The sequence below is a fragment of the Sphaeramia orbicularis genome, chromosome 1 (assembly GCF_902148855.1).
Source record: "Sphaeramia orbicularis chromosome 1, fSphaOr1.1, whole genome shotgun sequence".
In the NCBI taxonomy this organism is placed as follows: domain Eukaryota; kingdom Metazoa; phylum Chordata; class Actinopteri; order Kurtiformes; family Apogonidae; genus Sphaeramia; species Sphaeramia orbicularis.
The window spans coordinates 17,500,626-17,572,714 of NC_043957.1; the positions used below are offsets into that span (position 1 = coordinate 17,500,626).

Genomic DNA, 72,089 nt, shown 5'->3' on the forward strand with positions numbered 1-72,089 from the left:
AATTGTCTTAAGAAAAACAAGTGCAATTTTAACAATATTCTGCTTCGGTTTATCAGTTTATTATTTACAGATGTGCGTTACAATTACACAAAACATGTAGTAACAGGCAGAATATTGGTAAAATTGCATCTACTTTTCTTAAGACATTTCCGTTTGGTCATATTTGTTCAGATTATTCTTTCTTTTTTTTTTTTTTATAAAAGTATAGTTTGGTAATGTAAACATTTTCATGTGTTTACTTTTTTACACCAAAAAAACAAAGAGAAAATTTGGGGTTGTCATTATTTATAGGTTATTATGATAATATTTTACTGGTCTGACCCACTTGAAATCTAATTGGACTGTATGTGTCTGGCAAAAACATAACCTCGGCCGTCCTTGGTGGAGGTAAAAATGTCCTTTGCAGAGTTTACACACTGCTTTGTATTTTCTTATGAACTCTGTTGTTTCAGGTGAAGTCTGGGATTTGGTCTCCTCTAGTCAGGAACAGTTTGTTCTTCAAAAACTAATAATTCTCTAATTCTTCCTTTTCTTAAAATAAAATCAACAGTAAAAACATTGTAAACCCTGACAAACGCCAAGTCTAAAACAAGACAAAACTAATGACGTTGCACTATAGAGTAAAAACTGTTGCATGAAATTGAGACCAAACCAACAAAAACAAGCCTTAAACTGTAATAAAATAGAATCTTCTGGTCCAGTGTGTCACCTTCTCCATCCGTCTGCTCTTTTTGCCTCTGAACTGAACTCATTTGACTTACGGAGTCTCTGATACTAAAACCCAGTGGTGAGAAAGAAGGGAAAGACATCATTACAATAGACTGGGAGGAACAGGGGCTCATGGAGAGGTGGAAATAGAAGAGAGGGTACACAGGGGCCACTGGGCCTATAAATCTGTGTTTATTATTGAATGAACTTCCAGAGAAGGCAGATTCTAAAGAGTGGAGCAGAAGAGCTTTTAGAGGAAACACTTAAACATCCTGTGGTTTGATCATCGGCTACGCTGCTAATTCAGTATAAGTATTAATCGATAGTTTCTTCTATGGCAGCGGTCTCAAACTCATTTTCTTTCAGGGGCCACATTCAGCCTGATTTGATCTCAAGTGAGCCGGACCAGTAAAATAATAACAAAAAACCACCATTAAATCATGAAAATACTTACTTTTATAAACTATCCAAACAAAAAAAGATGTGAATAGCCTGAAAAAACTGAAATTTCTTCAGAAAAATAAGTGCAATTTTAACAATATTATGCCTCAACTTATCATTTTTACATGTGTTTTATGGATCGGATCTGCAAAGACACTAAACACTGAGTAACAGGCAGAAAATGGTTAAAATTGGACTTAATTTTCTTTAGACATTTCAGGTTGTTCATATTTGTTCAGGTTATTCACATTTTATTGTTAAAGGATAGTTTGTAAATGTAAATATTTTTATAATTTTATGTTATTTTTTGCACTGAAACAGACGAAAATTTGAAGTTTATCGGCATAATGTAATATTTTTGTCACATCAAACCGAGAAGAAAATATGGAGTCATTGTTTTTTGTAGGTTATTATGTTATTATTATTTTACTGTAGATCATATTGGTCTGTATGTGGAATTCAAATTCATCCCACGGGCCGGATTGGAACCTTTGGTGGGCCACATTTGGCCCCCGGGCCGCATGTTTGAGACCCCTGCTCTATGGTTTGATCAAAAGACTCATATGCAAAGAAGAGATTTGTTTGTTCATCAGTTAAAGGGGTCATATTTTGCTAAACCCACTTTTATTAGTCTTTGGTTCATTTATTTGTGTATTTGGACCCTAATAGTTCATAAAGTTTGAATTTGAACCCTCCAGATGCTGCAAAACTATATTTATATTCATTTGGGCAAAAAACAAGTGGATTTTTACAACCTGTTTTAATTCCTTCTTAATTTATTACGTCTATAACTAGCTACGTCACAACATTTGCACATATAAAGTCCAGACTTCCGACAAACATTTCCCCAAGTACAGCATAATTTTTTATCAGCAGCAGCGGTTGTAGTCCATACAGAAAATATGTCCAAACTTCGACCCGATTACCTAAAATGTTCAGTTCAGTACAGACATAGATATTGATATTGTGTTTTGATAATTTAATCTAATCAGAAACTGTTGAAAGAAAAAAAATGACGTTTTTGTTTTTTGTTTTTTTCTTGAAAACAATGTATTTATGTCATGCATTTATGTGATTTATTAAATGTCTTCCTCTATGAAATACCCATTTAAAGGGGTCATATTTTGCTGAACCCACTTTTATTAGTCTTTGTTCATTTATTTGTGGATTTGGACCCTAACAGTTCATAAAGTTTGAATTTGAACCCTCCAGGTGCTGCAAAGCTATCTTTATATTCATTCTGGCAAAAATCTAGTGGATTTCTACAACCCGTTTTAATTCCTTCTTAATTTGTTACATTTTATAACTAGTTACATCATGATATTTGTACATATAAGGTCAAGACTTCTGATGAACATTTCTCCAAGTACGCCATAACTGTTTGTCAGCAGCGGTTGTACTCCATACTGAAAATATGTCCAAACTTTGAACTGATTACCTAAAATGTTCAGTTGTTGGTTGAACGGGACAGAGCAGCACAGCCAACAACCTGGAGGGGGCGGGGGATGAAGTGGCTCATGTGCATTTTAAGGGCCGGCGCTCAAAACGTCAAAACAACCTTTCTGGTGTCATTACTCAGAAATAGGGTTGTAGATGGACCTGTGGAGTTGAATTAATGAAGAATTCAAACCCAAACATAGCATTTACAGTTTATGTAGACCACAGGGAAATGTTTTAAAATGCATAATTCCATTTATAAAAGCAAAATATCACTCCTTTAAAACAAATGAGATGTAATAGGACAAAAATTACATAAAACTGGACAAACTGTGCCATTTTCTTTGAAGTTAGAATGGTTTCAGTCCTCACATTATGCTAATATAATGTGAAGTTTGGTTTATGCAGAAAATTAAATAAATAAATAAATAAAAAGTAACATTTTAGCCCTTTAAGTGAGAAAATGTGTTTTAATGCAGTAAAGAAGTCTCTAAATCATCAGCAGAGGAAGTGTGTGATGTCCTGAATCCACTGCACTGTGTGTTTTGTTTACTCTGGAAGACATGAATCCAACATAAAAGAAATAAATGACCATCCCATGGCCAGAGCCAATAAAATGTGCTTCATTCATTCAAGTGAAAGGGGTGCGACTTCAGAGAAAAAAGCTGCACAGTGACCCGTCCAAAGACCACAATGACTTCCCTCTTTATTACCCATAAACCATCCTTTTCAGTCGTCTGAATGTGAAGCACAAAAGATCCCTCCTACACTACGGCAGTGTGTAGCTTTCACTGTTTGTGTGTTAGAGTTTAGAGAAAACCCAAGCCCTCAATTTTCATGTCTGTTTTACTGATCATCAGCCTCCAGATTTCTGTTTTTCTGCTAAAATGTTTAAAAAGTAAGAAAAGGGAAAAAGCAAAGAAAACCTTTTCCTGCTGGTTTTATAAGAAATGAGTTGAAGGTAGTGTTTTAATCAGAACATTTAAACTGAGATCGAGTCAAGACCCAGATGATGATATGATTATTATGGTTTGTTACAAGTAAAACAGTTGATTATTTTAACATATTAGTGAAGTTACAAACTTTGAGATTATCACATTTCCATGGAAAAGGGATACATGTATTTGTCTTTAATTTTGGAAGAGACACAAAAAAAAGGCAGATAGATGACACTCAAAACACACAATAGCACTAGAATGGTTTGGTTGGATGGATGGATGGATGGATGGATGGATGGATGGATGGATGGATGGATGGATGGATGGATGGATGGATGGATGGATGGATGGATAGATAGATAGATAGATAGATAGATAGATAGATAGATAGATAGATAGATAGATAGATAGATAGATAGATAGATAGATAGATAGATAGATAGATAGATAGAATAGCTAAAATACAATGATCAATAAACTATAAAAACCTGTAAAATAGAGAATCAATGAAAAAGGTGGAAAATAAATAAATAAATATATACACATAAAAATGTACATCATTTCATCAGCTAACAATTTGTTTAGAATTTGTATGCTGTTTTTGCTCAAAAAAGTGTAATCATTTTTTCATTTGCGCTTTCAGGAATAGACATGCTCTTTACTGCAACAGAAAAGGTGATCTGTGTATTGAAGTCCACCCAAACTCAGTCAAATGTGAATGCACAACATGAATTTGTTAGAAAATTCCATAAACAAGGGCCAACAGGAAAGCAGATTTGGACATGACATAAGAAGTTTCTAGAGGAAGGCTGTTTGTGTCGGAAACAAGGATCTGGGTTAGGGTTAGGGTTACAAGTGGTGCACACATTGAACATTTGTAAAAACTTTGGAACATTATAACATTACCATCCCCCAGAATTTTTTTGTTTGAAATTTGTAGAATAAAGCATTTTATGTCCAAAATTGATCCTATTAAGTATCATTTCTCCTGACCATGTTGTCACTCCGATATGGACATGTCAAATGATGTCAAATTTTTGGGGACACCCTGTATATATGTATAGATATTCTGAAGAATTAGATTTTTAATATTTTAACTGAAGACACATAATGAATGTAATGTATCTGTGTAATGAAAGAATGATTTGTGCAACAGGCAGCTGCAAAATCAAACATTTTTTATTTCTTTGATACCCTGTGACATTTAATATCCATAGCCTACACTCACTGTGGGATTTCTTAACATTTCTTGCTTTGATTTGAAGCCAGTGCTTTTCGGAAAAAGGTTGTCAAACTGAATCAAGAACAAAGAGAAATGAATCAGGCAATGAAGACGTCTGAAAACGTAACTGAAAACTCCTGTCTTGCATTAATCTGTCAAACTCTTTTCCTCAAAGAAAAAGAACCAGCTGCTCTCCTGCCTCCCAAGAAGCTCGACAGTTAATAAGAGGGAGACAGAACCATCTGAAGTGATTCACCGATCCTTCTTCAGCCGCCTCATCAGGGTTCTGCTCCTGACCTTTGACTCCCGACCTCTTGACCTTGGCTTTGTCCGGCCGTCAGGTGCCAGTCTGATTTCCACAGAGATCGGGATTTCTTCAAGACGCTCTCACATGAGGGGGTTTGGTATTGTCTACACACACAAAAAAGAAAAAGAAAAATCAATCTCCCATCATACTCCAGTCAACTAAAACATCCCAGTTCTCAGAGATGGAAAAGTTATTGTTTAATCCAGTCGAAGTACAGATACATGTGTAAAAAAGAAGTATAAATACTCATTCAGTTTATTTACTGCCATAAGAGGCAAATGTCCTAATAGTATAAAAAGAAAAAGTGAGTCTTTTCTACCAGAAATATTAGTGTAAAGTTATCCGAACATTTCACATTCACAATCTAACTAATTGGTCCAAGTTTATTTGCATCTTATCTCATTTACAGACACACAAACTAACACTCAGTATATTACATGTCAAAAAACAGACGTCATAAGGTCATTGAAGGATAGATAAATAAGAAAACTAACAGTCATGGCCAAAAAAGTTTTGGGAATGACATAAATAAATAAATAAATAAATAAATAAATAAATAAATAAATAAATAAATAAATGTGATTTATTTGTCAGTAAATGTATTTGAAACCTATAATGTTTTTAATTGTTCTTCAATACCTGAAACATGAAAAAGTTAAAAAAAAAAAAAAGATTCAGCAAATTTTAGAAAAACAAAACTTGTGTCATTCCCAAAAGTTTCAGCTATGACTGTACCTGTTTTACTATATAAAAAAAAGTTGTATTCAGAGGTACAGTCACGTACCACTTAAAATGACTCATGTTTGAGTTAAATATGACACCAGAAGGAAAGAAGGAGTTAGTTTTCATCAGGGTTTGTTTGTTTGTTTGTTTGTTTGTTTGTTTGTTTGTTTGCTTGTCTGTTAGCAAGATAACTCAAAAAGTTATGGAAGGATTTTGATGAAATTTTCAGGAAATGTTGATACTGGCACAAGGAACAAATGGTTAAATTTTGGTGGTGATTTGTGGGGGGGGACTGATCTGCCATGGCGGAGGTCTGCACTCTCCGAGTGCTTTTCTGGTTTATATGATTCTGACTTTTTTGTTATATTTTTAGGCAACCATTCAGAGCGAAATTTTACAAAGGTCTTTAAAGATGACTGTTACCAATGTTGCTGTATTCACCAAGCGTGTCATACGAGGGCAATTCTGATGCATTGTTTAGTGGGATTAAACTTTATTATCCTCTAATCTGAGAATTATCTTTCCCTCCACACAAGGAAGCAGGATACACATAAAGAAATATAAACACAATTAATGCAAAAGTCAAAACCAACAATAAAAAGGACGCAAAAAAAAAACAAAAAACTGGAGACAAATCAATCCAGTTCAACACAAATGCTGAATCTATATCTTCATAGACTTTAGAGGATTATTTTACAGCATCACTAAATCAACTTGTGTATATGAGTACTGAATATAATCAGGAAATGAGATTTCAACTCAATTTTTTTTATGTTTTTATGGTTACTGAAAATTAAACTCAATTATTGTGGGAGGGGTGGGAGGGGGGATCTGCCTTGGTGGAGGTCTGCATTCTCTGAGTGCTTTTCTAGTTCTCCCATGTATTTGAGTTCAAAAATCACGCTGGTAAAGATAAAACACTCCATTAATCCTATCCCAAATGAGCTTGTTTTGAATGAGTGTAAAGTACAAATAAAAGTAAAAGGTTGTGAGAAAAACGAATATTTCAGTAAAGTACAGATGTGTGTGAACTCTCCTTCCTTGCAGTAACACAGTTCTTGCACTTCTTTGATACTTCCCAGTCGTCATCCTGTCTTCTGCACTCTCATATTTCTCCCCTGGCATGATAAGGCTATTGCCAGGGAATTTCAGACATGCCTCAGACAAAGACATCAAAACACTGAGAGCAGAATATGAAATCCTTCCACCTTGGTTTTTTTCCCGTCCTCTTTGATTTGCTACAGTACATCTGGTGGGCATCACGTCAGCCACTCCTCTCTGAGATCAAAGTTCTACCTCTCCTCAGAGATACAACGAATATTTTGCAGGGTCCACCACAAATCACATTTGCCCACTGGCTTTGATAAAAGCTGTCCTCCTCAACAGGAATTCATCTCATACATCCCTCCTCCTCATCTCCTTCTGTTTCTTATCCATGTCTCATCATGATACATAATAACCGCATCCAAACTTCAATCCGGGGATTGAGTGGAATCACTCCTGACTTCAAAAACACAACATATCCGTCTTGGAGCTGATGATTTTATGTCTTGTTTTCATATCTGTAAAGTTAGAGTGTGATTTCTCTCCCCTTCGCTTTGTTCTCTGTCCTTTCTACCCCTTGTCTCTGTTCTTCTCAACCCAATCCTTTTCTTTCCTGCTGACAAGAGAAGCACAATATGTGGGATCAAACAGCAGGGAAGAGAAGAGTAAAGTGTGTTGATGTTTCCTAAAGCCAGGAAGGATTATTACCAGGAGAGTTCAGAGAGGCAGTTATAAAGTGTGTTCATTTCTTCAGGGCAGGGACAGGAAGAGCAGATGGACAGATGGACGAATGGACAGAGGAGAGGAAACAATTTAGGACACAATCAAATCAAAACAGGCGCTTTTTAAATGAGCATAGTGTGATTTCTGAGCAGTGAAAATCAATACAAAAACATCAAATCTAATAGTTATCCCTTTTCAGACTGCCATTATAACAGGCCGCCTAGGTGTCTTCATGTTTTCTTTGTGATTAAAGTGTCAGAAAATGGTTTTTTTGGCAGTTCTTTTGCACCTTTCTTTTAAAAAAGAACTTCATTTTCAGTATCTGGCCCTTAATTCTCATTATTCTAAATAATAAATGCTTAAAACAGTGTGTTTTAGTACAAAAGATAAAAACAGACTTGACATTTTTAGCATATTTCAGTGGTTCTCAACCTTTTTTGGCTCATGACCCCATTTTAACGTCACACATTTCTGGTGATCCCAGACATTCAAAACAGAGACTTTTATTTTTGCAAGAATAAATTTATTTTTGATCATGTAATAGTTTGCTATACTATGTTGCAAATAAACAATAATTTTAGATGACATTTAGTCTATATAATGTATATTATTATGGACGGAGGCAGAAAAGCCAGGTGTAGATTACTGCACAAAGTGAGAATTTGATTTTCCTTGGTCAGGATATGTACAGTCAGTCCAGCTTGGATTTACAAGGCTGACAATTAATACTGAACCAACAAGAACTCAAACTATGAATTATGAAAGAGCTGCAGCATCTGAAACTGACCACAATGAACATTTGAAAGATAAACAGAACCACAGTGCTTCAGTTTCAGCTTCACAGTTTGTCATGTCTGTTATGTATTGGGATTGTCTCTCTCAACTCACCATATATTTTTTATTAGTACATTTTTTTTTAAATTTTGATCAATCGCAAGAAATTTCAGGCCACCCCATTTAAATTCCAGGCGACCCTACATGGGGTTCCGACCCCAAGGTTGAAAAACACTGGCATATTTATTATCAGAAACAACTGTAAATGTCCATAACGAAACATTTTGAGTTTGCAGAATAAACTTTCAACTATTTTACGTCTGCTCAAATATGCTTTTCGGTCTTGAACATTCAGTATCCATATCATGGTTTCATATTTTTGGTTATTTCCAGGAGTTTTTTGGCTTGTGTGGAAGTCTCAGAAACAGTTCCTTTCTACTTGTAATAGAGTTTCACATTGCTGCCATAAAGTGTTATATAGTGTCGGAAAGCTCGGGATCTCGGCTTTTTAATGTTATTTGAATTTTGTGGATAGCGCAAAACGGTTCAGCAGTTACAGTAATTTGAATGCTGTAAAGTGCAAAATGCAGCGCTGGAGAAATTGCTGTTGTTAAAGGGTTAAAGTTGCAAGACTGACAATCAGGAGATAAAATGCATACATTTTCTGCAGCTCTCAGTCCAAATCAAAAGATGAAATATTAACCTAAATGACCTTATACTTTTCAGCCATTACAGAAAAATCAAGCCACTAGTTCCATCCACTGTCATTTATTAAACTCCATGGGTTTTACTGGTGAATCAATGTTGTAGCAGATGACGGTGTTTCCACGTTCACTACGGAGCCTCTGAACGTCCAAATGGGTCATATCTGATGACCATGAAAAGATGACAAACTGTATTTTACGCCAATTATTTACATGTACTGATAGAATTAATGGATCAACAGGTATTAAACATTTTGGTCACCAGTGGATGTTTGGATCTTTATGGATTAATAATAAAATAAATAATAATAAAAGGCCATCACTTGTCATGTTTCCGGCATCATTGTGACATTTGCGCATGCCCAAAAAGTTACAGTCTGATTAAAATGCTGTGAGCATATAAACGCAGATCTAAAGTGATCAATGTCCATATAAGTAAATATGTTGGACTTTCTAATCAGGTTGATTTCAGTCATATTATTAGAATAATAATAATCATTTGACTGTTGTTTGTTTTCATATCCAACTAATTCTGTAAAGCCCTGTGAGGCAAAGTTGTTGTGATATAAGGCTTTACAAATAAAACTGAATTGAACTGAAGTATATAATCCATTGAACTGCAGCCTGTATGAGTACCAGCAACACCTGCTTTTTCACACTGGTATCACCTGCTCTACGTCCCAGTACTTTTATTTCAAATATGCCAGAACTTGTTTTTACCTTTCAGTACTCTTATTATTAGTAGTATTATTATTATTACTTTTTTCCCCCCTGATCAATACTCTATTTCACAAATGTGTATTTGTGTTTGTCTGTGCAATAACTGTTATATGTTTTAGCTACGTTTATGTTTTGTTTCTGTTTTTTATTCATATCTTTATCTTTTTCTAACTCTGTGACTCAGGGAAACACACAAGATTTCCAATGTACCTATACTGCTATGTATCTGTGCAAATGGCAAATAAATTCTATTCTATTCTATTCTATTCTATTCTGTTTTTATTCTATTCGATTTCTATTGTAATGTATTTGATTCGATTTCGATTTGATTTCTATTCTATTCTACTCTATTCTATTCTGTTTTTATTCTATTCGATTTCTATTGTAATGTATTCGATTTGATTTCTATTCTATTCTATTTCTATTCTATTTCTATTCTATTTCTATTCTATTCTATTCTATTCTATTTCTATTCTATTCCTATTCTATTCCTATTCTATTCTATTCTATTTCTATTCGATTCGATTTCCATTTCTATTCTATTCTATTCTATTCTATTCTATTTTTGTTCTATTTCTATTCTATTCTATTCTATTCAATTTCTATTTGATTCGATTTCTAGTCGATTCGATTTCTATTCTATTCTATTCTATTCTATTCTATTCCTATTCAATTTCTATTCTATTCAATTTCTATTCTATTTCTATTCTATTCTATTCTGTTATATTCTATTTCTGTTCTATTTCTATTCTATTCTATTCTATTTCTATTCAATTCGATTTCTTTTCTATTCTATTCTATTCTATTCTATTCTATTCTATTCTATTCTATCAAACAAGGTCCAAGTGTGAGGTTCAATGACTGGAAAGAACTCATCTCTTATCTTTAGAAAAATTTGTTCCAGCGGTCTGTAAGAATGAATGTAGTTTGTTTAATATTGTGGAAACGGTGGATTAAAAACCAGTATGTGCATGACCATGAAACTTCATATTTCTTTTTGATGCTAACAGCAACAAGAAGTCCTTGTGTATCATGAAGAAAAAAGATAGTGCAGATAAGTGGACATGAAGGGGCTTAGAAAAAAGTCAGAGGATGCTCAGTGGAGATGACAGGTCATTTTATGGAAGGCTTTGCTGGGATTTCCAGCAGTCGGTCTGTGCTTGTGAAGGATGTTGATGCAGGGATATGACTTGTCATGCATCCACAGGCTGCTGTGCCTGGTACAGTAAGCCCCGCACAGATGTGAAGCCGGGATCTGAGCCACAGGAAAGACCCCTCTCTGGACTCTGATGCTCATTTTTCATCTTGTGCTCACATCGTGGTGACATGTCGGCCTGCAGGTGCAATGCAACAACTGGAGGTCATGGAGAGGAAATTTTATTCCAGCTGTGAACAGGAGGGTGTCTGTTGATCTATCATTAATGTCAGAGTCCCACTGAGCAGGAAGCAGCTCAGAGAGAAGATCCTGGGAGCAGAACATGTGGAGATCTCATACAGGTTCACAGTAGATAAAGCAGCATTTAACTTTTGCAAACACAGACCAACAACCTTTTCAGTTCTTTACTTTTACCTTCTATAAAGATTTGTTCCTTAACCCTTTATAGTGCACACATACAAGTACTCTCAAATTCTACATTTCAATCTTAGTGTGTTATTGGAGGACATGACAAGACTTTATTACTTTGGTGAAATTTACTCAAAAGTTGTTATTATGTGGAAAATCAAGGTCAACGAAATTACCATGTTTGGTTCCTTACCCATAAGTAGCCAAAAAAACAAAAAAAAAACCAAACAAGAAAAATGTAAGGTGAAAGGAACATGTATTTTTAAACATTAGAACATCACTTTCAGAGCATTACAACAATCTAGACCCCTGTCCACATCCACATAATCCCTTTGAACATCATTCCTTACATTAGTACCATTACTTCATGGTACCAAAGCAGGTACACTCACTGTTCATGCAGAGGTGGACCTAATGCCACGTTTCCACTACGTGGTACTGGCTCGACTTGACCCGACTCGACTCAACTTGCATTTCCATTACGAAAAAGGACCTGGAATCTGGTTCCCAGTACTAGTTTTTTGGTATCACCTCCGCCGACGTTCCAAGACTGGGGACCAGATAATAAAAGGTGACGTGTAAACACTGCAGACCACTGATTGGTCAGAGTGGCCTCTGTGACCCGCCATTTTACAAGAAAACAGATGCAGAAGTTTACAGTAAATATAGCAGTAGGTTAATCCACATGATGACAGTCCGCAAAACTACACCATGGTCGGTCGAGGGGATTCAGATGTAAAAATTCAGTATGAGCTTGATGAGACAAGACGCAGCGAGCGAGTTTATCAGCAACTCTCTGCCGACACGGAAGTAACGCGCCGCATCGCTATGACGTCCAGGTAAAGTCAGTAGTATCCTGTAATGGAAACAAATAGTACCTGGCACCCGAGACAAGCCGAGCCGAGTCAAGCCCGTACCACATAGTGGAATCACAGACCCTGTAGACCCCATTGGACCTGAAATTGTTGACTCACTGTCCTCACTCTAACTGTTGCTGTCAAGGCTTGTAATGCATGCAGAAATTACCAAAAAAAAAAGAGTTAAAGATTAAAAATTTCCATTAGATGAATCATGAGCCCCTTTTCCACTGCAGGAACTTTTCCAGGAACTTTAACTTTATCCAAAATTTTGAAAAACCTTGGCGTGTTTAAACTGAAAAAAACTTTCCCTCAACCCCAAACTTTCCATGAAAAAAGTTCCAACTACGAGGATGGGACTCTTCAGATTAATTAATTCTTGGGTTAAACAATTAATTAATTGTGCTGAAGAACACTGATTGGTGGAACACACTTCCAGTGTTCCACACTTAAATTCACCCCCATGTTTAATCCAGTGGTGTCTGCAAACTTGTTTATTCCATTTCCACAAGATTTACTTTGTTTATATGTGACCGGTGGTATTTTCTTTGCGTTGTGTTTCTTCGTGGTGCAATGCATGATGGACCAGCAGGACACAACGCTGCAATTGGAGGAGTAGTTGACACTCACACTCCGTTTATTTCCTGACAACATGTAAATTAAAATATAGTCAGTCTGACTACGGTCCAGCCCCAAACTATAATGAGAAGACACCGGTTAGCATGCTCTCAACACACACACTCCATTCACCCGTCAGACATATGCACAGTCAATCAGTACTGACACACAATCCACTCGAACACCACACAGACAACAATATAGATAAAGTTAAATGCCAAAAAGGAACATAAAATCATTTAATAATGCACGATGACAGTGGATAAAAACAGATGACCTACCTCTTCCCGTAATGAGACATTACAGAGGGGAAGAGGAAGGGGAGGACCCCGACTTTATATTGGGGTACCCCTGGAACTACATGAAGAAGACCCGACATAAATCAACGAAGAAGAGGGCGGAGGACCAAACACAACACAGGACTACGACTAAAACAATACCAGGTAACACACTTAAATTAAAAGAATAATCAGAATAATTACAAAAATAACATTATTATTCAAATCGATGAGCTTATGCTTTACAAAAGATCCTGCACCACAAGGGGGCGCTACTTCCCAATTTATCAGGATTTAAAAGTGCTTTAATAACTATTGTTGCATATATTTGATCATTTGGGCAATGGAGCAAAAGAAGAGAAGCTACAAGAAGTGGACGGTCGATGAAGTTCATTTGTTGAATACTCTGTTTAGCCGTTTTTTCTTTTGACTGTATTCATCCCGCTCTTACAAGTGCATTGAAATTATCTGTTTGTTCATCTGAAAACTTTAAAGAGTGTATTCAGCAAATACTCTAAACAGCCTGGACCTCGTCGAACATACGCCGATTACACTCAAAAGAAATTCAGTGGGACTTTGAGCTGTCAGCGACTTGAAATGATCAAGCTATTCAGGAACTTTGGAGTGCTGTGGAAAAGCAAAGCACACAGATTACCATGAATCCTTTTACCCGGGTAAATAAGTTTCTGGCAGTAAAAGTTCATGGAAAAAGGGCTATTAAGAGTTTGACAGGACTAGATGTTTTCTGTACTGAGGAAAACTCTTTTGATTTTTAAATCCAATATCGGTTTAACACACTACTGGTACTTTTACTCGAGAGGTCATTTGGGCTGAAGGACCTTCTCTTTGACATCCTGATTTGTTTTTTGTTCTTTTTTTCAAGTAACAGAGATAAGTCTGTCTTATTCTGATCACAATAACAATAGAAAATAATGGGGAAAGTTTTGTCACATCAACACTGGCTTGACGATGTCTTTGTTTTTTCTTGACATGGAGCGGAAGAAGACTTCAATAAGAACAATGTGAATGTGCATCTTCACCTGTTGACAAAACAGCTTAAAGACAGTAACATCCTTCTAAAGTGATGCTTCACCCATGTCCATCCTCCTTCTTTTCCACACATCTTTTATCCCTCTCCAACTCCCTCACTAATTTAGCCTCTCCTGATTCAGTGTGGGACTTAAGTAATTCTGTCATGAAGTATCTGCAGGTAAAGGAGTCGTGGTGGTGGAAAGGGACTGAAGGTAAAAACAGAAGAAAAACAGAAGAAACAACAGTTGCGCACTTAAACTCAGCATCCTTTTGTAGTTTATCTCTTTGTTTTTAACCTTGCGGACACATTTTTGTGCTGTTTGTTGTCATTAGGTGTGACAAATCTGACATGACCTGAGTGAGGTCTTCCTCTGTCAACAAAGAAGTGTTCACTGACCTATGGCCAGAGGCTGCTCTCAGGTGGGCCGCCGCCCTCTGTGGTTCAAGAGTCACCTGAGGCAGGGTCAGAATGACAGGCTGGACCGGGTTTAGGCAATAAAACACTCCAGATTTTAAGACTATTGTCAGCCTTTTGACATAAACAACCAGCAGGTCTCTGTGTTAAAGAGACGATGAGAATAATAGAGTTTTCCTGGTAAACAGAGGTTAGAAGCACAGGAGCTACTTCAGACAAGCATTCACAGATTTAGGGGCCGTTTACACGGGGTAGGATTCAGTCGACTCCGGGAAGATTTCATCGCGGATTAGCCTTCTGTTAACATGGAAATGGTGCCTAGAGTGCCTGAATCCGGAAACTTTTGATACCAGGGTCCAGGGTGGAATGTTATCGATACGCTCCGCATTTCAGCTCCGTGTTAACGCGAATCGGAGCGTTCCAGGGTAAAATATGACGTCACCGCATGCGCGCGCAGCCAAGAACCGCCAGTTAACCCACTCCAGGCCAGTTGGTGGTGGTAATGCACCTCCAAGCTGGTTTGCCAGCCTCTATGACACAATAAAGCTGCAGAAAAAGAAGGAACAACCACAACAACAATGGCCGGTTTCAGAACAACATACGTGCTGCTAACTGTTCAGTTTGCTGTCGCTTCTCCACCAAAAGTTAGACTTACTGCGTCTACACTCTTACCACCGCCTCTTCTTCTTCTTCTTCTTCTTCTTCTCATTTAAAGGCTGTCTAAACCGGAAATCGTTTGTGCGCAGGCGCGTGTTTTACCGCCGCTGTTTCACTACAGCTCTATATCGCCAGCTACTGGTCTGGCATGGCCACTACAGCGTATTCAGCCGTCCTCGCGGACTCATGTTAACGCAGATCATTATCATAGCGGCTTCGTCTTAACGCGGAATGATTTTATAACGCAAAGGAGAAATCTTTGCGGAATTAGATCCTAGTGTTGCCGTGTAAACGTACCCTTAGACAAGTTTACCTCCAGACAACTGGAGCTGCAGGGACTCAGATGAACTGGGCCAAAGCAACACACACAAGTAAGTCATTTCACATTTAACATTATCATCACACACAATCACACAGAAAACTATTCATTCATACTGCATCCATGTGAAACCACTAAACACACCATGAGGTGAAATGTTACAGTATTAACTCTGCAGCCTGTGGGTTTTCCACAGAGACAGAAACACACAGAGCAGTTAAGTCCTTTTCAGAGAATGAGCAGCTCATTTAAAAGACATCAGCAATGAAGTTGGAATGAAACATGCTCTTTTGGGTAAAGTGTATTAAATATAGCTCTTACTGACAGTTTGCTTGTAGAAATCACTCTGAACTACAGTAAAAGAAGAGCGACTAGACCGAGCCCCAGCACTTAACCCTTTAATCCCCAGGCACCCGACATGGAAGCCCACTGCTCCTTCTGCATGTTCACCTAGTGATGGGTTAAAGTGATGGGTGTGGGTTCAGTGTGGGCTGAATGCCCAGAAAAATAAATAAATAAATAAATAAATAAACTACCACTACCAATCAAAAGTTTGGACTCACCTGGTTTGTCTTTATTTTCATGACTATTTACATTGTAGATTCTCACTGAAGGCATCAAAATTATGAATGAACACAAATGGAATTATGTAGTTAAAAAAAAGTGTGACAAAACTCAAAGCATGTTTTATATTTTAGATTCTTCAAAATAGCTACATTTTGCTTTTATTACTGCTTTGCACATTCTTGGCATTCTCTCAATGAGCTTCATGAGGTAGTCACCTGAAATATTTTCCAACAGTCTTGAGGGAGTTCCCAGTGATGCTGAGTGGTTGTTGGCCATCTGTGGTCCATCTGATGCCATTTAAATGTGAAGCTGAGTCCAAACTTTGGACTGGTAGTGTATATACATATATATATATATATATGTGTGTGTGTGTGTATATATATATATATATATATATATATATATATATATATATATATATATATATACATATATATATATATATATATATATATATATATATATATATATATATATATATGGTGTGACTATAACTGGCCTCGACCCAAAACAAACCAAGGAACCCTGCGCCTTTTTGTGCTTCATGAGCCACCGTAGCCGCTGGAACTAGCCGAGCCACACAGGTAGTCAGAGCTAATAGCAGCAGCCATGAGCGGTGGACACACGTGGAGCAGTACTGAATGTCTCATTGACATTTGGTCAGATGACCATATTACAAAGCTGGCTCCAAATGAGCTGCTCTTGACAGTTAACATTATCTTTGTAAATGTGTGTCTATAAAAGTAGAATACATATTCTGAAAACGGTAACTGCACGTAGGACCTCCATGTTTGTTTTCGTCAACACCCGCCATCTCTGATTCCCCCCACCCCCGACTTTTCTGTCCAATGCCAGTGCAGTTCACATGCACGCTTCTGTGTAAAAATTTTTCTCCACTAACAAAAAGTGCAATGAGAATGCAATCCGACCCAAACAAAAAAAAAAAAAAGTCTGCATTCGATCTGAATCACATGAGCGGACCAAAGGACTTTCCAGGTGTGAATACACCCTTAATTTCAACAATGAATCACTTACACCAGGACAAAGACAACAGACCAGTTAAACAGCCTAGTGAAACTACAGTTGTAACTTGTCTCAGTTGTGCATGGAAATGTCCTGGCTGAGAGTGATGATGGTAAATCCAAAAATGACATCTGTTTTTCTCAATCAGGTCAGGTTTTTTTGCTAATTTGATTTTGAAAAATTTGATCTTCTCACAAAATTGATTACATTTTTGTGACTTTATCAGTTGAGTTTTTATATAGTTCTCACCCAAAATAGGTTTTAAGAGAAAAAAAATCATTTTCTAACAGGATTCCTGTTAGGTACAATGGTGTATTCACTGCAGATGTAGCAGAATACGTCAGGCTTAGTTTTGCAAGATCTTCTAGTCGAAGCCATTTCATTCACCTGTAATATTAAAACCACCATTAATCATAAATTGGCAAAAGTAAAATCTTCAGAACTCGTTTATTGCAAGAAATATGAAAGAATTTTGTATCGTATGATGTGAAAATGCCCATAAATGTAAGCAAAAATGTTAAAAAGCCAATATGTAGCATAGTTCAGAAAGTTGACCCGATTGAGCAAAATGAATGTGATTTTTGGATTCAGCACACCAAAATTATCCTAAATCAGCTCAAAAAACGTAAACAATAAATTCGTTGTTGACCAGTGTTTTTAGTGCAATAGAGACATAACCAGGTAAAATCTAACTCTATGAAATCACTGTAATCATATTCAACTGTCAGCTGACTGATGATGCTGAGTGACACTCACCTATAGAGGCCACCAAAGAAAACAAAACATAAATCTATAGCACTGGTACTTTAAATATACAAGTTCGCAACAGAAACCAATAATGCTTCTGCACCAGGTGGAAAAGATGATTACTTCTGCTGTAAATTTGTTCATTTTTACATATCTACTGGGATTAATGTTACTTTCAAAGTGAGCCTTAAGTGGCCATCCAAGAAACTGCAGGTTTGGCGTTTGTGTGTTGGCTCCATTTTACCGCCCCAGAGGTTGGCAGCATTGTGTAAACTATGAATATGAAACAGACTGGTGCTGAACACACACATGGTGCCAGCTAATTTTTGTGAATACTTGTATATGGCTTTTTAAGAGTATTTTGATGAGAGCCGTCACTAACTGGAGTTGGGAGTCCTTAAGAAAATACTTTGAGAGAACACATTAATGTTCATTAGTGCAGGTACAGCATGTTCCCAGAATATGGATGAAACAGTCCAAATTGGAGAAGTTCTGCCAGCGATGGAGTCCTGGGAACGACACATTCAGCCATGTCTAAGTGGGTGGCCTCCCACAGATATGCACATACAAGAACATACACTTACAGCCAACGGACATGTACACAAAATGTACAGGACATACAGTGTTTTCCGCTTATCAAGAGCTTTTATCGGTTAATATGAAAACATTTTCCCTGTGGAAACCACTAATTGGCAAACCACAAAAATTCTCCTCAAGCTGAGAGCCCAACTGGCAGATGCTTTGAACAATCAACCGCAAGACGTCAAATGGCCATTTAAAGGGCTGTTACAGCTAAGGTTGAGAGGGGGTTGAGGGCTGGTAGAGTGATGGAGGAAAGTGAGTTTGAAGTAAAACCATCAGGGTTTCATTCATTGTACTGTTCTATAAAAGAAGGACAAACATTTCATCCACTCAGAGAAAAAAATATTAGTGTTTTTAATTGTTCACACACAACAGGTATTTTTTTATACCCCTAACACCTGACAAACATACAGACTTCAGCATAAACATTTCTGAATCTGCTGCAAAAGCTGCCTCAGGGTCCTGGTGGCAGTAATTTGCTTTGGGCCAAAATCCCAAAGTCCTACCATTGGAGACACGCTTTCATTTGAAGGAGGAGATATCAATCACTTACACACACAAACAACTCAGTGAGTGTTTTTGGGCTTGGGAAGAAGAGAATTAGAGAAAACCACAAAGACATTTACGAGCAGCCCCGTGGCAGCCATCACCCAAACAGGCAACCACAGGGGCACCCAAACCCTCCATCTGTTGACTCTGCAGATTAGTGACTTAATACAACCACACAAAGACGGCCTTTCTCCCCGCTGCACACAGGGAATATGCTGAAAAAAGAGGTGGGGAAGTAACCGCAGTAGTTATATAATCTATTTTCTTTCACTTCCAATATTAAAGGAATAGGTCGAGTGAATGGTCTGACAATGAGCAGAAGAGAACAGCGCAGCAAACTAAAGGAGTTAAGACCTCTGTGATTATGCCATCTGCTGGTTTTTACACAGAGAATGGGATTCTTTTATTATATACACACTGCAAATCACATTCTAGATTGCATATATGTATGTGTATAGTATGTTCTTCTACTGATGCTGCTGCAATTCAGCCAACTGCCCAGTCTGCACTATACAAATCATTTTACTTATTACATTTATCTGATTTAGTTTTTATTACTATTTTTTATTATTAACAATAGTTAACAAGACATTGTGGACAGAAAAACAACACATAAACAAAGGGAAAATCAAACAAATAAACAAACCAAAAACAACAACAGCAACAGAGTACTGACGAACAACAACAATGACAACATCATATTATAATGAAAAAGATAATAAACAACTAAACAATACTAACTAAACAATATAGCTTGGTTAGGGGCGATAGGGAAAAGGGGAAGAGGAAAGTGTGAATGAAAGTGAGAAAGAGAGAGGGGGGAGGAGAGGGGGAAAATAATAATTGTTGTAATAATACAAAAATATATAATAATAATACCAGTAGCCTAGTTTGCTAGTATTATTGTGGTGGCAGTAGTGGCGTAGGCAGTCACAATACGAGTTAAATAATTTAATATTTGTAATAATGTATTTGTATCAATTACCATCCGTTTGACTTTATATGAATTTATTTAAATGAACCCTTTCATGCATGAATTATGAGAACCTTAATCAAGATTTTTTTCCTGAGTGTTTTTATTCCTCTTTAGGCATGAAAAAAAAACCAATGTGATTGAATTTTTTTTTTCTTAAATCAACCTGTTTTTCATGGAGTTACAAAAATGTCCACTCAGCTACACCATGAATTTTATTCTTGAAGCAAAGAAACATGTATTTAAAGCACAATATCATAAAGTGATATGAAAACAGTGAAATGAAACCATGTTTAATGCAGCTAATCTGATGTTTTCTCACATTTTAACATATTCTAATTCTAGTTATTACTCACTTCATGGAGATAATACGCAAAAAATAAATATTAACAATTGATTTCCACTCAAGAACCAATCAAGAACAGCAAAGTTACAGTAATGGTATGAATTGCAGTTTATGAGGTGATGCATGAGTGTCCACTGTGATGGTTGATATGGAACTAAAACAACAAAACCCATGAATATACAAGAGTAAAGCTGTAGAGTAACTGTCCACTGTAGTGATGAAAGGGTTAATATGGCTATGTGTGGGGAGGGGGTATTTATTTATTTATTTATTTTTTTTGGCATAGGCTACTGGCCCTTATATTTTACTATTTTCAGTATTAAATCGGGTTCTGCTTTGAAGGGACATTTTTGTATACTTTTAGTGCCTTAGTATCTAAAACTTTGTACGTTTTTAGTTTAGTGTTTTATGCATGGTTTTAAAAGTGACTTTTATTGTGTTTTATGTATATTTTTAATGTGGATGTTTGGCTGTGATTTCTATTTTGTGTAACTTCTGCTGCTGCTGCTGCTGCTGTCTTTACCAAGACACTCTGAAAAAGAGATTTTTAATCCTCAAGGAACTTTTTTCCTGCTTAAATAAAGGTAAAATTCTAGTTCTAGCTCTAGTAACCACAAACAAACACCTCCAGACTTCGTTTAGAACTGTAGTAAGACTAGGGATGGGAATCAAGAACCGGTTCTTTTTGAGAACCAGTTCCCAGTAGCTCAAATCCTTGGAATCATTTGCCTGCCTGCTTAATGATTCTGCCTTCGTTGTGCATGCGTGATGGTGTCACATGTATGCTGCATTGTTTTGGTTTAGAACATAGCCAACATGGTGTCAAAGCAGAATCACTCCAAAGTATGGCTATATTTCACGCTAAAAGATGACACCAGGGCCACTTGTAACACTTGCAAACCTTCCATTTGTACCTCCAATATGCTCAGACTTTTGTCCAGCATGCATTTCATTTGCAGGAATGTCACGTGTTTGATACGCTACTTAGCAACGCTTGTGAATCTAGCAGCAGAGCAAACACCAGGGTGTCCGGTTCTAAGGGGGGGGCAACAAATGTCCTGCCCCCTTAAATAAAAGCTTCTGAAGGTAAATGAGGTGCACAACAGCGGGTGACACAGAGGAATTAGTAAAGCATCGTATGATGTGGACCCCCCCTTCTTCAAACTGGGCCCGACATCATCTGTTATTATTATTTGTGCATAATGTATATTTTCTGAGCAGAGTTGGAAATATAAAAAAAAGTTAATAATAAACCTTTTATTCCCTCACCCAACAAGAATTGTTAAGAGAATTTATAAGGAATCAAATCAATAAGCAAAATTGATAATGGAATCGGAATCATTAAATTCTTATCAATTCCCATCCCTAACCAAGACCACCTCTTCTATAATGTAATATCATGTCATATACTCTAATCTCCTCTGATCTAGTCCTGATGCAGTTGTTTTGGTCCAAATTTGAGTGTTATTAGACCCTAAAGACCCTGAATATAGATATTTTTGGCAAAGTGGAGGTTGTCATTTAGATGACATGCATGATTGTAGTGAATCATTTCTAGTGAGAAACAGCAGAGGAGTGTTACGCTGAATAATGGACAGAACATGATGATCTCACAACAAAACTGACCTTTGAGTTTTGGCTCTGAAATGCCAACCATCACTGCTTAACACACATTTTTGACACATTTTGTCATACTTAGCTTCATATCAGACAGGCCTCCTCTCTGTCTGTTTTTAAACCCCTTCTTAAAACCCATCTTTTCTCTTTGGCTTTTGAAACCATGTGAGATGTTTGAAGGTACTATCTTTATTCTATTGTTTTCATTTGGTAGTGGTTTATTGTTCTTATTTATCTATTTATTTATTTATTTTGTTGTTTTTAATTGTGTGGCTTTTTATGTTTTTCAATCTATTCTTGTATTTTATTCTTTTATTTGGGTTTTATTTATTCTTCTGTAGAGCGCTGTTTTCTTTTTTGTACAGTTTCTATGTCTTTAAATCTATTCTGTATTTTATTTATTCTTCTATTTTGGTTTTAATTATTCTTCTGTACAGCACTTTGGTCCACTGTGGTTGTTTTAAAGTGCTTTACAAATAAAGTTGGATTGTATTGGATATGAAATCTTGAGTTGACCAAAAACATGTTCTGTTAATTGACGATGATATGATGATATGTAAATTACACTTTTACTCAATCCCTCTCATTGTTATTACCTACGCCAGGAGGTATTTTGATCACTTTGCTTTGTGTGTTTGTTTGTTTGTTAGCAACTTTACGGGAAAACTATCCCAACCATCTTTACCAAATTTTACCCACAGATAGGACTAGGGTCTGGGGCAAACCCATTAAATTTTGGGCCAAGTAGGCCAACGTTCAAGGTCACAGCAAGGTCACAAAATCTCAAATTTTCCTATCTCTCATCATTAAGCAATTTTCGAAAATTCCTAAAAAAGTTAAAACAACTCCGATTAGTCTCCAATTTGATACACCCGTAGCTTATAACAATGTCTTGTATCTGGCACAAAACTGTCCACATCCACAGTGGAATCTGGACTCTCTGGACATTTCAATTTAACATTAAAATCCCATTTACCACACATTTTTCATTATAACTCAACAAATATTGATTGGAATTTAATATAATTTGACATACACATGACTGGTACCAAGCTTCAAGTTTTTTCTGCTGTATTGAATAACCTTGAAACTGTTTAATTTAAAAAGAAATAGGCGATCCACACATGCACACCATTCGGGGTGCTTGACGGAGGTTTGCGTTCTCTGAACACTTGTTGAGATATGGAATTCATTAGATTTTGACAGATGCCACAGTGACCATGATCCTCGAACGCCACATTAGTCCATAGTTGATCATTGAATCCTCCTCATGTCTGTGCCAAATTCAAAGAAATTCAACTAAGGCATTCCTCAGATATCATGTTCAAAAGAGTGGAATTGACTGATGACCTGAAGTCACGATGCCTGTGCAGGAGCATGAAAATGAACCTGCTGTTACCTTTCTGATCTGAAGCTTGACAAAGATATGAAAAGCTGTGAACCCAGCCCAAAACAATAAGGCTCTGCACACTCATTTGGTGAAATAGAGGCCATTAAAGTTGTATAACCCTTCGTCCAGGCCACATCTGATGACATCAACTTCTGCTGGTGAACATAAAACAACTGGAACAACATAGCAACCACGATGACGGAGGACCAAACCAATCCTAAAGCTGTCAATATAAAGTCAGATCTGTCATTTTGCTTTCATTTGCTTTAGTTTCTCATCCTGTAGTTTGATGCTGTGATTCAACACATGAGGTCACCTCTGACTGATTGGCATTTTATGTCTGGGTTCGGCGGCCAGATGAAAATGATGTGATTACGAGAAGGACGGAGGAGTGTAACTGAAATACTCCCAGAGCGAACAGAACTCATTTGAGTGAAAATGTTATTTAATAAAGGAACAGACCACCTACATTCAGTTGGGAGGACACAATGTCTCATCCGTGTCCACAGGAAATTATAAAGACAGAGAGGCAGAGATGATTCAATTGACAGTTATTTAAAATGATGATAAGAAAAGGGAGATAATTAACAGGAAATGTGACCCAGAGTCTGTCTGTTGACCATCCATCTACTGTAACCAAACATCCCCCATAAATGAAATATTAGTAGTAAAACACCCTTTCATTGCACAGTTAAATATTAAATCAGTTTACTAAACAAATACCCCACTGGTAATTCTAAAAATAGTAAATAATGGAAAGTCGACAGCATTACATTTGTTTAAAATGTTTATACAAACAGCAAAATTAAAAAAAAAAAAAAAAAAAAAATCATACATTTTCCAAGTTATTTTCCATTGCTTGTAATGGTTTTAATGGCATTTTTTGCCAAATAATAAATGCGCATAATGGCAATGGAAACACCTTTTTAGTTTCATCTTTCCAGAAATCACGATAAAGTGATGATAGAAAAATTCTGTGATGCACGCTGAGACAAAAGACGGAGTCACTGGATTCTGGAATCAGAAGACTTTACTTGCAAGGAGTCAAGTACATACAGCAAGATGCAGCAGTTGACTGACTAACACCAGGAAATCTAAGATCTTATAAAAGAACATGAATATTACAACCATTGGTCCAAGTGTCCAAACATAATGATGATATTTACAGAATATAGTCTAATAGTCTAATATTATAATTTTCAAACAAGTGTGAAATTAGGGTATAATAGATTCTAAAAGATTTAGATTCAGCCTTAAACCAGGTATGATTGTACGATAAAAATCATCAGAATATCCCTGTGTGGGCTTGGGAACAGTTTGCCGTATCATCCACAACTGCAGCTAAAAGTAAATGCATTTTTGTATGTTCTGTTGTGGATGAAAGATTTGTAAATAGTACGAGATTTGTGAAACACTGAAATGTGGTTTTATTGACTTTTCTTCCCACAAATTTTCTTCTTTATTCTTTCATGTATGTTCTTAACTGCTTAGTCCTCTAGAGCAGGGGTGTCAAACTCATTTTCTTCCTGGGGCCACATTCAGCCCAATTTAATCTGCAGTGGGCCGGACCAGCGAAATAATAGCATGACAGCCAATAAATAATGACAACTTCAAACTGTTTTAGTGCAAAAAAATTGCATTCGGTTATGCCAATATTTACATTTACAAACTATCCAAACAAAAAGGAGGTGAATAACCTGAAAAAAATGAAATTTGTTTAGAGATATAAGTACAATTTTATCAATATTATGCCTCGACTTATCATTTATACATGTGCATTACAGATCAGATCTACAAAGGCACAAAACATTTAGTAACAGGCAGAATATTGTTAAAATTGCACTTAATTTTCTTTAGACATCTCAGGTTGTTCATATATGTTCAGGTTATTCACATTTTATTGTTAAAGGACAGTTTATTGATGTAAACGTTTTCATAATTTTATGTTTTTTTTTGCACTAAATCAAAGAGAACATATTAGTGTTGTCATTATTTATAGATTATTCTGATATTATTTTTGAGTTTGATGCCCTAATTTGCACTTTGCAAATTCATCCCGGATTGGAACGTTTTGCTGGGCCAGTTTTTGCCGCCGTGCCGCATGTTTGACACCTGTGCTCTAGAGGGTCATGGGGTTCTTGTCTCGTCTAACGTTGGGTGGAGGTGGATGTGTCACTGGTTCATCATAGAGCTGACATGTAAAGAATCACTCTCACATTCACATTCATTTAATCCCGGTTTCTCCCATTACCGGCGGCAGCCACAGTTCTGCCGGTGTTGCCATGGTAATGTTACATGATGCTTGTAGCAATATACACATGCTATATATCCACCTAAGCAGAAGAATGTCAGATAAAAGCTCAGCAAAACCAATAGATACATAGATGAAGAAATGAGTTGAAGGTAGTGTTTTAATCAGAACATATAAACTGAGATCGAATCAAGACTCAGATGATGATATAATTATTATGGTTTGATACAAGTAAAACAGTTGATTATCTAACATATTAGTGAAGTTGTAACCTTTGAGATTATTACATTTCCATGGAAAAGGGATGCATGTATTTGTCTTTAACTTTGGAAGAGACACAAACAGATGGATGGATGGATGGATGGATGGATGGATGGATGGATGGATGGATGGATGGATGGATAGATAGATAGATAGATAGATAGATAGATAGATAGATAGATAGATAGATAGATAGATAGATAGATAGATAGATAGATAATCCTGAGGGAAATTCAAGTATAGAGGGAATGCACATACGTCACTTCCCCCCTGGGCCACGCCCCTCTAAATCAGACTGAGTGGCAAAAACAAACAGGCTCAACATGGTGGAACATAGCAGTAACTACAGCGAGACCGGGAAAAATGTGGAATATAACATGAAATTAAAGACAATTGGACTGGACATGGATCCGTACAACTATCAAATAACAAGTGGTCTACGAACATTGATATGTGGACAGAAATCACGTATCCTGACATTTATATGAACCTGATTTCAACGCTGGGAAAATACCCAATGCAAAGGCTGAAAGCATACAAAAGCCAAGGAGTTGTTGACATCCTCGTCATCGTTAACTAAAGGATTACAGCTGGTGAGTGTTTACAATTCAACATACTTTTGTTTTTGAGGTTTAATGCCAGTGCAGACGTATTTTCATGGCGGTGATTGCCAAGGCAAAGGCCCAGCAGTAGTGCTCACAGTTCACTACTGATTTACTGGAGTTGAACCCTTAGTACTGACCCAAGTGAGTGAATGATCTACTGGTACTGTGGATATTTAAGCATAGTTAACATCAAATACTTGATACAACACAGCTACAACTGCTTTGTGCTAGAGTACCCCCTTATTTGGAAAACTAGGTTAGCCTCAGTTTAAGCTAGTTTACAAATCATCAAAAATGTTTCAGTTATCAAATAACTGAAACTAAATGACAGATGCTAACATTAAGAGCTTTACTAAGGAGTAATGTTAGCCAAAACGATATGTAATTTAAGGTATGATTTTACGCAAAAACAGCATAAATTAACGTTACCTGACATGAAATGCTAACCACAAATCCAGGTTTCGTTGCCTGGATTCCAGTTATTTCTATGAATTGCAGCGATCCGTCTGCTTCTTCTGTCTTTGACTTTAGGTCGCCGCTAAAACGATAGCTCCGAGTGCTTTTTAAACCTATTTGTGCAATCAATGACACAACAGCTCTTCCCCATTTTTTAGATTGTTCTAAAGTTTTCGCAGTATTCAAACCAAAGCCGCTACTCATCTCCCTCTTTCTGCCACTCAGTGGACGGAACCACGGTGACTTCCGCTAGCGGTGACGTCACATGCATACCCTCTATTCAGCAGGTTTGCATACAGCACAAGAAGACAAAAAACAAACAGACCAAAACACAACAGTGGGTTAGTAGCCAGGTTGACATTAAGGTTAGTATATATTTATATTATTTACACATTTCAGGGCAGTGATATAAAGTGAATCAGTGATTTAAGTGTAACAGTTATTTAAGTGATCTACGGTGGTTCGAAAAGTAGGTGTAGTCCAACTACAATTGTCAAACAACAGAACACAATCCAACTAGAAGCACTCGGAGAGGGCAGACCTCCGCCAAGGCTGATCAGTGGCGCCCCCCGTGGGCCCCCCCACCCCCGATCACCACCAAAATTTAATCATTTCTTCCTTATCCCATTTCCAACAAACCCTGAAAATTTCATCCAAATCTGTCCATAACTTTTTGAGTTATGTTGCACACTAATGGACAGACAGACAAACAAACAAACAAACAAACAAACAGACAAACAAACCCTGGCAAAAACATAACCTCCTTGGCGGAGGTAAACAACAAGCACTTAATCAGTCTAGCAGTCTGAGGCCAACGTATTGTCATGAATAATTTAATAAAACAACAGACCAATCAGACAAACTTGGCAGTGCTAAGCTAACGCTAAACAGATCCAACAGCACAAGTATTAAAACTCTAATGATAAAATTCACAGAACAAGGCAAAGTAGAATAAAAATAAATGTCACATTATGAAAAGATGATGAATGCTGTTTTACCTTTGCCATTTTCCAATCATAACTTATTTTTTTTATGAATGAAAATCCATTGTTTTGTGTTACATTGAAATGATAGCATCTGGAAACAAATGACCCTCGGCTTCACAGGTTTTAACCTATGAAGTGTTTTAACCTACAGATGGTGGGAGGAAGTTGGACAGAACCCACACAGACATGGGGCCCAGATTACCCAGCACTACCATCTAACCCAGGACCTTGTAGCTTTGAGGCGACAGCGCTAACCACTGCCTCACCATGTCGCCTGAACATGCTTATTCCTGCTTTTAGCCTGATGTTACTGCAGGATTTACAACTTCTGTCTTTTTTTTCACCTCCAGAGGTTGCACCTTTGTCATTACTGTTTAGCCTGTTGCAACTTTCCATCCATCAATTTTCTGAGCCTCTTTACCAGTTAACCTGTGAAGTGTATGTCTTTGGAAGGTGTGTGTGTGTGTGTGTGTGGGGGGGGGGGGGGGGGGGGGTTGGAGAGAACCCACACAGACAGAGAGAGAACATGCAAACTCCAGAAAAGCTCAAATCAAACCCATGACTCTCTTACTGTGAGGCGATAGCGCTTACCAATACGCCACCATAGTAGTAGTAGTAGTAGTAGTAGTAGTAGTTTATTCGGTCGTTAATTACTTTAAACAACAAACAAAAAACAACATATCCATTGTTCCATATACAATGCAACCGAAAGGGTTCAGGCCAGTGTTTTTCAACCTTGGGGTCGGGACCCCACATTGGGTCGCCTGGAATTCAAATGGGGTCGCCTGAAATTTCTAGTAATTGATAAAAAAAACAAAAAAAAAAAAAACAAAAAACAAATTACAAATAAAATAAAAAATATATTCTGAGTTGAGAGAGACAATCCCAATACATAAAAGACATGACGAACTGTGAAGCTGAAACTGAAGCACTGTGGTACTGTTATCTGTCAAATGTTCATTGTGGTCAGTTTCAGATGCTGCAGCTCTTTCATAATTCATAGTTTGAGTTCTTGTTTGTTCAGTATTAATTGTCAGCCTTGTAAATCCAAGCTGGACTGACTGTACATATCCTGAGCAAGGAAAATCAAATTCTCACTTTGTGCAGTAATCTACACCTGGCTTTTCTCCCTCTGTCCATAATAATATACATTATATAGACTAAATGTCATCTAAAATTAATGTTTATTAGCAACATAGTATAACAAACTATTACATGATCAAAAACAAATTAATTTTAGCAAAAAAAAAAAAAAATTCTCTGTTTTAAATGTCTGGTGATTTAATGGAAAAAACGACATTACCCACTTCTGTTTTTTTGACATTTAGTAAATACTGGTAAAGATTTGCGCAGATGTCCAATGGAAAAGCGACTAGTTATGCAAAGTAAGTAAACAAAAGCAACAATGTAATAATAAATATAAGATCGATATTAAGATCTAAATATAATATATTTCGATCAATTCGCCCAGCCCTACTGCTCACTGGCTGTAGTTGACATGATCCCAAACGGAAGCAGATTGTGAGAGTATTGAGTACAGAGAAGCACAGTGTGTAACCATAACAGCCACATCATCTCCATAGCACAGAGGAATGTGGAGCGTCACACTGGACATGGTTGGACTTCTGCTCTCTCTCTCTCTCTCTTTCTCTTGCTGTGGATTTGTGTTCTGCCCTTGAGTGATGTCAGCAGCTGTGTGTTTGCGACAGATGAAACGCTCAGTATCCTCGGTTGTGAGATCATTTCATCAACAAAATCTGGAGATGCACGCCCAAAAAGTAGCAGAGAGCAGATCAGTTACAGGCAAAAGGAAATCCACTGATCCCTTTTCAATGTTCTCTGTCCGGTTTCCTCTGGTGAATTTGTCACAGCAGTGTGGACTGAATCTCTAATGTAGAATCTCTTTAGTCAAAACAAATAGAACGAGAAATGAAGCATGGAGGCTTTAAGTGACATCATGATGGAAATAACAAAAGTTGGGTCAACAAACTGTTATACACATAAGGGACAGTGTACGATAAATGATACAGTCTACTCTCATTATACCGCCAACTTCCGTTCACGGCCAAATTGGCGGTATAGCGAAAATGGCGTTACAACGGGTTGTGTCCATAATGTGCATGTCTTTACTATATGATGTCTATGCTGCCTCCGTTAACCCGTTCTAATTGCGTTTCTAAATAAATCTTGATTCTGTTATGTTGTAAGGGATCATTTAAAGTGGGGAAACATTTTAAGCATTATTATACCGTGTCGGGAAATGACACCCCATCATCTTGAGGCTTTGGCTTAATCCCACGTCCTCTTCCTGACATCCTGACCTACTGAGTGTTCTGCGATAAATGAACGGTGGCCGTTCCGTAGACCTACTCGTAGCTTGTCGCGATCAGCGTCTGGCGCGTTTGTTTCAGTGCATTGTTAAAATTTATGTGTACTCGATGGCAATCACGCTGGCGGTATAACGGTCGGGAAATCAATGGTATAAGTGTTGTTTGTGCATGGAACTGGGCTGGCGGATGGTGATAGGCGGAAATGGCGGTATAACGGCGGGCAGTTTAACGAGAGTAGACTGTACCAGGAAATGAGGTCATAGGCTGACCTTTTAATGATAGTACCTAAAACTAACATTCTCAAAATGTAATTACATATTTTGAACATGACCTTCGTAATTTAGAATTTGTTGTAAATTTGATCATTTTATTTGGAACATTTCATATACACAAACATAAATATACCAAAACACACCCAAATTTTAAATTCTTCCTAATGGAATTTGAAAAATATATTAAATCTTTAGAATTTATCTTAAAAAAAAAAAAAAAAAAAAAAGCCCTAACACTCTGGCAATTTATAAACAATTTTTTAAAATAGTCTGAAATCTCTGATGCATTTATTTATTTATTTTTGTTAGATATGTTATTTTTATTTATTTTTTTATACTATTATTTATCTTTTCTGCTTTGTATCTTTAAATCTATGCATTATTTTCTTAAATTTATTTGTTCAAATGCTTATTCTTTTTGACATCTTGATGTTTGATTGTTCAAAATATATGTCTTGTATCCCCAAATATTTTCAGTAAAATAATAATGATGACGATAATAATAATAATAATAATGATAATAATAATAATAATAATAATATAATTTTCACTGTATTGTTCACTGTTGTTGTAGCAGTATTATTTCTGTATTTCCCAAAACCCACAGATGAGCTGTCGGCGAATGAGAATTTTTTTTTTTTTTTAATTTCATTGTATTTCATCAGATTATTACATATACAGTGGTGTGCAAAAGTCTTATTCCACCTTTATCTGTCTTGTTTTTCACATATGTATTTCTCATTTTCTTTTCTCCAGATACAAGAAAATACAGGAAACATATGTGCAGCCTTAAAGGAGAGATATTTTGCTTTTTTAAATGGAATTATGCATTTTAAAACATTTCCCTGTGGTCTACATAAACTGTAAATGCTCTGTTTGGGTCTGAATTCTTCATTAATTCAACTCCACAGGTCCATCTTCAACCCTATTTCTGAGTAATGACACCAGAAAGGTTGTTTTGAGCGCTGGCCCTTTAAATGCATGACCCCACCCCCTCCAGGTTGTTGGCTGTGCTGCTCTGTCCCATTCAGCCACTTGTGTTTATTAATCCAACCAACAACTGAACATTTTAGATAATCAACTCGAAATTTGGACGTATTTTCAGTTTTTACTACATCCGTTGCTGCTGATAAACAATTATAGCATACTTGGAGAAATGTTCATCAGAAGTCTTGACCTTTTATGTGCAAATGTCGTGATGTAACTAGTTATAAAACAAAACAAATTAAGCAGTAATTAAAACGGGTTGTAGAAATCCACTCGATTTTTGCCGGAATGAATATAAAAATAGTTTTGCAGCACCTGGAGGGTTCAAATTCAAACTTTATGAACTATTAGGGTCCAAACACACAACCAAACACACAAATAAATGTAAGATGAGATGAGATGAGATAACATAACATAACATAGGATAAGATCAGATAAGATAACATAACGTAACATAGGATAAGATAAGATAACATAAGATAGGATAGGATAAGATAAAATAACATAACATAAAATAAGATAAGATAACATAAGATAGGATAGGATAAGATAAGATAACATCACACAACATAAGATAGGATAGGATAAGATCAGATAAGATAACATAAGATAGGATAGAATAGGATAAGATAAGATAACATAACATAGGATAATGTAAGATAACATCCATCCATCCATTCTCTTCCGCTTATCCGGGGCCGGGTCGCGGGGTTAACAGTCTAAGCAGGGATGCCCAGACTTCCCTCTCCCCAGACACCTCCTCCAGCTCTTCCGGGGGGATCCCGAGGCGTTCCCAGGCCAGCCGAGAGACATAGTCTCTCCAACGTGTCCTGGGTCTTCCCCGAGGTCTCCTCCCGGTGGGACATGCCCGGAACACCTCCCCAGGGAGGCGTCCAGGAGGCATCCGAAACAGATGCCCGAGCCACCTCAGCTGGCCCCTCTCGACGCGGAGGAGCAGCGGCTCTACTCTATGTTATGTAAGATAACATAACATAGGATAAGATAAGATAACATAACATAAGATGGGATAAGATCAGATAAGATAACATAACGTAACATAGGATAAGATAAGATAAGATAACATAAGATAGGATAGGATAAGATAACATAACATCACACAACAAAAGACAGGATAGGATAAGATCAGATAAGATAACATAAGATAGGATAGAATAGGACAAGATAAGATAACATAACATAGGATAAGATAAGATTACATAACATAGGATAAGATAAGATAACATAACATAAGATGGGATAAGATCAGATAAGATAACATAACGTAACATAGGATAAGATAAGATAACAACATAAGATAAGATAAGATAACATCACAGAACAAAAGACAGGATAGGATAAGATCAGATAACATAACATAAGATTGGGTAGGATAGAATAGGATAAGATAAGATAACATAACATAGGATAAGATAAGATAACATAACATAAGATGGGATAAGATCAGATAAAATAACATAACGTAACATAGGATAAGATAAGATAACAACATAAGATAAGATAAGATAACATAAGATAGGATAGGATAAGATAAGATAACATCACACAACAAAAGACAGGATAGGATAAGATCAGATAAGATAACATAAGATTGGGTAGGATAGAATAGGATAAGATAAGATAACATAACATAGGATAAGATAAGATAACATAGGATAAGATAAGATAAGACTAGAAGCACTCGGAGAGCGCAGACCTCCGCCAAGGCTGATCAGTGCCCCCCCCACCCCCCACCCCCCGTGGGCCCCCCCACCCCCGATCACCACCAAAATTTAATCATTTCTTCCTTATCCCATTTCCAACAAACCCTGAAAATTTCATCAAAATCTGTCCATAACTTTTTGAGTTATGTTGCACACTAACGGACAGACAAACAGACAAACAAACAAACAAACCCTGGCAAAAACATAACCTTCTTGGCGGAGGTAATAAGATAAGATAAGATAAGATAAGATAAGACATTTCAGTACTCTACAGTGCACCACAATAGAAATTTACCCCCAAAGTTCCTGTTTTTTGTCTGTGAATGTTTGCGTCCTGTGTCAGTCCAGCTGTCTTCTTCTATGTGTGTCTGTTTTGGTCTGAGGTATGAACAGCCTGTCCTGGTGTCACACACAGAGGCTGATAAATGGAGCTGAATTATCATCATTCATAACCCAATGCCCTAATTACATCCGCAGACCTGTACTGAGCAGTTCTGAGCCCGACAACATGATGGGTGTGTTTGTGAACAGAGGTGGGGTGGGGGTGGGGCTGGGTGGATCGGACTTTATAAGACTGACAGCGCTGACCCACCTCCTACTGATCCGATGATGTGACCTCAGACCCAGCATCTCCATAGCTCAAGAGATTAAACGGCAAAGAATGACCTCAAACAATCCGGTCACATGAGGCGAGTCTAAGGAGACGTAACAAGAGGTGTCGACAGTCCACAAGTTCAGACGGTAAAAGGTAAAAGTACGGGTTCAACTCCTAAAAGTGGAAAAGTACAGGCTCTGAAATGGGTTTGATGCAACAGATAATACAAAAATATATTTAAAAATATACCTGGATACACTGCAGTTGCCTATTTACTAAATGTAATCTAAAATTCGCGTTTATTTGCAACGTAGTATAGCAAACTATTACATGATCAAAAACATTAATTTTAGCAAAAAAATGAGTCTTGATGAGTTTTAAATGTCTGGGGTCGCCAGAAATTAGTGTTGTTAAAATGGGGTCATGAGCCAAAAAAGGTTGGAAACCACTAGTATATTAAAAAAAAAATACCTGTTGATCCACTAATCCTATGTAAATACATAGAAAAAAAAAAAAAAGCGTAAAATACAGTTTGTCATCTTTTCATGGTCATCAGATATGACCCATTTGGACGTTCAGAGGCTCTCTAGTTACCTTGGTGACACCGTCATCTTCTACAACATTAATTTGCCAATAAAACCCATGGAGTTTGGTCACTGACAGTGGATGGACACACTGGGTTTATGTTCAGTTAACCCTTTCATGCACGAATTATGAGAACCTTAATCAAATTTTTTTCCTGAGTGTTTTTATTCCTCTTTAGGCATGAAAAAAAAAAACAATGCGACTGAAAATTTTCTTCTGAAAAATAAATAAAAAAATAAAATAAGTAAAATAAAAATAATAATTTAAAAAAATAATAATAATAATGAAAAAAAATTCTTATGAGCGTATTTTTCATGAAGTTGCAAAAATGTCCACCCAGCTGGACACCACACGTTTAATTTTTGATGCACAGAAACATGTATTTACTGATAAATTGTGTGAAAACTATGGGGAGGGCTTGTGATTCGGGGGGTTTATGCTCAGGAGAAATCTACATAATGTCACCAGTTCATGTCAGAAAAGATATGTACTGTCTTAAAACTTAAATAAAGATATGTGTAAAAAAAAAAAAAAAAAAAAAAAAAAAAAGAAAGAAAAGAAAAGAACTACAAAATCCATGAATATAGAAGAGAACACCTGTAGAATAGCTGTCCACTGGAGTGACCACTATGCATGAAAGGGTAAATGATATATTTGCTGGAAAACTCCATTTTTCTTCAGTTTTTTCTGTTTCTGATACAATAACCCACAACTTTGATATGAACTTTTTTATAAACATCTATTAGTGAATTAAATATAGGGAAATACATGATTGTCTCTGAAAAATGGCAAAATACACAGGATCATATTATTGTTATTATTATTATTATTATTATTATTATTTTTTATGTTCAGTTAATGACATATATAACTGAAAAGTCACATTTTCTTCAGTTTTCTCTGTTCTAATATACACTGAACAAAAATATAAACGCACCACTTTTGTTTTTGCTCCCATTTGTCATGAGCTGAACTCAAAGATCTAAAACTTTTTCTGTGTACACACAAGGTTTATTTCTCTCAAATATTGTTCACAAATCTGTCTAAATTTGTGTTAGTGAACACTTCTTCTTTGCTGAGATAATCCATCCACCTTACAGGTGTGGCATATCAAGATGCTGATTAGACAGCATGATTTTTGCACAGGTGTGCCTTAGGCTGGCCACAATAAAAGGCCACTCCAAAATGTGCAGTTTTATCACACAGCACAATACCACAGATGTCACAAGTTTTGACTGTGCGAGGAAAATGGTGGTCACACCAAATACTGACTGGTTTTCTGAAACCCCCTGGACCACCCAATACAGTAAAACTGCACATTTTAGAGTGGCCTTTAATTGTGGCCAGCCTAAATCACACCTGTGGAATAATCCTGCTGTCTAATCAGCATCTTGATATGCCACACCTGTGAGGTGGATGGATTATCTCAGCAAAGGACAAAGGAGAAGTGCTCACTAACACAGATTTAGACAAATTTATGAACAATATTTGAGAGAAATAGGCCTTTTGTGTACATAGAAAAAGTTTTAGATCTTTGAGTTCAGCTCATGAAAAATGGGAGCAAAAACAAAAGTGGTGCGTTTATATTTTTGTTCAGTGTAATAACCTTTGAATTTACTCTGACTACTCTATAGGAAAACACCAGATTTTCACTGAAAATTTTAAAATGCAGAGGATAAAATAATAATAAATGGTGATAAATCACTCAAGGAAGGTTAAACCACAGATATAGTTTTAGGCCTTTAAGTGTTGAAACTAAATGAATGAGCCTGAAAATGGAAGGAGTAGAAGTACAAATATACAGTCTGTTTTTAAATGTATGGAACAAAAGGGTAAAAAAAAAAATCAATTACGGGCACCTGAGAATGGTACTTAAGTGCAGTAACAAAGTATTTGTACTTTGTTACTTCCCACCTGTGCCCAGTATTTAACAGATAACACACAACCGTCATAATCTGTGTGAATACAAACCCATCAGTAGATCATTCAGATAAAGTTGGTTGCTCACAGTGATATTTACATTACCCAGTAGCAAATGTCAGCCTCTGCGGGTAATTCATTCCATGCAGACACACACAGCTGGGATGCTGTTTTGCAGGTCGCTGTGGAGACGGCGGGGAATGAGAAAGGGATGGTGGGGAAGTAGGAGGGGGACGTGAACGGGAATTTAGGCTTTGCTTTCATCAGACCCACACTGACATCTATTCAATGTGTCTGTATTGTTAAAACATCGAAATAACTCGGGATGAAAAAGTCTTGCTTCATTCTGGATTTTCTTGTGTCAGAAGAGATGAAAAGGATGTAAAAGATACAAAATGAAAATGATGTAAAAGACTTAAAAAAAAATGTAGGAAGATGTAACAGGACAAAAAAATGATGTAAAAGGCGTTAACGATACATGAAAGGGAGATTGAAGAACAGAAGAAAGGCATCGGAATGTCTCAGGTTCTGCTGCTGACACTGAAAACTGATCAGATTAAAGTTAGCATTCCTTATTTTCAGCTAGTGGTTTTATTTATTTAATTTCAAATTACAAAAGTTTAATAGTGTTTACATTGTGAGGTTCAATTAACTTCGTATGTGAACAGCTTGCAGAAATATCCTTCAAATATTTACTTTTTAATCATATATTTCAGTACTTTTTTAACTTCTACTGCTGTAAAAAATGTGAACTTCTTCTTTTCTACATTAATAACTGCAAAAAAAAAAAGATGTAAAAGGCGTTAACGACACATGAAAGGGAGATTGAAGAACAGAAGAAAGGCATCGGAATGTCTCAGGTTCTGCTGCTGACACTGAAAACTGATTAAAGTTAACATTCTTTATTTTCAGCTAGTGGTTTTATTTATTTAATTTCAAATTACAAAAGTTTAATAGTGTTTACATTGTGAGGTTCAATTAACTTCGTATGTGAACAGCTTGCAGAAATATCCTTCAAATATTTACTTTTTAATCATATATTTCAGTACTTTTTTAACTTCTACTGCTGTAAAAAATGTGAACTTCTTCTTTTCTACATTAATGACTGCAAAAAAAAAAAAGATGTAAAAGGCGTTAACGATATATGAAAAGGAGATTGAAAAGCAAAGAAAAGGCATCGGAATGTTTCAGGTTCTGCTGCTGACACTGAAAACTGATTAAAGTTAACATTCCTTCTTTCCAGCTAGTGGTTTTATTTATTTTATTTCAAATTACAAAGGTTTAATAGTGTTTACATTGTGAGGTTCAGTTAACTTTGTACGTGAACAGCTTGCAGAAATGTCCTTCAAATATTTACTTTTGAATCATATATTTCATGGATATTTCAGTACTTTTTTAACTTCTACTGCTGTAAAAAATGTGAACTTCTTCTTTTCTACATTAATAACTGCAAAAAAAAAAAAAGATGTAAAAGGCGTTGACGATATATGAAAAGGAGATTGAAAAGCAAAGAAAAGGCATCGGAATGTTTCAGATTCCGCTGCTGACACTGAAAACTGATTAGATTAAAGTTAATATTCCTTATTTTCAGCTAGTGGTTTTATTTATTTTATTTCAAATTACAAAGGTTTAATAGTGTTTACATTGTGAGGTTCAATTAACTTTGTATGTGAACAGCTTGCAGAAATATCCTTCAAATATTTACTTTTTAATCATATATTTCAGTACTTTTTTAACTTCTACTGCTGTAAAAAATGTGAACTTCTTCTTTTCTACATTAATAACTGCAAAAAAAAAAAGATGTAAAAGGCGTTAACGACACATGAAAGGGAGATTGAAGAACAGAAGAAAGGCATCGGAATGTCTCAGGTTCTGCTGCTGACACTGAAAACTGATTAGATTAAAGTTAACATTCTTTATTTTCAGCTAGTGGTTTTAATTTATTTAATTTCAAATTACAAAGGTTTAATAGTGTTTACATTGTGAGGTTCAATTAACTTCGTATGTGAACAGCTTGCAGAAATATCCTTCAAATATTTACTTTTTAATCATATATTTCAGTACTTTTTTAACTTCTACTGCTGTAAAAAATGTGAACTTCTTCTTTTCTACATTAATAACTGCAAAAAAAAAAAAAGATGTAAAAGGCGTTAACGACACATGAAAGGGAGATTGAAGAACAGAAGAAAGGCATCGGAATGTCTCAGGTTCTGCTGCTGACACTGAAAACTGATTAAAGTTAACATTCTTTATTTTCAGCTAGTGGTTTTATTTATTTAATTTCAAATTACAAAGGTTTAATAGTGTTTACATTGTGAGGTTCAATTAACTTTGTATGTGAACAGCTTGCAGAAATGTCCTTCAAATATCTACTTTTTAATCATATACTTCATGGATATTTCAGGACTTTTTTAACTTCTACTGCTGTAAAAAATGTGAACTTCTTTTTTTTTTACATTAATGACTGCAAAAAAGATGTAAAAGGCGTTAACGATATATGAAAAGGAGATTGAAAAGCAAAGAAAAGGCATCGGAATGTTTCAGGTTCTGCTGCTGACACTGAAAACTGATTAAAGTTAACATTCCTTCTTTTCAGCTAGTGGTTTTATTTATTTTATTTCAAATTACAAAGGTTTAATAGTGTTTACATTGTGAGGTTCAATTAACTTTGTACGTGAACAGCTTGCAGAAATGTCCTTCAAATATTTACTTTTGAATCATATATTTCATGGATATTTCAGTACTTTTTTAACTTCTACTGCTGTAAAAAATGTGAACTTCTTCTTTTCTACATTAATAACTGCAAAAAAAAAAAATGATGTAAAAGGCGTTTACGATATATGAAAAGGAGATTGAAAAGCAAAGAAAAGGCATCGGAATGTTTCAGATTCCGCTGCTGACACTGAAAACTGATTAGATTAAAGTTAACATTCCTTATTTTCAGCTAGTGGTTTTATTTATTTTATTTCAAATTACAAAGATTTAATAGTGTTTACATTGTGAGGTTCAGTTAATTTTGTACATGAATAGCTTGCAGAAATGTCCTTCAAATATCTACTTTTTTATCATATGCTTCATGGATATTTCAGTACTTTTTTAACTTCTACTGCTGTAAAAAAAAAAAAAAAGAACTTCTGCTTCTTTTCTACATTACTAACTGCATTTCTACTGGATTGAATGCATGGACTTTTTGCACCTCTGATAACACTGGGACTGAACTCACTTTTCCTGCTGCAGAATTCAACTGTGAATTGAGAAGATCTTTATCATCAAAGATTTGTACATACTCTTGCATATTTGCGCAACAACGGTAATAATATTTGCAGTCAATGTCTTACCACTGTGACAGTATTTTGCATCTTGCACAATCTTGTTTTTTTTTTTTTTTTGCACTTGGTACACTTACTTTTTGCACAGAGTACTTGCTTTATTTTATTTTACCTATTTCTTTTTCCTTATACAGTTTACTTCCTTTATTACCTTTTAGTTTAGTTGAAATTGTTTTAATTGTACCGTTTGTTGCCTTTAAATGTATTTTAGTTTAATTGTTTACGTTTGTTGTGTGACAGGAACTCGGAAAGAATTTTATTGCTCAGTGTATATGCCAATAAACTTTTTGAATCTTGAATTTTGGTGGAGGAAAACAAAACCGCACTCTATCATGTAATTTCCAAGTGTCTAGCAGCACATAACATGTCTGACCTTGCTCTGACATCTGGTTGTCGCAGAGAAACAATGTATTTGCACCACTACCCTTTAAGTGACCTTTGACCCCAGGGCCAGGACGTAAAGGTCAATGTCTTTTCACATCACAGTCATGATAGATTAAAGTGTGACTGCTGGTATGGATTGAAACATGAGGTTTGGAACAATCGGAATATTTACACACAGATCCCATTTGTTTCTAACTAGAGTATATTTTATTTTTCACAGCTCAGTGTCTCCATCTACTGTTGAAATGCTGGATAAATCAAGGCACACTTTTTTTTGCTGTTATTATTGGAGGTTTTTCTATAAAATTTCATGTAATCTTCCACTTATATTCCATGCATTGATTAATAAAACTAGTTGAAGTTAAGAGAACTATGCAGATTTTTTTTTTGTTCAAAGTGTTTTTATTACACATTGAGTCATCCACAAAAGCATAACACAGTCTATGCATGATGCAGATTTGACATACTTGTAATTTTTTTTTTTTACCAACGCTAAGAAATTGACATACAGTTGCAGAAAAAAATATTAGACCAACCCTTGTTTTCTTCAATTACTTGTTCATTTTAATGCCTGGTACAACTAAAGGTGCATTTGTTTGGACAAATATGATAATAACATCAAAAATATCTCAAAAGGGATTAATTTAAGAGCTGATTTCTACTATTTTCCATGTTTTCTTGATAATAAGCAAAATCTCTTCAGTTCTTACATTAATAGCTATGACATTGTACTGACAAAAACAGTGCTTTTAGGCATTCCATGTTTTCTTTTCTGTCTGTTTTAGTCACATGATACACACAGGAGTTAGGACTTGATTGCATAAGCGTTGTTTTTGATGACTTTTGATGGTCTAATTATTTTTTTTTAGACAGTATAACTCCTGTCAAGCTGAAAATTAGATATAAAAGTAATAAGTAATAGTGAAAAAAGTAAAGTAGTATTTTACACTACAAGGCCTATATATATATATATATATATAAGCACTAACTTGTTATGATGAATACTTACTAGATGTCCAGGTTTACACTTATTTGTTTACTTATTTATCCCCTTCACTCCCCGTACTTTTTAGTTTATGGTATTTTGATGCAGTGTTCCATAGACTTAATATATACTCAGTCTTCAGATACATTTAGACTGTGTATAGACAATATTTCCATATAAACAGCTATAGTACATAAAGTAATGAAACATAACTAAGCATAAAATATTAAGTTGGTTTGTAGTATTGTAGTTTTGTTTTGTTTTTTACTCCCGGTTTCTTTAATGTGCAATTACACTGGGTTACAAAAAAATGTTTTTTGCAAGTTGTCTAGGTTTTTTCAACTGAATTAGGACCATTTTGCACCGCTAAATCCAAAAATGACATCTGTTTTTCTCAATCAGGTCAGGTTTTTTTTTTGCTAATTTGATTTTGAAAAATTTGATCTTCTCACAAAATTGATTACATTTTTGTGACTTTATCAGTTGATTTTTTATATAGTTCTCACCCAAAATAGGTTTTAAGAGAAAAACAATCATTTGATCACTTGATTCCTGTTAGGTACAATGGTGTATTCACCGCAGATGTAGCAGAATACGTCAGGCTTATTTTTGCAAGATCTTCTAGTCGAAGCCATTTCATTCACCTGTAATATTAAAAAAAAACATTAATCATAAATTGGCAAAAGTAAAATCTTCAGAACTTGTTTATTGCAAGAAATATGACAGAATTTTGTATCATATGATGTGAAAATGCCCATAAATGTAAGCAAAAATGTTAAAAAGCCAATATGTAGCATAGTTCAGAAAGTTGACCTGATTGAGCAAAATGAATGTGATTTTTGGATTCAGCACACCAAAATTATCATAAATCAGCTCAAAAAACTTAAACAATAAATTTGTTGTTGACCAGTGTTATTATTTTCTATAGTTCAGCCATTTTTAATGTCTGCTCCTGTTTATTCTTCTGTTACTTTTAACTTTGACAATATCCTCCTGAGACCCAGCAATGCATTTTTGTCCTCTGTAGTGGACAAGAGTTTCACAGCTTTACTTTAAAATAAATAATTGAAAATATCCACTGAAAAGGACATTAGATGCAAAATAAATAAATAAATAAATAAAATAAAATAAAATAAAATAAAATAAAATAAAATAAAATAAAATAAAATAAAATAAAATAAAATAAAATAAAATAAAATGTATCTGTAAAAACTGTTGCATCATGCTATTTCCAATTAAGTCAATTATTTAATGTAAAATGGCCAAAATGTTTACTTACTGGGTCTCAGGAGGATACAAGTAAAAAATAAGCTTTTATTTTGGTAAATTTCTTGCACATGCGCAGTGCTCCGTTGACCCCTGACCCCGGTAGTGACGCCAAAATGGCGTCCTCAGCTCCCCGGCTATTTACACGCTGGTTAACAGCCACAGTCTGCTTTGGATCCCGTAGCGGTCGTTTTGTGACTGGTTCTGCCGGACATGCGGGAGTTTGTTGGACAACAGTATCAGAGGGACACCAGGGAGGGACAGCAGTGCGACTGCGCAGTTTTACGGACGGAAATGTCGTGACATTGAGAGGACTGACAGGTGAGACAGCTGACTGCTAGCAAAACCTCCTCCAATTCAAATTTTTATGAGGTTAAAGTTTCCTATTAAACTTCTTGGGTTGTCGACTGGGTAAATGTCAAAACCAAAGCCTGTTCCCAAAATTATGTACGAATATTAACGGTACATATTTGTAAAGCTGTAAGCTAGCTAAAAAGAATTGGTCCTCAGAGGGTCAGTGGATGTGATGTAACTGATGCAACTTTGCAGTGACATCTGTAAGACACAAACATGCCAAGTGTCAGCATCATGTCCACAATAATATGTCAACAGAATGGTATAGACTTAACCTTTAAAGACCCAAAAGCATCTACTGATATAAAATGCTTAAGAACTTTTGAACCACTATCAATACAGTGAAATAATTCAGATAAAATGCAGTTTCCCAGCTTTTCAGATGTGCCTGTAGTGAACATGGAAACACCATTGTCTTCTGCAACATGAGTTCACTAATAAAACCAATTTGTTTGACAAGTGACAGTGGTTGTAGATACTTGTTTTATGTACAATTAATGATATGTTTTGATGAAAAAGTTTCCATCATTTGTCTTTGTTTTGATATAATAAGCTTTGGATTTACTCTGAGCTTCAATTAATATCTTCATAGACAATAAGTTAAATCTAGGAAAATATCTGATTTTCACTGAAAAATGTATCAGATATTATAATAAATGGTGATAAATCATCACTTGGTAATGGTTAAATGTAGAGAGAAATTCATTTGAGCATCATCACAGAAATAGTTCTGGGTCTTTATGGGTTAATTGTGGAAAAACTATGGCTATGATCTAAGACATCTGTTCAGACAAAGTGCCTGCTCATGCATAATACAGATGTCAGATGTCTCTGACTTCAGTCCTGGTAAAAGTGGTTTAATATGTTCTTTCCTATGCAGAGGTCAGATGTCCCCGTGCCATTACCTGCCGCTCTTTCCACACCTGCAGCAGATTGGAAAACAAGCAGGACTTCTATGAGGTTCTGGGTGTTTCCCGCACTGCGACACAGAAGGACATCAAGAAGGCCTACTACCAGGTCAGAGCCGCTGTCGAGGACAAGAAGCTGCAAACACATGCTCAGTTTATATTGCATAATACTACAAATGGAAGAAAACAACTCAGCATTCTACCCTGTTGGAACCTTAATTTGAATATGTTTCTCACTTTCATTTGTTTATTTTGTCTTTTACATCATGTACTTTATTCGCTACGTTTCCTGTTCCTGTATTTTTTGTTTTTACTCTTCAGCTGGCAAAGAAGTATCACCCCGACACTAACCCAGATGACCCAGAAGCCAAAGAGAAGTTTGCAAAGCTGGCTGAGGCTTATGAGGTACCTATTTCATAAATTACAGTGTTCAATGTGATATTTTAAAGTAGAGTTACAGTGAACTGATTGAATGTACCATCTTGGAGTGAACAGTTGAAACAGTTACATTACTCGGAGTTTGGAATGCTTTGGCAAAAAAAGAGAAACAAGAGGAGCCAAATTGTTGCAACTCTTCAAATAAAGAATAAAAATGTCTTGTGTCTTTGGATTTCAGAGTTGGAATACATATTGAGATGATTATTAATTTTGTCTCAGGCTGATTTTATAAATATGAAACTGTTCTCAATGTCTCACCTGCTAAAATAAAGGTTAAAATACAATAAAATAAAAGAGATAATACATTTTAAAGGACACTGAGCCTGATTTTTTTAGAGACTGTTCTTCCTGAGGTCCATTCCCAACATACAAGTATTACATTTCATACATTCACAAAACACATAGACAGAAAAAAACAGAAGTCATACATAGTTACATTAATTTAGCATTGTTTCATTATTGATTACAGATTTCTTAAGATTTGTTTTAAAAACAACATGATTACTTATCAACATCATTTCTGGAGGTAGCATATTCCAATATGAGATGGCTAGATATATAGTTGTGTTTTTGAGTGCATTATTTCTTGGCAGGGGCAAAGTAAAAGTAGCATTAGAGGCTCGGCTCATCTACCTCAGAACACTCAGACTTTTTTATGTTAGAAAACTGGACTAAGCAGCACAACATCAACTCATGATGCTCCCATTTGTCCGACAAACTCTGATTTAGTGTTGGTTCTGTTCAGGTGCTCAGTGATGAGATCAAGAGGAAACAGTACGACACATATGGAGCAGCAGGTTTTGACCCAAACCGAGCTGGGGCGGGTCAGTATTACAGAGCCGGGGGGGCCAGTATCGACCCCGAGGAGCTCTTCAGGAAGATCTTTGGGGAGTTTACGGGGGGCATGGGCTTTGGAAACATCCACAACATGTTTGAACAAAGACCTCAGGTAAGTGGTACTGGATTGCATACATCGGGTTCTGTTATTTTTACTGATGGCTACGGAACTTCAGTACTTCTGTGGGTAGACTAATTGAGTTTGACATTATAAAATATCAAAAATACTTAATGTTTGGTTCTGAATTGGTGCAAGATTTAATGATACTAGTAACTGGCTAAACTAGGACTGTTGCAGTGAAGGAATTAGAAAGATGGATGTTACTATATTACAATTCTCCCACAGTTTCATGATAAACCATGAAGTAAAAGTGTAACATGTCACATCTGTGTTTTCACAGTTTGTGATGGAGCTTACGTTTTCAGAGGCAGCAAAAGGCGCTAATAAGGAGCTGAGTATCAACATTGAGGACGACTGTCCGAGATGTCAGGGCAGCGGCAGTGAACCGGGAACCAGGGTGTCCCACTGTCACTACTGCAACGGCACAGGAACCGTGGGTTTCACACAGACGCTCACACCAGTCTATCATGAACACCTTTAGCCAGTCTGCGCTTTTCTGTCCACTGCTTTACTCTATTGCTCTCTGCAGGAATCCATCAACACTGGGCCGTTCATGATGCGCTCCACATGCCGCCGCTGTGGAGGGAAGGGCTCCATCATCATCACACCGTGTGTCCTGTGCAGAGGTTCAGGACAGGCACAGAGGAGGCAGACGGTCACGGTACCAGTACCTGCAGGTATATTTACAGCCAGCAGACACAAACACATTACATAATAAATCAACAACTGCACTCACCCACTCACTGTGCTGGTCAGTCATAGGAACATGTTCAGTGAGAGAATGATTCCACTCAGGAAATCATTCCTGCCTGAGGCCGTTGGACTGTTTAACTCCACCTTATAACTTCATAATTATAATTACACACAACAATATTTTTGTACACTTATTATGTATATTCATTTAATTATCATATTGATAATATATTGTCTAGTATATATTGTACAAACTGCTGTTCTAATTGTATCTTAATTGTGTCTAATAGTATTTATATATAGAGAGAGAGAGAGAGATAGATAGATAGATAGATAGATAGATAGATAGATAGATAGATAGATAGGGGCGGCCATGGCTCAGATGGTAGATAGAGCGGGTCATCCAATAACCAAAGGATTGGTGGTTTGAATGTTGTGTCCTTGGGCAAGACACTTCACCCTCCTTGCCTCCAGCGCTGCTACTCACACTGGTGTATGAATGTTCGGTGGTGGTCAGAGGGGCCGTATGCGCAGATTGGTAGCCACACCTCTGTCAATCTGCCCCAGGGCAGCTGTGACCACAAATGTAGTTTACTACCGCCGGAGTGTAAATGTGAGAGCAAATGAATAATGGATCCTCTGCATGCGTTCATAGAAAAGCGCTATATAATCTAATCCATTATTATATATAATTTGTTTTTGTTGTTGTTGTATTGGTGGGATGGTGGTGCAGTGGATAGCATTGTCACCTCACAGCAAAAATCCTGAGGTCAATTCCACCACCAGGAACCTTTCTGTGTGGAGTTTGCATGTTCTCCCTGTGTTTGTGTAGGTTCTCTCTGGCTTCCCTCCACCATCGAAAGACATGCACTGATAGGTTCATTGGTTAATCTAAATTGCCCATAGGTGTGAATGTGAGAGTGATTGGTTGTTCTCTATATGTGTCCAGGTCGTTATTGAAAATGAGAATCAATTCTCAACTAACTTACCTGGTTAAATAAAGGGTAATAATAATAATAATAATAATAATAATAATAATAATAATAATAATAATAATTATTATTATTATTATTATTATTATTATTATTAATATTATTATTATTATTATTATTATTATACTTGAATAGAGCAACTCTAACACCCCATAATTTCCCCCTGCGACTAATAAAAATGAAGTTAAATTAAAAAAAGGGAAAAAAAGGAAAACTGCTGCTATCCAAATGTGGTTCATGTTATATGAAGACAAAATGACAAAGCTCAAAGCAGAATGCGATGTGTGTTTTTTCAGGAGTGGAGGATGGTCAGACCGTGCGAACGACTGTAGGAAGAAAAGAGATCCTCGTTACATTCAGGGTGAGTTTTTGCTGTTGTACATTAAATTCTTTGTTGATAAATGACCGGGGGCGTGTTAGGTTTGATGAGTTGAATGTGTTATGCGTCTAAATTTGTGCACAGGTCCAGAAGAGTCCAGTGTTCAGGCGAAGTGGAGCAGATATCCACTCAGATGTGCTGATCTCCGTTGCTCAGGCCATTTTAGGAGGAACAGCCACAGCCCAGGGCCTCTATCAGACCATCAGTATAGTTGTAAGTCTGCTCTTCTCTTTCATCGCATTATACTGTCTGTGCTTTGTCATGAACATTTAAAGATGTGAATACCAAAGAAAAGATAAAGGTTTTTGTTGTGTTTTCAGATTCCTCCCAGTTGCCAGACTGACCAGGTGATCCGGCTGCAGGGGAAAGGCATTCGCAGGATGAACAGCTACAGCTACGGAGACCACTACATCCACATCAAGATTAGAGTTCCCAAGTACGACGAACACACACAATAAATGAAAGCACAAGACGATACTAGTACGAAAGTGCCAGCATCAGGTTAAATCCACATTTGCTGTGATTATAGAAGAAAAAATTCCAGACTTTTTTGTATTTGTATCAAATTTTACTCAGGAGATTTTTTGAGAGAATTTTCATTAATAATTACAAAGACATGGTTGTAAACAAGCAGGCTTTGTTTACATCTGTTTCACATCTGACATCTTTCCTCTTCAGTTATTTTTATCTTTTCTGAGGCCAGAAACTGAAGGAAAGTTAAGAACAGCCTTGTTGAAATGTTGCTTACATTTACTTCCATGTCCCGTGTGTACAGTTGTGGTGGTTTACATCAGAACTTGGCTGTTAAGAAGGCTGTTAAGAACAAACATAATAAAAAGTAGCAGGGAAAAAAAACACTCTGTTAAGACACAGAACAGTTATTTGTACCATATGCACTAGACAATATATTACCAATATGATAATAAAGAAATATACATAAATAAGTGCAAAAATATTTTCTGGGGTTATAATGAGGGAAAGCGATGGCAACAGGAGTTGACACATGCACACTGTAAAACAGATGCATGTAGGTTAATTCACCTGCTGATGACAGTGCTTTTGTAGATCTAGAGTTGGTCCCTGAACGCCTTTTTAATAGCAGCTCATTGTTCCTAATGTGTACCTTGTGTTAATTCTAATACTAATACTAGGTGCTGTGTGTATTATGGGTAAAATGTAGAGACTAAATTTCCAGCTACAGGGATAATAAAGCGAGTTAAGCAGATCGAAGTGAAGAGTTAATCCCACATGATTCAGTTATGCATGATTTGTTTTTCTTCTTCCTGCAGGAAACTGACTCGTAGGCAGCGCTCTCTGCTCATCAGTTACGCCGAGGAGGAGACGGATGTACCTGGGACGGTCAATGGTGTAACTCCATCAGGTCAGAATTATACAGTTAATTTCTCAATAAAAACACCAAGGTTCAAAGGGTCACTTCTGCGAATACAAATGCACTGCCAGGCCAAAAAATGTATGGCTTTTTGCTGATGGAGAATCAGACCGCTGCATCGAGTCTTCATTTCATCACATGTAAAGTCACGAAAAACATTATTAGATCATCAAGTCATCAAAAACAATTGTAGTGTTGCTGTGATTGTTATTCTTATTTGTTTGTTATTTATTTTTCGATATTGGGTGGAGAGAGAGTCAGGTCACACTGTGTTTCATTGCCATGGTACTTGTACCCTGAACACACACGACAAATAAACTTGAAAACAATGGTTATGCAATAAAGTACTAACTCCTGTGTGTATCATGTCACTAAAACAGACAGAAAAGAAAACATGGAATGCCTAAAAGCACTGTTTTTGTCAGTATAATGCCATAGCTATTGATGTAAGAACTGAAGGGATTTTGGTTATTATCAAGAACACCATGGGAAATTGCTAGAAATCAGCCCTGAAATTAAACTCTCATGTGCTATTTTTGTTGTTATCATTATATTTGTCCAAACAAATGTACCTTTACTTGTACCAGGCATTAAAATGAACAAGAAATTGAAGAAAACAAGGGTGGGCTAGTAATTTTTTCCTCAACTGTAGGCTAATCCATGTGTGTAAATGATGTCTCATTCTCCCTCAACCATTCTGTGACAAACCTGATGATTCTGATCAATCCTGGCACTGTCCAATCTGTATGACACTGAAGACATGAGAGGACACTTACTGCATCAGTTAGAGTTTAATAACCTGTTCGAGCTGAAACATTGTTGACCACCACAGTACTTTGGAAGGATCTGAACTATTTTCTTAGTTGAATCCAGGCAGTTACTTTTTTTTTTTTGTTTTGGTCCAGGCTCTTTATTTAACTCTAACTGTGGCAAGTAGCCTCTCATGTCTTTAACGTCAAAAAGATTTGAAACTAGATCATCAAAAACACACCGGGTTTCAGGATGGCCTTTGTCATGACAGTCGAGCTTATGCAGTGTGTGTTTTTGTCCAGGAGGGGGCAGCAGCGCTTCAGGCTCCAGTTCAGGGGAGTCTCAAGACAAGCAGCCGCAGAAAGAGGAGGAGGAGGGATTCTTCTCTAAATTGAAGAAAATGTTTAGCTGACACTCAGGCAGCAGGTGGGAGTTGCATTCTCAACATGTGAACACTGTGAAAACTGAGAATAATGAAGAAAAACATGAACTATGTAACAATACACCTCCTAACAACCGCTCTACATCCCCTTTCACCAGGTCAGGGTTTGTACGGGTGCTTGAAATGCATGAATTTCAATGGTGTGTTTTCAAGATCTGAAAAGTGCTTGAATTTTAGTTTAAGTACTGGAAATTCTAACTCTGTGATGTGATTGATTTACTCATTTTTGATATCAACTCTGCCAGGTTAGATGACAAACCAAAGCTACTTACAGATAGGTGATACATTTTGAAAAATCAAACTTTATGTCAAAAAAGAAAATTAGCAGGTCGACTCTAGGTACATTTTTATCGTAATCTTTGGCTTGGTGTGAGTCCACCTGAAGAGCACCAAGTGGCTTCCCCTTTTTTGGATAAAACTTTGTGTTGTCTTATAATTTTTGTTTTTTTTTGTTTTTTTTTAGGATTTTTGTTCTTGTTGATTGAAATATTTGTTGAATCTGATATTTTTTACGGATTGTCTGGTGTGAAAGAAAAGATACAGTACATGTTCAACTAAAGATAATATTTTTCAATACAAAAGACAAACATCAAACTCCTAAAAAACAACAAAAAAAGAAAAGAAAAACCAAGGATCATTTATTTACTACCTTTGGAGCACCAAATGATACAATGAGTAATGAACTGGATGCTGGATTATAGAGTTTTGCCAAAGTCAGAGGGTTTTTGAGTAGTGGAAGTAAGTCATAAAGAGGCCCCATATCTTGTCAAATTTCATATCAGAGATGTAAAGTGAATAGTGGATTTTTTTCCAGGCCAAGACAAGACATGAGGTCCTCCAACCATTGAGCATTAGTGGGTGGGACAGCACTTTTCCATCTGGATAAAACTGCTTTAATTTCTAAACTTTTTGCTATTGTGAAACATAATTTTAGATGTTTATACCATAATACAATGTGATAAAAAGTTCATTCCTTCATTTTCTGAACCCACTTTATTCTCACTAGAGTCACAGGGGTCGCTTGGAGCCTATCCCAGCTACACAGGGGCGAAATGTGATAAAAAGTGAAAAACATAATCTTGAGTATATGTATTCCTGTAGATATGTATTTTACCTCAGTGATAAAGCGCTGTGCTGGAAAAATTAAAAAATGACCCTTAAAAGTGCTTGAATTTGACCTTGAAAAATGTGTATGAACCCTGCAGGTGAAAAACACAACATGGCAGACAGAGAAGAACAATGGAGCGACGGGGCCCCACGCTGACCCTCTGCTGTGGAAACCGGGCCGAGGCAGAGGAGTGGTGTTTGTGTTGACACAGTCACACATTGTTGAGGGAGCGTTGGCTTGTAGACGTCAGGTTCAACCCACAAATCTACTGAACTGTCGCACGTAAACAGGTGAAGAGAGGAGGAAGGTGAGCTGAAGAAATAAGACAGAAACTACAGAGGGTAACTCGTCATTAAAGAATAGGATTTAGTATAAAGATCATTATATATATATATTTTTTACAACTCCTCTACATCTGCTACTTGAAACTATAAACAGTTCAGTGCGGTTCTTTTTATGTTTCATCCAGCAGCTTTGGGGAAAAAACATCCAAATGTGCGATATATTCATTAGTTATTTGATGTCATGCAATTTTGTGGTCTAAGTAAAATGTCTGTTCAGCTGAGCTTCATGGGGAAAAGATTAAGGCGACAATTCTGCCTTTTGTGTCTCAAAATCCAGAAATGTCAATCACTACATTCACATGAATAAGTCCAACTTCAGCTGAGTTTATACCTTATGTGTTTATTTGTCACTCCGGGGTTGTGTTGTAACGTGGACAGACAAAAACTGAGCCTATGAGAAATGACGCCGTCCCCGAGTCATCACATCCCTGTCACTTGATCATTTTAAGGAAAGAATGCGATGTCAGTCTTGAATACAAGCTATAAATTTAACATTAACACTCAATAACTGGTGTTTCTGTACTTGATGTTACTTGAGTTTGCGTTTTCATCAAACTATCACTGACCAGGAGAGCTGTTCAAGTAAGTTATGACAATTCCCACTCAGTTTGTCTCATCATATGTGTTTCAGGCGCTCATGTAGATGAAGATCAAGTTAGTTTCAAAAAGAAAACATCTTGGTTTGGAGGATAAGAGTGGTGGGAATCACACTGAAGCCAATTCCTTTGCAATTTAGTCCATGATCCTGTTTGACAGACAGGGGGCGCTGTGGTTAAAGAACGATTGTGAAGCAAAAATATCCAGTTTTTATTTATTAATACTGAAATGAATTAATAAAAATGAACAAAGTTGCTTTTTCCTTCTGTCTGATTTTCTGACCATTAACCCCAAAAGACCCAAACAACCACTGGTAACAAAAACCATCTGCTGATCCAAACTGTTTAATACCTGCTAATCCATTAATCCTATCAATCCATGTCACTAATTGGTGTAAAATACAGTTTGTCGTCTTTTCATGGTCATCAGATATGACCCATTTGGACGTTCAAAGGCTCCGTGGTTACCGTGGAAACATAGTCATCTCCTACAACACTGATTCACCGGTAAAACTCATGGAGTTTAATCATAACAGTGGATGGAAACACTCATTTTTACTTTCAGTTAATGATATATATTGCTGAAAAACTGACTTTTTCTTCAGTTTTCTCAGTTTCTGATATAATAACCCTCAGCTTCAATCTGAGCTTTTATAAACATCACGATCAGTAAAGTAAATATAGGAAAGTACACAATTTTACCTGAAAAAACAAAAGACAGAGGATAATATCACAGTAAATAGTGATAAATCCCTTAAACGTTAAATGGAGTGGAACAAAAATAGCAGGTTAAAATTCCCTGAACAAGAAAGATGTTTTAAAGAATGGATGAGGACTCTTTCATTCTTGTGCTTAATGTTTTCTACAGATGTGACGATAAAACTGTGCATATACAGGGTGGGGAAGCAAAATTTACAATGAACATTTAGTTGTTTTTTCTCAGCAGGCACTACATCAATTGTTTTGAAACCAAACATATATTGATGTCATAATCATACCTAACACTATTATCCGTACCTTTTCAGAAACTTTTGCCCATATGAGTAATCAGGAAAGCAAACGTCAAAGAGTGTGTGATTTGCTGAATGCACTCGTCACACCAAAGGAGATTTCAAAAATAGTTGGAGTGTCCATAAAGACTGTTTACAATGCAAAGAAGAGAATGATTATGAGCAAAACTATTACGAGAAAGTCTGGAAGATACTATTAAAGAAGAATGGGAGAAGTTGTCACCCGAATATTTGAGGAACACTTGCGCAAGCGTGTGAAGGCAGTTATTGAGAAAGAAGGAGGACACATAGAATAAAAACATTTTCTATTATGTCAATTTTCTTGTGGCAAATAAATTCTCATGACTTTCAATAAACTAATTGGTCATACACTGTCTTTCAATCCCTGCCTCAAAATATTGTAAATTTTGTTTCCCCACCCTGTATTTAAATTTCAACTATAAAGTGCTGACTGTTTGTGGTTTTCAGTGTAATTCTCAAAGGGAACAGTAGATGGCGGTGTTCAGTCAGTATTTCTGTCTCACTTGTTGCTTCTGTGAGGTTCGTTCGTCTACAGTCGTATGTTTGATGTTTAACCTCCCACTTCATCGCTGAGAACAGAGGGGATGATGGGAACTTTGGCCTCAGAATGGGAATGTTTGACTACAAGACCAATCACTGTTGGAAAATGGATCTTTTTCAGGGGACGGTATGTTTTGACATGAAGTTACAGCACATGGCATATTTTGATCTGAAGGGAAATGGTTCTTCGAGTTCGCAATCTGCGGAAAAACTCCTTCATGGAGCAAGAGTTTGTCAATCACAGGTGTCTTCACAAAGGGGTGGGTGGGTTAAATATGTCACCCATACCTTTAAGTATCAATCAGTGTATGTGAATATAATGTTCTACTTCCTGGCTCAAACAAAGACCCTTAGAAGAATGATTTCCATTTCCTGTTTCAATGATCCTTTAGGACACAGGTGTCAAACATGCGGAAAAAACTGGACCCTTTTGCAGTACACTTTTGGCCCGCAAGCCTTATGTTTGACACCTGTGATGTTTAGTAAGCACTTCTCAACCATAATCTACTAAATATTTAATGCAAGACACGCTAACAGTGTCCAAAGTGTGAACCTATAAATAAATCTCAAACATTCTAATTTTTGGGATTTGGTTCGACATCACATCAGCAGTAAAACTAAACGTTCACATGCTCCGCTCTAGTGCGTGGGACTGTTATAAATCACATCTGCTCCCAGTCATTATTATCTATCATGACGCATCATCATATAAGTGTAAATCACTGTTACTCACTCATTACGGTCATGAACAGCGGGTTCCAATATTCAATCTCAGTCCTCTGAAGCTAAAACCACTTCATCTTCTGGTTGGAGGAAAAGGAGGATGTGAACAAAGATTAATTATATAACATGTTCATAATGATTATAGCTCTGAACTCCATCGAAAACCTCTGGAATGAGATTCAGAGGAAGACTAGTGGTCACGAGCCAATAAACAAGTTAAATGAGCGGCTGAGTTTACTGTAGGATGGAGAAGCGGGGTTAGTCCAACAAATACTGATACATGAAGTGCAAACATTAGAATGTGGGTAAAAATGAATCTGAATGTGTTTTCTTTGTATTAGTTCAGGTCTGAAATAATCTATTAGTTAGAAAAGAAAAATATGTAATTACACATTCTGATCAGGTATTGTTTTACTTTTGATGAGATTTCTATTTGAGTCTTTAAGTCTGGTTAGGTTTAAGACAAAAATGTACATGTTTATAGTTTTACTTCAGGTATTATGAGGAGTTTTGTACGCTGAAAAAGGTAATATGAAAGAGATCCACTGCAAAAAAGGCCTGTACAAAAATTAGAAAATTAAACTCATTATTAAAAGGGCTTATTTCAAGTAAACTTATCTGCCAGTACAGTTAGAAAATTGCATTTATCAAGTTTTTGTAAAATAAGAAAATATTATCTAAGGATTATCAAAATTCATATTTTAAGCACTATATTTATATATGGTCACATGAAGATGTAATGACTCAATAGACATGTACAGACAAAACTGCTTAAAACAAGTACAAATGTTCCAGTTCCTGTGTCCACCAAACTCATCCCCCAACAATGGAGCTGGTTTTGTTATAAATATTGCTTAAAATGAGTTGTATTATCTAAGTGGGGAAGCTCAAGATGAAAATTCTTGGAAGAAATAAATAAAAAGATTAAGTCTCAATAAGTAAATAAATCTAAAAAATGATCTTTCAAGACAAACATTCCAAATTCTGGTCAGTTTATGTTAGTCGGATAGTCATTTTTTGCAGTGTACACATCTCAAGTCATTAATGGATCTGTACTTGTCTGTTACCAGCTTTATTGTAGTTTGTTTTCATTAATTTTCTGTTCATTTCATTCATTTTATGATTCATTATCACTTTATATTTTTTTTATTTTAGTGTTTTGTGAAAAAACTCATCTTCTACAATACTGATTCATCAGTAAATCTCATTGAGTTTGACAAATGACAGTGGATGGAGACACTTGTTTTATGTTGAGATTTATTTATTTATTTTCCCTGAAAAAGCCCCTTTTTCTTCAGTTTTCTGATTTTGATATAATAACCCTTATTTTTAATCTGAGCTTTAATGAACATCTACATGAGCAGTGAATTAAATATAGGAAAGTATATAATTTTAACTAAAAAAATGCAAAATAAGGAAGATAATTTACAATTAATTTTGTTAAACCACTTAAGAAAGGTTAAATAGAGAGAAAAATTTATTCGGGAACCGATTTAAAAAAAAAAAAAAAAAAAAAAAAAGTTTTCTTCAGTTTCTGATCTGATAAATTCATTTGAATTTACTCTTAGCTTTTATGGACAACTCCTCGATCAGTAAATTAGATATAGGAAAATACATAATTTTTACTGAAAAATGCAAAGAAAAAAAGTGGTGACAAATAACTGAGAAAAGGTTAGTTGTCGAGAATCCTCATATGGATGTTGCCACAAAAATAGTAATAGAATAGAGTAATTTATTGTCATTGCATTGTACGGTACAATGAAATTAAAAAGCTCTTCATTAGTCATTCATTCTCACACACACACACATACACACCGACACAGGCAGATATCAAATAAATAATACAGTGGTAAAGTTCATGAGAATTAAAGTGCAATGCAGTGATTAAGAAAAACAAAAAAACAAGTCCCTGTGTAGTTCATTTGGTGGAGGTGAGGGGCAGTGGGATGGGGGCGGGGATAAGTGTTCAGTTCATGAACAGCTGAGGGGTAAAAGCTGTTCCTCAGCCTTGCCGAACGGCACTTCAGGACCCTGTAGCACCTTCCAGAGGGCAGGAAATAGACGATATGGTGGAAGGGGTGAGTAACGTCTTTGATAATCCTGCAGGCCTTGCTTTGGCAGCGTGACCTTCAGATGGAGGTCTTTAAGGAGAATTTGTCATTTGACCAAATCAGTCATATAGTGTTTAGCAGTAACTCACCTCTGACCCCATGGACTCCAGTATTTTTGCTAGTTTTAGCCAAATATAGTCAAAGAGTCAACATACTCCTACACAAACTGGCTTCAAAACACCTAATGGATCCTCTGTCCACTCATTATATACAGCAGTGGTTTCCAACCTTTTTGGCTCGTGACCCCATTTTAACGTCACAAATTTCTGGCGGCCCCAGACATTCAAAACAGAGACTTTTTTTTTCTGTTAAAATTAATTTGTTTTTGATCATGTAATAGTTTGCTATACTATGTTGCAAATAAACATTAATTTTAGACGACATTTTGTCTATATAATGTATATTATTATGGAATTATTACAGAAAAGCCAGGTGTAGATTACTGCACAAAGGGAGAATTTGATTTTCCTTGGTCAGGATATGTACAGTCAGTCCAGCTTGGATTTACAAGGCTGACAATTAATACTGAACAAACAATAACTCAAACTTTGAATTACGAAAGAGCTGCAGCATCTGAAACCGACCACAATGAACATTTGAAGGATAAACAATACCACAGTGCTTCAGTTTCAGCTTTACAGTTTGTCATGTTTTTTTATGTATTGTGATTGGCTGTCAACTCACCATATATATATATTTTTAGTAATTTAAAAAAAAAAAAATTATCAACTAGAAGCACTCGGAGAGCGCAGACCTCCGCCAAGGCTGATCAGTGGCCCCCCCCCCCGTGGGCCCCCCCACCCCCGATCACCACCAAAATTTAATCATTTCTTCCTTATCCCATTTCCAACAAACCCTGAAAATTTCATCCAAATCTGTCCATAACTTTTTGAGTTATGTTGCACACTAACGGACAGACAAACAAACAAACAAAAAACAAACAGACAAACAAACAAACCTTGGCAAAAACATAACCTCCTTGGCGGAGGTAATCACTTGAAATTTCAGGTGGCCGCATCTGAATTCCAGGTGAACCCACATGGGCTGAAAAACACTACTGTATCTACTTATTAACTGCATTTGCCAATACTAAAATTGAGTTAAATCTAAAAAAAAAAAAAAAAAAAATTAAATACATGAAAAACCAGTCCCATCTTCCTTCTGCAGCTCTTAAGTCCAAATCAAAAGACTCCACCTAAATATATATGACCTGACATAATTTCATGATATTTGTGGGAAAAAAAATGCAACTACTTTTATGTAAACTAGTTGATGTTTAGACACACAGTAGAGCGGTAGAATTGGATTAAGGTTAGGGGTAATTCAATCAGGTTAACAATTGGTGATTACAGCTGTCAATCACATATATGGTCCAAAAACTCAGACAAGGAGCACATGTAGAAGTCTTGTTTCCACTCAGACTAATTAAATTCCAATATACTGAAATGAAATTTGAGCTGCAGCATCTGAAACCGACCACAATGAACATATGACAGATAAACAGTACCACAGTGCTTCAGTTTCAGCTTCACACTTTGTCACGTCTTTTATGTATTGGGATTGTCTTTCTCAACTCACCAGATATTATTTATTAGTACATTTTTATTTTAGTTTTTATCAATTACTAGAAATTTCAGGCAACCCCACATGGGGTCCCGACCCCAAGGCTGAAAAACACTGATATACAGTCTATGGATACAACATTGAAATATATGAGCTAAAACCAGGATCAGCATCTCATTTTAACACATGAAATCATGAGCAAGCACGAGAAAAATACTGAGATGGTTTCAGGATTTTATTTCCCTTTCACCAGTTTGACACCGGACGCCAATGCAGAACATCCATCCATCCATCCAGATTCCACATCCTGAAAGGATAATTTATTGAAACACTTTATTTTTATGACTAGAAAATTGTCTAAGAATCAATGGATTTTTGACAAAACTTGCCAAACTCTGCTTGATTTCCATCCATTTTCTGAACCTGCTTTACCTTCACTAGGCTCATGGGGGTCACTGGACCCTATCCCAGCTACTTATGGGTGAAGATGGGGTTCACCCTGGACATATCACCAGTTCATCGCAGGGCTGACATATCGAGACAAACAATCACTCTCACTTTCACACCTATGGGAAATTTTACATTAACTGATTAACCTATCAGTGCATGTGTTTGGATGGTGGGAGGAAGCCAGAGTACCCAGAGAGAACCCACGCAGACACAAGGAGAACATGCAAACTCCACATAGAAAGGTTCCACCCCCAAAGCAGAACATTCTGGTAAAATGCTGCTCCTATTTTCTTAATCCTGGAGATTAGTTTTAGATTTAAAATGACAACTATTACCTTAAAATATATAAGTGTTGGTGGTGTAATCCCAGATTTGTATGGCTTTCATGTCTTTAAATGTGTCTATACATCCCCTTCACCGTTAGCCTTTTGTTCTGTTTCCTTTTCACACGTAAACTGAATATTGTCAAAGACTGGCAACAAGATAAAAACAAATTCCTTAAAACCACACAGATTGGAAATAGAAGGCTTTCACCCATGGCGCGATATGCAAATGGATCTCTATAGATTTAGTTAAATGTTGGGAATGATGTGTGGGAACAGACACACACTGAGGTCCTTTACAATGTAAGTAAATGAAACAGTTTGTCCCAGTCAAGCAGACTTCACCAAAGTCAATAAAAGGTAATTAAAAATTGGACAGGACTCCCAACTTCCAGCCATTATTTGACGTGGTCTGGTCATAAAGACACACAGACCCCACAGGCTTCACTCTGCCAGTCATGTTTGATTGGCAGCTGGTTGCTCTGAGTTACTGGGAAAAGTAAGAAGGCATCATGGGACAGATAATGGAAGTTCGTTTTTTTTTTCGTAGTATGAAAGCATAAGGAGCCTCACAGGATGCTTCTAGGAATCATTGAGAGGATAAAAGCAGAGGTGGAAAAAGTCCACACACATTCTGTAGTGTTTCATGAAGATGTACGAATACAGATACTTGTGTAGAAAAACACAAGAGTAGAAGTACTGCCACAACTATTCATTCACAGCAAAGGAGAGAAAGTACGGTCTCTGAAAAGACACAGTGTAAAAGTAGAAATAGACTTTTAAAGGTCAGATTAGTGGCTGTATTTACATAGAATAGAATAGAATAGAATAGAATAGAATAGAATAGAACTTTCACTGTTACAGGAAAAATGAAAATTAGTTTAGCAGCAGAAAGACAGAGACAGAAAGAAAGAAAGAAAGAAAGAAAGAGAAATAAGGAAAGAAAGACAAAGAAAGAGACAGAAAGAAGGAAAGAAAGACAGAAAGAAAGAAAGAGACAGAAAAAAGAAAGACAGACAGAACGAAAGAAAGAAAGAAATATACCAAAGGCCAACTCTGTACAAGAGATACAAGAAATCTCAAACGTACAGTATAAAGGATGTATACCAGTAATATAGGTTACATACAAGGTGTTCGCTAGACTTAAGTCAAGCTGCACTTGAATATCTTCTAAACCCATAACTTTTCTGGCAGTCCCCAAATTAATTTTTCCTCTATATTTAACCTTTAGCACCATTTATTGTAATATTATCTTCTGTGTTTTGTGTTTTTTTAGTGCAAATCCGGTATTTTCCTACATTTAATTTACTAATCATGTAGATGTTCATTACAGGTTAGATTAAAGTTGAGGGTTATTATATCAAAAACAGAGAACACTGAAGAAAAAGTCACCTTTTCAGCAAAAAATATCAGTAACTGAACATAAACCTAGTGTCTACATCCACTGTCATTGATCCAATTCCATGGGTTTTACTGGTGAATCAATGTTGTAGAAGATGACGGATAAATGTACCAAAGACTAATAAGATGGTTTAGCAAAATATAGCTCGATTCCTTGGAATCGTTTGCCTGCCTGCTTAACGATTCTGCTTATTGATTCCGCCTTCGTTGCACGTGCATGACTACGTCACACGTATGCTGCATTGTTTTGGTCAGAACGTAGCTAACATGGTGTTGAGGCAGAAACGGTCTAAATCGAGGACACCAGGTCCACTTGTTATACCTGAAAAGCTTCCATGTCTTCAAAAGGGTGGAATCCCTCTAATATGCTCAAACATTTGTCCACAGCATGTGATTCATTTGATATGCAACTTAGCGGCCCTTGTGAATGTAGCGGCAGAGTGAACACCAGGCTGTCATCCGGGCCCAGTTCCAGTTCCGGTGCGGGCAACAAACGTCGTACCCCCTCAAATACAAGTTTCCGAAGGCAGGGGAAAGGAAATGAGGTGCACAACAACAGGAGATGGGCCGAGTCGAACCAGTTACACGTAGTGGAAATGCAGCAATAGAGGAATTAGTAAAGCGTCTTTAGTTTCACTTTCACTGTACGCCCACCCCCGCCCCCAAACCAGGCCCGGCATCATCTGTTATTATTATTTATACGTACTGTATATGTTATATTTTCTGGACCGCAAACACACCCGTTTGTACTCTTTTATTCCCTCACCCAATGAGAATCGATAAGAGAATCGATAAGGAATTGGATTAATAAGCAAAATCGATAATGGAATTGGAATCGTTAAATTCTTATTGATTCCCATCCCTAAATATGACCCCTTTAAGGCAGTGAAATTCCCCATTATAATATAATATATCCAGAAATCAGACTGCCAAAAATTATCAAGGACAACTTCAAGACCTCCCACCTCAGAGAATTGAAGATACTGGGACCAGACAACTGTATCACTTTAAAACCACACTTACCAGTGAGGATATTCAGAAAAAACAAGGCTTAGATTGGACTGTGTTTCAATGGAAAAAGGTCACGTGGTCCAATGTGTCCAGATTCTGGTGTTAACTCATCATGCCTAGTGCCTACAGTACCAGCCTCTGGGGGCAGTGTTGGAATCTGGGGTTGATTCTGTCGATCAAGTCTAGGTTCCGTAACATTATGTGCTAAAAAATTGTGGCAATAACTGTTTTGACATGGTATAAATGTACGAATCAGGGTTCCCACACGTCCTGGAAAACATGAAAAATGTGGAAAATGATTGACCAATTTTCATGAAAAATGTGGAAAATGAGAAAAAAGGTCAAATGTCCTGGAAACGGTTAAGTTATCCTGGAGAATTATTTATCCTCCCTGTGCTTTGGGGCCTTGTGTGTCTAAACTGAGATGAAACAAAGGAAATAGTTTTTCACTGATTTATTGAAAATATACAAATATTTTCAGAGGAAGTGCAGGAGAGAAAGTAAGAGAGAAGAGAAAGTTGAGTTGGGAATTGTCCAGTTGAACATTGTAACTCCAGTTTGTCAGGCTAATGAAGTGCTCCTCTGTAATCTGTGAGTGTGTTTACATTATTCTATGTTACATTTGTCTTGACTGGAAACTGCATAATGCAACAGTTTTTTCAGATACATTTTATTTTCATTGTTTTTATTTATTACCTCCGCCAAGGAGGCTATGTTTTGTCGGCGTTGGTTTGTCTGTTTGTCTGTGTGCAAGATAACTCAAAAAGTTATGGACGGATTTGGATGAAAATTTCAGGAAATGTTGATACTGGCACAAGGAACAAATGATTAAATTTTGGTGGTAATCGTGGGTGGGGGGGCCAGGGGGGCCCACTGATCTGCCTTGGTGGAGGTCTGCGCTCTCTGAGTGCTGTTCTAGTTTTTCATAGATAAACTAGAAAAGTGCAGATCCCCGCCCAGGCAGATCAGCCCCCCCATCACCACCACCCAGATCACCACCAAAATTTAATCATTTGTTCCTTGTGCCAGTATCAACATTTCCTGAAAATTTCCTGAAAATCCATCCATAACTGTTTGAGTTATCTTGCTAACAAACAAACAAACAAACAAACAAACCTTGATGAAAACATAATCTCTGCCGTTCCTTGGTGAAGGTAATTATAGCCATAGACTGCACATCAAATGTCTGAGAAATAAACAGAAACAGTTTGGGGAAATGCAAGTTAAAGCTGTAGAAAAGAACACTTCCAAAGAATGAGGGAGAATGGATCAGTGTATGACGTAATAACTTATCTCTGTAGCGGCTGAAAATAATTTCAGGGAAAGAGTGGGAACCCTGATGAATCGATGCTATGAATGTTTTCTTGGCTAGACTGTGTATGAAACAGTTAATCTATCACAGTTAAAATCAAGTCTAATGCATCGCCTCTTTCCAGCGTGCAATCAAAAATGGCTTGTGCAGGAATCGCAATTTAAGGGTAACTTGTACAGCATTGATATATAGATATAAAAACAGTTTCATCATGCTTTTGTTTTAGGAACAAATTGCGGGCATTAATCTTTGGAATAAATGACCTCCAGCTGCCCCAGTGCAGCTCCAAATCATTTCAGTATATTTTGTTTTTGGCCAAACCAATGGTCTGTGTTGCGCTTCACAGAGGCTGACTTTAATATAATAATCACCCACCACAGGAACCCCTGATTTGAGCCTCGTATCCCTCCTCTAATGGCGGAGCTATAAATCCAGCAAAAACTGCAGCAGTGACAAAACCTGTTATTTCAGGCCAGCAAATTGGTAACTTAGATGACAGCAAACAGACTACCCAGTCTGGATTACAAATGTGAGGGAAATGCCTGAAAAACATTAGCAGGCATGAGGTCATCGGTTTGTGTGCTATATGTCAGTGTGTTACTATAGTTGGGTCAGAGCAGGGGAACTGATTCCAGGCCAAAACATCAGACCAGGCTCCCAGGATTGATATCCAAAGAGCATATGGAAAACGTTTGGTGATCTGGTAATCGGATACTGAATCTGGGGTCAACCTTTTAATAGCTGCTGAGGCTAGGAACATCTCCTTGACCCCTTGAGATGGACATAAATACACACAAACACACATACACACACACACACACACTGCTACGAACCTCCATGCATGTGGCAGTGATCTGGAACCCTAATTAGCTGAAGATGGGGGTGGAAGCAGGAGTAGGATGAAATTGGACCAGAGTTTGTTCTGATTGAGGGGAAATGGGAAACAGGCTGGAACAAATGTTAGCCTTTTAGTGCACACACTTGTGTAGACACACATGCAAACTGACGGTTTCTGGATCAGTAATGAAATATGTCGGAGTTGGCCCACTGCTTTGGTGCACATCTATTCCCCTGTGATTATGGCCTCCAGTCCCTGGATGCCAATATCCGTTGGTCTGAAAAAATCTGACTTCGGAGGCTGTGATTACGGAATGAATCTCTCGCTGATCTAACTTGGCTTAGTCACTCTTGGCTCTGTTTCTGCTCTTTACAGTTTCAGAACTCATTTCAGAAGACACGTTCTAAGCCTTTTGTTGACACACTCACCTAGTGGAGGTCACGCTTCATTGTCCTGTCGCAGGTGGAGGAGCTTTGACTTTAGGCAGATGAGGTTTCATGTATGAAATAATCTGCTGTGCTGAAGTGAGCATTACAGAGATACAAACCAGATTCAGGGGCTTTGTAAGGTATTTTAACTTCCTGCAAAATAGAAACAGATTGGATCACAAACTTGGGTCAAACCAGGACATTAGTCTGGTTCATCGGGTGATCTCTGTTGGAAGAATACAGACATTACTTATGCATGTGTCCCTATTCATTCATTTTCTGAACTTGGTTTATCCTCACTAGGGTCATGGGGGTTGCTTGGAGCCTATTCCAGCTACTTATGGGTGAAGGCGGGGTACACCCTGGACATGTTGCCACTTCATTGCAGGGCTGACTTATGAAGAAAAATATCACTGTCACATTCGCACCTATGGGCAATTTAGATTTACCGGAGACAACCCACACAGACACGGGGATAGGGATGGGAATCAAGAACCGGTTCTTTTTGAGAACTGGATCCCAGTAGCTCAATTCCTTGGAATCGTTTGCCTGCCTGCTTAATGATTCTGATTATTGATTCCGCCTTCGTTGCGCATGCGCGATGACGTCACACGTACGCTGCGTTGTTTTGGTTAGAACGTAGCCAACATGGCGTTGAGGCAGAAACAGTCTAAAAAGACGACACCAGGTCCACTTGGAACACTGTCAAAGCTTCCATTTCTTCAAAAGGGTGGAATCCCTCCTGTATACTCAAACATTTGTCCACAGCATGTGATTCATTTACAGGAATGTCACGTATTTGATATGCTACTTAGCGACACTTGTGAATGTAGCGGCAGAGTGAACGCCAGGCCCAGTTCTGGTGTGGGCAACAAACGTCGTACCCCCTCAAATACAAGTTTCCGAAGGTAAGAAGGGAAAGGAAATGAGGTGCACAACAACGGGAGCCGAGCCGAACCGAGTCGAATTGTTTTCACATAGTGGACATGCGGCAATAGAGGAATTAGTAAAGCGTCTTAAGTTTCACTTTCACTGCATGCCACCACCATGGTTGGCCCTTTTTTTGGTTGTCATGTTCCAGATCTTATCTACATTTGTGCATTGCATATCTGTCAGAATATGTCACAATGGCGGCTAGTACGAAGTGGAAGAAACGAACAGGCAGGAATATACTCATGCGAACAGTTGCGATAAGTGCACATTCATTGTATTCTTTCACATTATAACTTTTAATAATTAAAATATTTTGAAGCAAGCAACCATACAGCCCGTCATATAAGCATTCAGCACAAGTTATTCCCTCACCCAATGACAATCGATAAGGAATCAGATTGATAAGCAAAATCGATAATGGAAGCGTTAAATTCTTATCGATTCCCATCCCTACACGGGGAGAACCTGCATACACGTTTTCTTCTTCATGTGCTACAATGAATGAATGACAGTTAATGAACCTTGAACCCTGACATTGTGCAACTGTTTTAATTGACATTCTGTTTCTTTTCTCCTTGTTACAACCACTACTTTTAGATTCATAACTTTTTAACCAGACAAGTTTAAGACAAATATTACACATAGTTGGAAAGGTCTAAATGTCGTCTTAAACACACTCAAAGGACAAAATTTAATTTCAAATATTTTTAAATGACAAATATCAAAAACTACTACATCACAGATGGACAAAAAATTAACATCTATTTATTTTCAAGAATTACAAAGTTCTCAAAAGTGACATTTTCATCCTAGAATGTATTCAGTGTAAACCTTAAACCCTCTATTTTACAACCTAATAATTGGTTAGAGGAAAAAAATATTTGATCATACCTAAAAAGCAAGAGTTTTGAAAAATGGCAGTGTCACAGATGGACAACAGAAGTAAATATCAAATTAAACATTTTTTTAATTTCAATTCAGCTTTGCATTTAAATAGCATCAGATGGACCACAGATGGCCAACAAGCGCTCAGCATCACTGGGAACTCCTTCAAGACTTTTGAAAAACATTTCAGGTGACTACCTCATGAAGCTCATCGAGAGAATGCCAAGAATGTGCAAAGCCGTAATAAAAGTAAAATGTAGCTGTTTTGAGGAATCTAAAATATAAAACATGCTTTGAGTTATGTCACACTTTTTTTTAACTACATAATTCCATTTGTGTTCATTCATAATTTTGATGCCTTCAGTGAGAATCTACAGTGTAAATAGTCATGAAAATAAAGACAAACCAGGTGAGTCCAAACTTTTGATTGGTAATGTGTTTACTTTTTTTTTTTTTTTTTTAACAATATTTACAATATTTACAACATACAAATAATATTAACATTATTATTCAAATGTATTTTGCATAAATATATGCATTTATTAATTTTAAACACTGTGTTTAGAATATGACATGAATAATATAATAGTCAAATATCAATGTATTTGGAATAAATGTAGTTTATGTATGAGAGTTTATAAAATGAACCCAGAATGACAGCACAAAACTTTGTCACTTTCCAAACATTCAGTTATAAAACTCCTCAAATTTTTATTTCACATATTTTTTCTCATTTCAAAATACATTTTCCTGAAAATATAAGTAACTACCTACCCAAAAATATAAGTTTAGTGTAGAGTATTGTAATACATTTTTTTGACCAGGTGTTAACCTTCCCTTGACTTCGCCCAAAACACTGATTGAATGAATATCTGAAAGTAATCATATTCTGTTGCATCTAGCTTGAGAAATAATAACACACCAAACTCAAAATGCTGTCATGGATTATAAAGATTGGTCTTTTATTGTCAGCCAGGTTTGCATCCCCTTTCGACTGCATTTTTTCCCCATTTATTATTGACATCTGCCTTTCAGAACATTCAATCCTCCACATTTCCACAGGATTAAACACTCCCAGTGGTTCCCCCTCTCTCCAACTCACGACTTTCTGTAACAATAGATAAAGTATGTCAAAGAGCAGATCTTAACATGGACATTTTCATGCATTTATGTGAAATCTCAGACGTTCTTCCGTCAGTCTCATCCAGCTCTGACCCTTTTGTCTATTTTCTCTGTCTTAATTTCACCAATTCTCCAGCAAAAATCCTGCTTCTCACCAAACAACAATTATAAAAAATTAGTTCTTAATTGACTGCCCCGGTTAAATAGAGGTTAAATATATTTAGAAAAAACAGTCCAGAGCCACACCTGCATCATGGGAACTATCAGACAGGGCTGGGTTGCGTTCCTGACCCAAAAGAACAGTTCTGGCTTATTGCAATGACGATAAATCAAACAGACCCCACCCTCCAGTCAGCTACAGCTTTTCTTTTCACTCTGTCTTCTCTTTTATCTGGATATACAAACTGCCAGAAGACATCCAGCCTGGGTTTTGGAAATCTGTGATCATAGCATCTTTATTTTTATTGCAGCCACACCAATTAATTCATTTAGTTTATGTCTATATAACTTTGTTTTGCTGCTGATGAGACACACTGGCAGCTCAGTTTCACAGAACATCAGTAATGAGTGTCATGGGGGAATAATTAGTTCTGATTGGCTGGATCACATATTTATGAGTAACTAATAGATTCATCACCAGTTCGTGGAAGTCAACGCTACATAAAATATCCACTGAAAAAACAAACTAGAACCTCAACATGTGCAGAATGTAGGTCAGAGATATAAAAGAAGGCTACGCTTAAACAGCAGGTCTTAATGCACAATTCAGATTTTTCTGTGAAATCTTGTTTTTTGCCCTGCGATGAGCTGGCGACTTCTTCCAGGGTGTACCCCGCCTTCGCCCCTATGTAGCTGGGATGGGCTCCAGGCGACCCCCGTGACCCTAGTGAGGATAAAGCAGGTTCAGATAATGAATGAATGAATGAATCTTGTTTTTTGTTTTTTTTTTCAATGATGTAAAGGTCGGATATTTGCGACCTGGCCGTTTAGACTGAAGTCACATTTCAAACTGGAAAAGCACTCGGAGAGCGCAGACCTCCGCCAAGGCACATCAGTACTATTACTGTCACTATATGGAGTTAGAAGGGATTTTGTGTTATGGTATCATTAAATTTTCGACTTCAAACAAAAACTCAGTTGGTCAAAATAACACCGTTTTATAATCTTCATCAGCTGATAGTTTACATTATAGCTTTGTTTGCTTAGCTCTGTTTTTAGTCGAAAAACAGCCACAGTAAAACCAATAATCACCTCTTTTTTCTGTTTGGTTTGTGTTGTCAGTAGCTGAACTAAAGATCTGTTTGGAATCCAACAAATGAGGTCACAACTGTCACAGTTTAGTCTGAACCGTGGATCAACAAATGGCAATGTCGCAAAGATAAGAACATCCCATAATAACATTATACCTTCATAAGACTCATAATTGAACCAAGGTTATTATCGTTAACAAAAACTAACGAAATGACGAAAACTAGAAATGAAAAAACATTTTCGTTAACTGAAATAAATAAAAACTACAATTAAAAGAAAAAACAATGAAACTGAAGCTGTATTGCATGCTTACAAAACTAACTAAAACATAAAAATTATGGATAAAATTCCCTTCATTTTTGTCTTTGACAATGTCGGATTGATACGAAAGCGATTTATTTTGCTCTGGCAATTTTTTGTTAGCAGCACCATAGGGTACTTCACGGTTCGTCCCTTCTCGTCACTTGTTGTTTATAGTCGGTTTCTCGTCCCCACTCTACCTGGCAACATGGAGACTAAAGTTGGGAGAAAGCAGCAGAGTCCTGTCTGGGATTTATTTGAATATGATGGTGCAAAAGATAAAAGATATGACAAAACTACAATTAATACTAAAACTAAGCATTTAGAAAAAATGAAAACTAATAAAAACTAGCAAAGAAAAAGAGAAAAAACTAAATAAAACTAAACTATAACGAAAAATCCAAAACTATTATAACCTTGAATCGAACTCACCTAAGTAGAAGAGACATTGTTGGAATCCAACTCCATTCTTTAGGAAGGAGGAAACAACAACAGTGCATCTAGATTTTATCACTAACTTACATTCATCCACTCTAAAAGTTGTTTCTTATCAGTTCTCATCCCATCTGGTCACTTTCTGACTCACTACTCCCTCTAGTGGTCACATAAATCCAAAGTGACCCCCAGCTTCTTGGTGTAAATCAATTAGTTTATATCTCAATCCAATACATTGACGTCTTTGGCAGAACTCCAGAAGTCTTTATTCTAAACACTGCAATGATAATACTTGTTTTTTTTTTTAACCCATAAAGACCCAAATATCCACCAGTGACACAAACCATCTACATATATAAACTGTTTAATACCTGTTTATCTAATAACCCTATTAATACATGTAAATAAATAGAGTTTGTCATCTGTTCATGGTCATCAGATATGACCCATTTGGATGTTCAGAGGCTCCTTAGTTACCGTGGAAACACCATCATCTTCTACAACAATGATTCACTAGTAAAACTCATGGAGTTGAATCAATGACAGCTGATGGACACACTTGTTTTTACATTAGTTAGCAATATCTTTGCTGAAAAAGTAAAATTTTCTTCATTTTTCCTTGTTTTGATATAATTAACTTTGAATATACTCTGAGTTTTCATGAACAGCTATATGATCTGTGAGTTAAATATAGGAAAACACATGATTTACACCAAAAATGCCAAATAAAGAGGATAATAAAAAAAAAAAAAAAAAAAATTGGTGATAAATCAGTCAAGAAAGATAGAAATGGGAAAAAAAAATCATTTGGGAACTGCCACAAAAGTAGCACTGGGTCTTCATGGGTTAAATATCTGAAAGTAGAGACACAATAACACTTATATATGGAAATAAGGCTTGGCTGTATGTTACAGAATAAGTTCACATTACATCAGTGTGTTTTTCAGACAGTGTTGAAATCTGACCTCCATTGTTTCCTCACTCACTCCATCCTCCTAAATATTAGAATCCACCCTCGAAACTGAACATTTCCCAGATCTTGCTAAACTGGCTGCAGTTAGTGCTGATACTTCATGCTGTTCTTGTTCCTGACCGAACTGCTAACTGTAAGTGTGTGTGATTTATAACAGTGGGTGTTTGCAGTGAGGCCGACAAAACCCACCAGAGGAGACTGGCTGGGGGAGCGAGTGGGTGGGAGATTTCACTACACTGAGTGATTAGTGAGTTTCTCTCAGGGACTGTAAGTCTGACGCATGCACAAAATAAGGACATATGTGAATTTAAAAGGGAAATACCCCATACATTACACATACAGTGTGTGACTGTGCATATATTTACTTTACTACAAAGTACAGCAGATTATTTTAACACTCGACATATGTGTAAACAGGACGCCAAATATTTTAAAGTGGAGGAAGTCACTGTAAACTGAAATTATTATTATTGGTTTTTTTTAGTTTAGTTTATTTCAAATATGCAACAAAACAAAGTAATCTTACTTGGTCCTTAGAAATAAAACAAATAGTAAGAAATCATGCAAAAAAACAAACAAACTTTTACATATACATGAAAGCAAAGTATGACTTCATTTGCACATTCAAAAAGGAGTGGGAGGAAGTATCATTTATTTAATCCCACCCCTTCTCCACACAACAGTCTATCCTTTAGCTTCCTATCAGCAGAATATATGAAAAATCAAGTCCCTTAGATCTCTTATGAGTAATTAACCTCACTTATCATCCTCACATACACATACAGGGTGGGGAAGCAAAATTTACAATATTTTGAGGCAGGGATTGAAAGACAGTGTATGACCAATTAGTTTATTGAAAGTCATGAGAATTTATTTGCCACAAGAAAACTGACATAATATAAAATGTTTTTATTCTATGTGTCCTCCTTCTTTCTCAATAACTGCCTTCACACGCTTCCTGAAACTTGCGCAAGTGTTCCTCAAATATTCGGGTGACAACTTCTCCTATTCTTCTTTAATAGTATCTTCCAGACTTTCTCGTAATAGTTTTGCTCATAGTCATTCTCTTCTTTCCATTATAAACAGTCTTTATGGACACTCCAACTATTTTTGAAATCTCCTTTGGTGTGACGAGTGCATTCAGCAAATCACACACTCTTTGACGTTTGCTTTCCTGATTACTCATATGGGCAAAAGTTTCTGAAAAGGTATGGATAATAGTGTTAGGTATGATTATGACATCAATATATGTTTGGTTTCAAAATAATTGACGTAGTGCCTGCTGAGAAAAAACAACTAAATGTTCATTGTAAATTTTGCTTCCCCACCCTGTACATACACACCCATATTGACATACCAGAAAAGTAAATCAACAAATAAATAAATAAGTATATACATACATAAATCCTTAAAATTAAGAAGACAATTCAAGTGAAAACCTGACTCACAAACGATTCAGATTCTCATTAGTTATTTCATGTTCTGGAGTTTACAAGCATCATCAAAAGTCAGTCTTTTCTTTAGTAAAATTATATTATGAAGTTGTTTATAAGTGCAAACTACCCTTTCACAAAACAATGAAAACCTGTACAACCTGAAATTTCTAAAAGGAGTGATATTTTTCTTTTTTAAATGGAATTTAAAATATTTCCCTGTGGTCTACATAAACTGTAAATGCTATGTTTGGGTCTGAATTTTTCATTAGTTCAACTCCACAGGTCCATCTTCAACCCTATTTCTGAGTAATGACACCAGAAAGGTGGCTTTGAGCGCTGGCCCTTTAAATGCACATGAGCCACTTCATCCCCCACCCCCTCCAGGCTGTTGGCTGGGCTGCGCTGTCCCCTTCAACCACTAATGTTTGTTGATACAACCAATAACTGAGCATTTTAAGTAATCGTAACATATTTTTAGTATGGACTACAACCGCTGCTGCTGACAAACAATTATGTCGTACTCAGAGAAATGTTCGTCTGAAGTCTTGACCTTATATGTGCAAATGTTGTGACGTAACTAGTTACAGATGTAACGAATTAAGAAGGAATTAAAACAAGTTGTAGAAATCCACTCAATTTTTGCCAAAATAAATATAAAGATAGCTTTCAAATTCAAACTTTTGAACTATTAGGGTCCAAATACACAATTAAATGAACCATAGACTAATAAAAGTGGGTTTAGCAAAATATGACCCCTTTAAGAAAAATGTTATGCCTCATCACTTACACGTGTGTATTACAACTACAGATCACAGTGGAGCTACAAAGACACAAAGCATTCAGTAACAGGCATCACATTGTTATTAAAATTACACTTACTTCTCTTAAAGGTCCTGTACAGAGAATTTGTTTAAAGTGGATTGCAGCGACACCTTTGGCTGCAATCGGTGGTGTTTACCTTACATGTGTTTTTCTTGTATTTTTTATATATACAGGGTGGGGAAGCAAAATGTACAATATTTTGAGGCAGGGATTGAAAGACAGTGTATGACCAATTAGTTTATTGAAAGTCATGAAAATTTATTCGCCACAAGAAAATTTACATAATAGAAAATGTTTTTATTCTATGTGTCCTCCTTTCTCAATAACTGCCTTCACACACTTCCTGAAACTTGCGCAAGTGTTCCTCAAATATTCGGGTGACAACTTCTCCCATTCTTCTTTAATAGTATCTTCCAGACTTTCTCGTAATAGTTTTGCTCATAGTCATTCTCTTCTTTCCATTATAAACAGTCTTTATGGACACTCCAACTATTTTTGAAATCTCCTTTGGTGTGACAAGTGCATTCAGCAAATCACACACTCTTTGACGTTTGCTTTCCTGATTACTCATATGGGCAAAAGTTTCGAAAAGGTATGGATAATAGTGTTAGGTATGATTATGACATCAATATATGTTTGGT

General features: G+C 36.5%; 1 protein-coding gene across 2 annotated transcripts; it reads left to right on the forward strand.

Moving 5' to 3' along the window:
- The first annotated feature begins 42,320 nt into the window (after positions 1 to 42,320).
- Positions 42,321 to 51,552, forward strand: LOC115439039 (dnaJ homolog subfamily A member 3, mitochondrial-like). Of its 2 annotated transcripts, none has more exons than XM_030162967.1 (12): positions 42,321 to 42,529; positions 43,443 to 43,579; positions 43,792 to 43,875; positions 44,654 to 44,857; positions 45,147 to 45,299; positions 45,396 to 45,543; positions 46,848 to 46,912; positions 47,015 to 47,143; positions 47,251 to 47,366; positions 48,220 to 48,311; positions 49,373 to 49,496; positions 50,718 to 51,552. In XM_030162967.1, the coding sequence occupies exons 1-11, from the start codon at positions 42,325 to 42,327 to the stop codon at positions 49,480 to 49,482; spliced, it is 1,443 nt and encodes a 480-aa protein (XP_030018827.1). In that variant the 5' UTR covers positions 42,321 to 42,324; the 3' UTR covers positions 49,483 to 49,496; positions 50,718 to 51,552. The 2 variants fall into 2 exon arrangements, with proteins under 2 accessions (XP_030018827.1, XP_030018853.1); XM_030162993.1 differs by having other exon boundaries at positions 49,376 to 49,496.
- The last annotated feature ends 20,537 nt before the right edge of the window (positions 51,553 to 72,089 follow it).

What these genes read in the sequence shown, in the direction of transcription:
- LOC115439039 (XM_030162967.1), top strand. Translation starts at nt 42,325, where the DNA reads ATGGCGTCCTCAGCTCCCCGGCTATTTACACGCTGGTTAACAGCCACA. An exon ending in AGATCCTCGTTACATTCAGG is followed by an intron (nt 46,913 to 47,014) that starts GTGAGTTTTTGC and finishes ATTTGTGCACAG; the next exon opens with GTCCAGAAGAGTCCAGTGTT. An exon ending in ATCAGACCATCAGTATAGTT is followed by an intron (nt 47,144 to 47,250) that starts GTAAGTCTGCTC and finishes TTGTGTTTTCAG; the next exon opens with ATTCCTCCCAGTTGCCAGAC.